Source organism: Mytilus galloprovincialis, chromosome 4 (assembly GCF_965363235.1).
Source record: "Mytilus galloprovincialis chromosome 4, xbMytGall1.hap1.1, whole genome shotgun sequence".
Classification (NCBI taxonomy): domain Eukaryota; kingdom Metazoa; phylum Mollusca; class Bivalvia; order Mytilida; family Mytilidae; genus Mytilus; species Mytilus galloprovincialis.
In genome coordinates, this window is record NC_134841.1 from 49,710,733 (window position 1) to 49,782,821 (window position 72,089).

The 72,089-nt window shown below is 31.8% G+C and overlaps 4 protein-coding genes and 3 long non-coding RNA genes across 8 annotated transcripts; 1 reads left to right on the forward strand and 6 right to left on the reverse strand.

Moving 5' to 3' along the window:
- Nucleotides 1-2,182: 2,182 nt before the first annotated feature.
- On the reverse strand, nt 2,183-13,591 carry LOC143072350 (uncharacterized). Its single transcript, XR_012977148.1, has 2 exons — nt 12,998-13,591; nt 2,183-2,369 (listed from the first exon to the last, which is right to left on the reverse strand). It is a non-coding gene; the product is annotated as an uncharacterized LOC143072350 (long non-coding RNA).
- LOC143072349 (uncharacterized) lies at nt 5,495-12,303 on the reverse strand. The gene is made up of 3 exons (XR_012977147.1): nt 12,022-12,303; nt 11,517-11,603; nt 5,495-5,689 (listed from the first exon to the last, which is right to left on the reverse strand). It is a non-coding gene; the product is annotated as an uncharacterized LOC143072349 (long non-coding RNA).
- A 1,193-nt stretch (nt 13,592-14,784) lies between the features above and the next one.
- LOC143072351 (uncharacterized) lies at nt 14,785-25,819 on the reverse strand. Of its 2 annotated transcripts, XM_076247243.1 has the most exons (9): nt 25,771-25,819; nt 25,183-25,400; nt 23,927-24,255; nt 23,195-23,289; nt 21,494-21,662; nt 17,934-18,059; nt 16,517-16,668; nt 16,139-16,228; nt 14,785-15,664 (listed from the first exon to the last, which is right to left on the reverse strand). In XM_076247243.1, the coding sequence occupies exons 7-9, from the start codon at nt 16,530-16,532 to the stop codon at nt 15,426-15,428; spliced, it is 345 nt and encodes a 114-aa protein (XP_076103358.1). In that variant the 5' UTR covers nt 16,533-16,668; nt 17,934-18,059; nt 21,494-21,662; nt 23,195-23,289; nt 23,927-24,255; nt 25,183-25,400; nt 25,771-25,819; the 3' UTR covers nt 14,785-15,425. The 2 variants fall into 2 exon arrangements, with proteins under 2 accessions (XP_076103358.1, XP_076103357.1); XM_076247242.1 differs by lacking the exon at nt 17,934-18,059.
- Nucleotides 20,766-28,862, reverse strand: LOC143071044 (uncharacterized). Its single transcript, XM_076245125.1, has 6 exons — nt 28,802-28,862; nt 27,777-28,217; nt 26,746-27,052; nt 23,195-23,289; nt 21,494-21,557; nt 20,766-20,776 (listed from the first exon to the last, which is right to left on the reverse strand). The coding sequence occupies exons 2-6, from the start codon at nt 27,984-27,986 to the stop codon at nt 20,766-20,768; spliced, it is 687 nt and encodes a 228-aa protein (XP_076101240.1). The 5' UTR covers nt 27,987-28,217; nt 28,802-28,862.
- A 7,754-nt stretch (nt 28,863-36,616) lies between these two features.
- LOC143070648 (uncharacterized) lies at nt 36,617-41,696 on the reverse strand. Its single transcript, XM_076244865.1, has 10 exons — nt 41,543-41,696; nt 41,128-41,258; nt 40,514-40,628; nt 40,191-40,296; nt 39,575-39,799; nt 38,884-38,990; nt 38,516-38,618; nt 37,870-38,023; nt 37,526-37,615; nt 36,617-37,054 (listed from the first exon to the last, which is right to left on the reverse strand). The coding sequence occupies exons 1-10, from the start codon at nt 41,593-41,595 to the stop codon at nt 36,687-36,689; spliced, it is 1,452 nt and encodes a 483-aa protein (XP_076100980.1). The 5' UTR covers nt 41,596-41,696; the 3' UTR covers nt 36,617-36,686.
- A 2,211-nt stretch (nt 41,697-43,907) lies between these two features.
- LOC143072352 (ependymin-related protein 1-like) lies at nt 43,908-52,049 on the forward strand. Its single transcript, XM_076247244.1, has 6 exons — nt 43,908-44,136; nt 44,668-44,778; nt 46,629-46,704; nt 47,103-47,270; nt 51,277-51,359; nt 51,928-52,049. Exons 1-5 carry the CDS (start codon nt 43,996-43,998, stop codon nt 51,351-51,353), a joined length of 573 nt encoding a protein of 190 aa, XP_076103359.1. The 5' UTR covers nt 43,908-43,995; the 3' UTR covers nt 51,354-51,359; nt 51,928-52,049.
- Nucleotides 52,050-53,414: 1,365 nt separating this feature from the next.
- LOC143072354 (uncharacterized) lies at nt 53,415-57,130 on the reverse strand. Its single transcript, XR_012977149.1, has 2 exons — nt 56,985-57,130; nt 53,415-56,431 (listed from the first exon to the last, which is right to left on the reverse strand). It is a non-coding gene; the product is annotated as an uncharacterized LOC143072354 (long non-coding RNA).
- Between the last annotated feature and the right edge of the window lie 14,959 nt (nt 57,131-72,089).

The window sequence follows — 72,089 nt, forward strand, 5'->3', positions numbered from 1 at the left end:
CTTGTTTTATCAGTATCAGCGGCTGCCGACACTGCCGAAAGTCATTTTTGTAGCAGACATCATTTATTATAAAGAAAACAGACAAACAAAATACAGATTTTGAGAAAAAAAATGTTGTTTTGAGAAAGGTAGGTTAACTTGTTTTTTCCCTATTATGTGAGCAACATTATAACGTTTAATAAACGTTATATCAGCCATTTTTTTAGATTTAAAATAGTCTACAACACAACTTGTGTAATTACGACGACAATCGTAACTTTAACAGCGGTTTATGGCAAACATTTTCAAGATTATTTGGACTCATCAATGTAACGGAGGTTATGCAAATAAAAAAAATCTAAAGATGCATGTAAACACGATCATACCAATTGAAATTCTTGTACATTGTTATAGATACCAAATCAGTTCATCAATTATCACTAATAAAAATCAAAAGGTGATGTCAATCATAGACGACATCATTGATTTACGTTACGGAGGATAGAAATTTAAGGAAAAAAAGTTTTTTTTCTCTAACAGGACTTTACGCTTTTTAGATAACGATTTACTAAGAAAATGCTTAATTCTGTTGTCTTGTTTGTCATTTAATTCCAATATTTACATTCATTTATATGTTTGCTGTTGGTAAGAACTGGAATTGTCCGTTATGGAGGTTTTAAATGTCGTTACGGAGGATAGAAATTTTCGAAATGAAACTATTTTGACTCCAAAACTTCATAGTTGAGTATAATACATACATTATGGTGTGAAGGAAGATGACATTATCTGTATAGAGCTAATAAAATTAAGTTGAACAGTATTCGGTTTAGGTAAAACATATTTTTGAGTGAAAGTTCATGAATCGTTACGGAGATTTTGACAAGAACAAGTCCATTTGACTAAAGAAACATATAACTTGATAGAAAACAGTTTTTTAGTTTGTAATGTCAATAAATTGTTTAGAAAAGCTAGCATTAAAGAGTTAAGTGTTACTATGTATCAGCATTCAGATACTGGTTTGATATCAACCTCCGTAACAAAGATTGGGGTGTGGATTAATACAAGCATAAAAAATACATACAAGTGATTCAAAACATAAATAATAGGTTTTTTTCTGGAAAGCTGTATTATGAAACTAAAATATTATACAGCATAACATTTCATTAGTTTAAATTTATTACTAAATAAGTTGTGAAAACTACTTATTTGAATTATTTTTTAAACACTATATTAATTCAGACCTTAAAATTGGTATTTGATTTCAATATATACAGAATAATACGTATAAATCAGTTTACTATGGTGGTAAATGTAACCCATTTCACATGAGCCTGGATTTAAATCTTGTGTTTTTCTCTAATGCAATGTTTAAGATGACTTTATACAACACTAACCTCCGATACGTTCATACTTACCTTGTCTTACAAAAAATGCTAAAACTAGAAAACAACTAAAATGGTGTAAGTAAAAATTAAAAAAATGACAGACTAGATATAGACACAGAAGAAAACAACACTCTCTCTCTGCTCAGTTGAAATTTATTTTTTAACAGTGTCTACATTCGAATTGTACCCATTTTTTGGGAATGACTGTGTTGTGTTTATATTACCTCCTTTACACTGCTTTAAAATTATGTTTTCACTTTTCATAGCGGTTTTATACTTTAACTTTAATCATCCCTCCCTTGCAAGAATCTATTGGGATATCCTAGGATATCCCAGGACCTTCCTGGGATTTCCTGAGATATTTTCTTGGGATATCCCGGGACTTCCTGAAATGAAATTTCAAGACATTTCAGGAATTTTAGGGAGAGTATTGGAAGAGGATTTCCTGAAAGCATAGGACCATTTGGGACATTTCAGGACTTTTCAGGACTAGTAAACCTGAAATATCCCAGGGTTGTCCTGAGAAGTCCCAGGGTTTCAGGACTTTTCAGGACTAGTAAACCTGAAATATCCCAGGATTGTCCTGAGAAGTCCCAGGTTTAAAAAACTTTTCAGGACTTGTTAACATGTAAATTATTTTAATATTGTCCTGAGAACTCCTGGGATGTCCTGGGATATTTCAAGACATACCAAAAAATAAAAAAAAAAAAGCCATGGGGATAACATGGACTCTTATCCTTTGAATCTATGAAAAGACAGTATTCATTCTTCCGACTTTTTTTCTTCACAGCACATTTGATGGCATTTTCAAAATCAAATCACTTGAAAACAAATTTATTTTCTTTAGTACAGTCACTGTTTTGTTCATTGTTATCATCTTCTATTCTCTCCAATTTTCCAAAAAGCCCTCTTGTCTTGACTAGTTTAAGCTGGTCACATAAATGTATCTTGGCCCTCACTATAGTTTTTTTTATAAATCAGAGCTGCTGGTCTTTAACAGTAAATCTGAAACAAAACAAAAGTTCTGGATCTAAAGTTTGATAACAAAAATTATAATTACCAAATCTCATGCATTAGTATGTCAGATTTGTTTAAGTCAACATGCATTTTTCTTTATTTAAATGAGTACATACATGTATATATTTTGTGTATAAATGTACCCTGCCATTAAGGACCAAGCCATTGGATTCATTCATATATCATAGACTTTAAAATATCTCCTGACAATTATTTTTAGCATTTTTTTTTCCTACTCAATCATGCATATATTTAAAATTTTTTCATTATATGTAATAACAATGTATTGCTAATTCCCTATGATTGTGATGAAAGTAAATCTTATGTAAACATTCTATATCTTTCAATCAGTTTAATTGAAGTCTGGAGCTGGCATGTCAGTTAACTGCCAGTAGTCTGTTGTTATTTATGTATTATTGTCATTTTGTTTATTTTCTTTGGTTACATCTTCTGACATCAGACTCGGACTTCTCTTGAATTGAATTTTAAATGTGCGTATTGTTATGAATTTACTTTTCTACATTGGCTAGAGGTATAGGGGGAGGGTTGAGATCTCATAAACATGTTTAACCTGCCGCATTTTTGCGCCTGTCCCAAGTCAGGAGCCTCTGGCCTTTGTTAGTCTTGTATTTTTTAAATTTTAGTTTCTTGTGTACAATTCGGAAATTAGTATGGCGTTCATTATCACTGAATTTGTTTAGGGGCCAGCTAAAGGACGCCTCCGGGTGCGGGAATCTCTCGCTACATTGAAGACCTGTACGTGACCTTCTGCTGTTGTTTTTTCTATGGTCGGGTTGTTGTCTCTTTGACACATTCCCCATTTCCATTCTCAATTTTATAACTGTTTTCTTTACTCTTATTGTAACATGCACATATATTCAAAATGGTGGAATCTAATGTATTTGTACTTATTACCAAAGATATTATCCAAAATGCATGCATGAAATCATCAAATTAATGTTCCTTAACATCAAAGTCATGTCACCAGAACAAAACATCTGCACTATTAATATAATGTTAAAATATAGAACTGTTGGAACTTAGTTAATTCATTTATCTGCATTCATTTTGTGTTTAGGATATACATGATATAAGACATCTTTGCTTGTTGTCCAAGTTCAAATTCTAATTGTGTCAGGGTTTTTTTAAGGAGTTAAATTTCTATTTTCTTTGAAAGGTTCCCTGGTTGAATAAATTTAATTTATCTTGAATATTTGATATATATACAAGTGTGGACACAGATGAGTGTGGATAGTATGTTTGGATGTTTGACAGTGTCTTATGACAAAAGGAGTTCTATGTTTTTCCTTTATGGTGTTATTTTTTTGTCTATCTGATGAGTTAAGCCTTTTTTAACTGATTTTTATAGTTTGTTCTTATGTTGTAGGGGTCCCGGGTTAGGGGGAGGCTTGGGATCCCACTAACATGTTTAACCCTGCCACATTATTTATGTATGTGCCTGTCCCAAGTCAGGAGCCTGTAATTCAGTGGTTGTCGTTTGTTTATGTGTTACATATTTGTTTTTCGTTCATTTTTTTACATAAATGAGGCCATTAGTTTTCTCGCTTGAATTGTTTTACATTGTCTTATCGGGGCCTTTTATAGCTGACTATATATGCGGTATGGGCTTTGCTCATTATTGAAGGCCGTACGGTGACCTATAACTGTTAATGTTTGTGTCATTTTGGTCTTTTGTGGATAGTTGTCTCATTGGCAATCATACCACATCTTCTTTTTTATATTATTAACTGTGTTGCACGGTGACAACCAACCTGAGCATTAGAACTGTTATTTATTTAATATTTTTTTTATGTTCATGACAGGCATGGAGGAGACAGTAATAACACTAGTTACAAAATGATTATGATAGAATATGTTCTACATCTTTGTATCTAGGAGAGCAACACATAATAGATTAATTTTTTCACACGTTTTTTTTTCTATATGGGAGATGATATCTAGATTTGAGAACATGACATAAGGAGCCTGTAACTCGGTGATTGTCGTTTATTTATGTGTAACATATAAGTTTTTTGTTTATTTTTTTTTTAACATAAATAAGGCCATTAGTTTTCTCGTTTGAATTGTTTTATATTGTCATTTCGGTGCCTTTTATAGCTGATTATGCGGTATTGGCTTTACCTATTGTTTATGTCCGTACAGTGACCTATAGTTGTTAACTTCTGTGTCATTTGGTCTCTTGTGGAGAACTGTCTCATTGGAAAGCATACCACATCTTTTTCATATGTATTTGCTTACTATTGGTATGGTTCACTAGATTTAGTTAAAACAAACTTAAGTTAAGACTAAATAATTCTTCAATGTTTCCATTTGTAAAAGGGCATAACCCTAGAATGATAATTAAAGTGCTTGTAATCACTGAATGGTTATTAAAGACTGCTTTAATTTATCAGTTGGCAGTAAAGTGAATTTTGCATTGTATATTGTATAAAGCATTAATTTAAGATGATTAAACTACTATTCTGGACAGAGAAAGACAACTCTAATTTTCAAAGAAGATTTCATAAAGCATTGGTTTTAGGTAATTCAACAACCATTCTGGACAATTTATGGTCTCGACTCTACAAACATGCTTGTTTTTGGCCCTCAATTCCTCGACTGTTTGCCCCAATAACCCTTAAAATATACCCCAACCTTCTACTTATGGTATTAAACATTATGGTACAATTTCAGAGCAATTGAAATACTTATACACAACTTTTTGTACTGACACTAAATTAATGCTTGTTTTGGGCACCTTTGGAACCTAAACCTTATGGACTATAACCCCCAAAATCAATCCCAAGCTTCCTTTTGTGGTTATAAATATTGTGTTATAATTTTATTTATTTCTTTTTGCTTATAGTTAAGTTATTATATGGAAACCATCTGTCTTCGGACGACGACGACAGGATACCTATTTAGGACCGCAAAAATTTCAAGCATGAACAATGAAATATAGTTTAAGAAATCGATAAGCCTAGATAAAGCTTATCATTTTTTTAACATAATATGTTTGGTTCAAATTAAAATAGAATGCTTTTATCTCCCTAATACTTACATTGTACATAAGAGGTGATACTACTTTGACAAATCCTTGTACATGAGAGTTGTCTGTCAAATCTTTATTTTACAAAGAAAGAATTGCATAACAATGAACTGAACTCAAAGCAAAGTAATTTAATAATACACTTAGACAAAGAGCTAAATCCAGTGATATACTTTGTACTACAGGTCCTTCGTGAACATCCATCGACCAAAACCATATCTCAAGAACATTCCATACTACATGGTTGGATTCAGAAGTCCTGAAAAAGACATGATTGTTTTATCGTATTTTAAGTATACATGTATATATGCACAGGTTAAAACTTTCTTGTGGTATAATCATTCAGTATCTAGCAACTATCAATTTGCTTTATGCACATATTGATATAGGTTTAGTGTACATCTGTTGGAAATAAGAACACACACACCTCCATCTAGTTTTAGTCAACTGACAAAATATTCATAACTATAAAATGTTATCTAAGACCATAGGTGGATCCAGGGGGGCCGCCCCCCCCCCCCTTTTTACCCTTTTATGGGAAAAATTTGGTTGATTATATAGGGAATCACTCACTGAAGCGTGACTGCCCCCCCCCCCCCCCCCCCCCCCCCCCCCCCGATGAAAAGTTCTGGATCCACCATTCAAGACTTGTCAGTGTCTATTTATCATTGCCACTAAATCAGTGATATATGTACACATACATATATATATATGTAATTATATACATGTAAGACTAAAATAAGTACATATATAAGACTAAAACTGGCATTCAGCCTTTACTACATCTTCATACCCAAATATAAAAAAGAAGATGTGGTATGATTGCCAATGAGACAACTATCCACAAAAGACCAAAATGACACAAACATTAACAATTATAGGTCACCCTACGGCCTTCAACAATGAGCAAAACCCATACCGCATATATAGTCAGCTATAAAAGGCCCCGATAAGACAATGTAAAAAAAAAATGAATGAAAATCAAATATGTAACACATAAACAAACGACAACCACTGAATTACAGGCTCCTGACTTGGGACAGGCACATACATAAATAATGTGGCGGGGTTAATTATGTTAGCGGGATCCCAACCCTCCCCAAAGTCATTTTCAAATTGGACTTCATGATAAAATAAGATTCTATATCTACTACCAATGAAAATGAAATATCCCTCTAATAGACTAGCATTTAAATCACTGTTTTCTAAACTGGTAGCTAGGTCACCATGGATCTTAAATATTTCAAATGCATGTACATTTAATAATATAAATTCTCCAAAATTCACTATATTGTCCCTTTTTTGTCTTCTGTTTGATATACCATTTTTTGAGTCTATATATTGTCTATATATATATATATATATATATTGTCCTTTATATTGAGGTCATTTTTCGCAAAATAAACCCACTTAATCTGAACTTTAAATGCAAAAGACCCCTAAATGGCTAACAGACATTGCTATAAAGAATTATAGTCCATGATTCATATACATGTGATTTAAGAATTCATGAAATTTAAACTGATGCACAATACTTTTTTATGAGACCTGTTTTAACTTAAGGACGACACCAAAAGTTCAATGAAGGATAAAAAACTTAATTCACATAGTTTTTTCACTGACCCCCCTACCCCCTTCTTAACTTAATTTGGGAAAAACTGATTGACCGATATGGATATATTTTGCCGCAGTCCAACCCCCAAACTATTTGAATTAAGTTTTTTATCTTACATTGATCTTTTGATGTCGTCCCTTACCGTAAAAACTTTTAACAAAATAATTTTTTACTTCAATTTTAATTTCGAAAAAAGTGGATCATACTATATTAACATGATTAAGGAGCCTCGAGGGTATAAAATTTTCAGAAAAAAAATAAACATTTGTTTTTCATTACAAATTTTATTTGTTACCTTTTGTAGTTGTTACTTTATCATATGGTACAAAAATCATTCAAAACAATAAATTTGTGTTGGCCCCAGATGACTTTTACAGGGACTAAACTTGGGAATTTCAAGCTAGGAGCCCAGACCAGATATTTCATAATTAGTTTGTATATGTTCAACTAAAATTTAACTGAAAGTTTAGGGGCCCAGCTCAAAATCTAGGAGCCATGGGCGACTGGGCCCCCTTTAAGTTTTGTCCCTGTTTTAGAATGTATTCATCATTGAAAAAGTTCCAAATGATCTCCCTTTGGTGGGTAAATGTCATTTTTTTGCTTTAAAATTGAAATATCTTTTTCAACTCATCTGTGACCTATATTTTTTAATATCATTTCGATATGTAAGCTGTACTTAAACTAAATTATTGTAAAAAGCTGTACTTAAACTAAATTATTGTAAAATTTGAGCGATTTCTGTAATAAATTTCTTTTTTTATTTCGATATTAACTTTATTTCTCCTATTACTTCAACAGAAAAAAAACACTTTTACATAAATGCATGCTTCTTTGGAAGACTGATTATGAGCGCCAATGAAGGGTGACCCCACTTTTTTTATTTTATTTTTCTATTAACTATAATATAAAGTTCATTTATAGAAAAATATAGAGAAATCCTATATAAACGATTTAGACCCGCCACCCCCTTAAAGTTTCTTGATGATCGCTTTCTTAAGTTTTTACTCCCTCAGCTCTCTACTAAAAAAACTCTATTTTCAGCCACATGACCCAAACAGGGAGTTATACATTTGACTGTCTTTCCCAGATTGGATTAAATAGCGATAAGGTGTATTTTTCGTATTTTCCGGGATTGTTGAAAACTTGCATATTCATCACTATCTGATTTTGTGGTTTTAACAATCCAGACAGACAAATGGTTCGAGACCACAATTGTTGTCCCTTGATTTTCGTTGTTTACGAATAAAGTCCCTAGTGTTAATAGTGGGTTACTTGCCATTAATTTTAATACCCCTTCCAAATTAATTTATCCATGTTTAATGCCTCAAATTGTAAGTAAGGGGGTGAAATTACACTGTAAAAAAATTTGGGTCCCGAATTTAAAAGGAAAGTAGTGATTTGGTCCAGGTGAAAAAGGTTGAAATATAGGACTTCCGAAGCTGTCAAAAGATTTCAAGACGCCCTAAAGATAAAATTGTTCATATTTTGAGTTAGAGACGATGAAGTTTTCTACAATTTTTATATAATTTGTCCAAAAAGTAGTACAACACACTGTAAAAGTTTCATTGAGAAGGCGCAGGTGGGATTTTTTTTATTTTCATTTATGTTCTAACAGAAATGCGCTACCAATTAATTGTGTTCTCGGACCTAAGAGGTGAAGTCTGTCAATATAGAATCTGTACTTGGGCAACTTCCTTAAATGATTTGATGGTGTTAATTTGTCAAATGGCATGAAACTAAAGGATTCAAACTTTTATTCTGTAGAATTTCTACAAAAATTACCAATTTTGGCATTTTATGGTCAAAATAGGCATTTTAAGGCTTTTTCAATATTAATGCATACATGGCATCCTGACTTTCTATCGGACAGGTTTTCATGTGTCAATACTTGTGTTTCTATGCCTTTATCTAGTTCCTTTACTTGTTTATGAACTCAGGATCTACAGAAAAGAAGATTATCTCAGACAATATGTGCAAAATGTGTTGTATAAATGACCCTTGTCTAACGCCCTTGTTTGGATGAAGTCAAAAGTGGGGTTCTTGGTACATAACATTTGAAGTCCACAATAAAGACCTCACTAAATTTGAACCAAAAGCACTTTACAATGTCTATTGTACCTGTTCCATTTCACATAACTTTCTTTTCTTCTGTAGGATAGCAAGTGGTTTAAATATAAGCCTGTTGACACTAAAATTGCATTCAAGTTTTTCACTAAAAAGCCAAAAATCTTTGTATCAGACCATTCTCTCTGCAAGAAAAGTTAATTGCAAGAGCCTTTTTGTGCTCAGATTTGTTGTATCATGTCACATGAGTATAGAAATGAAAAAAAAGACACAATTTTTTATTTCTTATAGCCTCAATATGCGTTTTTTAATGGAAATATGTGGCACAGCCTAAATTGACCCTTATTTTTTTCGAGTCTTACATGTACTTGGCTTAAGACCCTTTTAAACTAATATGATATGATATTTGTAACTTTTCTTTCCATTTCAAGTACATGCAATACATAGATATGTAAGGATTATTTATAACCAAAAAGCTTCACAAATTTAAAATTGCTGGAAAATATTACATCTTCATGAAAGGCCCCCTTTCATTGAAAAACATCAATTTTCAGGCCCAGGCTGATATAAATTTGACTTTTGAATAATTATGCTAAGTCTGATAATTCAAATGAGTACTCTATTGCTCTATGAACATAATAAATGATATATTAAGACATTTCAATGGAAGTTTTTTGCAATATTTTAATTTTTAAAGCCAAACATGTTGATAGTTGAAATTTGCCAATTTTCACGTCAAAATTTAACACGCAAAGATGAGTATAGAATTTAACATATTGTCTATAATGTATATCCTATTGTTGTGAAACTTTGCAAGCAGTATTATAATTTATTAAGCTTTGGTCATACTAAGTTTTTTTTAAGATTTGTCAACTCTTTCTATCCTATTAGGTCCGAGACCACAATTGTCGTCCCTTGATTTTCATTGTTCATGAATACAGTCCCTAGTGCTAATAGTGGGTTACTTGCCATTAATTTTAATACCCCTTCCATATTAATTTCTCCATGTTTAATGCCTCAAATTGTAAGTAGGGGGGTGAAATTACACTGTAAAAAAATTTGGGTCCCGAATTTTAAAGGAAAGTAGTGATTTGGTCCAGGTGAAAAAGGTTGAAATATAGGACTTCGGAAGCTGTCAAAAGATTTCAAGACGCCCTAAAGATAAAATTGTCCATATTTTGGGTTAGAGACGATGAAGTTTTCTTTAATTTTGATATAATTTGTCCCAAAAGTAGTACAACACACTGTAAAAGTTTCATTGAGAAAGCGCGGGTGGGATTTTTTTAATTTTCATATATGTTCTAAAAGAAATGCACTACAAATTAATTGTGTTCTCTAACCAAATAGCAATAAGGTGTTTAGGAAAACATGACCTAAAAAGTTAACCTCCTTCATATAAGACAAAAAACGTGGGAAACTGAATGGTGAAATGTGTTCAATATGAAAATTGCAGTTAAGATGGTAAAATCACAAATCGGTCATTAATGTAAATGGACTAAAAGTATGACTTTTGCGCAAATTTAAAGGGAAATGACGGGGAAGGGGCAAATTAGTGTTCAAGGGAGCAAATGCTGTTTAAATTAGTATGCAGTTTTAAATATAGAGGGAAAGAGGAGTTATCTTTTAAGACATTAGTTAAATATAACTTACTAGAACACACCCGTGATATAGCGGGTCTGTGACTGAATTAAAGTATATAACTATGCGTGAGCCTTATTTTAGTATTGGTATTATCATCTGATAAAAGTCGTGCCGATTATAAGATACAGTTTCTCTGCTTTCAAATCTTTCTGTTTGAACCCGTCGACCTAGAACTCTTCAATTATTGGTGATATTCAGGTCCTTGATTTGAGTATTTTTAATCAACAGCATTGTCCAATAAAGTTCAATTCTTTGATTCGCTGTTTTATGTCATGCCCGCTAACAAATTGAAAACTGTACCTATACGCCTTATTTCAAGTTAAGTTATTTCAAGACTAAATTTTTAGTATTCGTATTGTTATCTTAGAAAGTCTTACTAATTAAAAAACTACAATAGGGAACAATTTGACAATGATTGAATTTAGTTGTGTCGACCCTGTGATTATGACCCGTGTTTAAAGCAAAATCAAATACACCATTTGGTGGTGCGCCTGTCAGATGCGGAATGTACATATAAGGTAAAAGTAACAGGTGAAAATATTAAATTGGTATCGGTATCGGATTCGACCCCGAACTTGTTAAATATTGGCAATATTAATTATCTGGAAAACAAAAGGGTCTGGAGTGGTGTAATTTTTAATCTACACCATTGTACTTTATTAGTTATAAATAAAGTTGAAATCTTTGATTCATCGTTTTAACGTGATGCCGGCTGATAAATTGGACCTCGTAATTTTAGTATTATAGATGTAGACAATATAGTTACCTTCTAATTCTATAAAAAAAACCAAAAAAAACACACACACAACTCAGAACTATTACTAATTCACTTGGACTATACTGATATGCAGACCTAAAAACAAAAAGAAATATATCATAAAATAGTGATTGAAAGATTCATAACACTTTGAAAGGATAATTCAGACACGTGTTACACGGGGAGCATATATGTTTACAAATGATAATGTCACGTGATCGCGCACTGACCTCCCATGTTGCATCGCCCTTACAATTCACTAATACATAACCATTTTCATGCAAACATGTAACGTGAATGTGATTGGTTATCAAACAATACAGAAATAATGCATGAACCGCTGAAGAAGAAATTATTTCATCAAAAAGATGCGATTTTCACTTTCGACACGAATAGGTCGGGTTGACATTTCTGTCATCGGAGATAGTATTGAGATAAATGGGATAAAACGAACCGTCAAAAAGGTCTAGAGAAGCACATCAGTAGAACCTTAACATTAATAAGTAATACTTACCAAAAATTCTCTAATTGATAAACTATATGACTAAAATTTCACGAAAATAACAATAAATAATTTTGTTGATGGTGATGAAGCTGCTTAAATTGGCGCGAAAAAATATTCTTATTCCTATTGCTTCACGTAAAAAAAAATGTATAGAATTGAATTCGACTACAGTTCAGCATAAAAAAACGTGAATATGCAAAAGTCTGGTAATATGTTAATGAAAAAGTGTGTATAAATTTTCGTAAACGAAGTCACCTGTATACTTCACCAAGAATTACATTTGAGCGCAAAGATCTGTATGTGTGATTCGGCTAATGTAACATCGTCAATCGGAACTACTCGGCTATTCACTTCGTGCAACCAGAAAGGCCGAGAAGTTCCGACTGGTAACAAAGTACAACATGATTAATGGAATTTTTTGCGTTGCTATTAAATCATTGAGGCCACGTGATTAAGGCCATCTATTTTTATTGCGGGTTCCACATATTTAAATCGGAATTATAGAAAAAATGGAATGTTGTGAGCAGAATCAAAACAGAAATGATGAACACTGCAACATTTCCAGCAAAATATAAATAGGATGGAGGATCTGTGTATTCACATTATTTGTAAAACTCTCCTTATTCATGTGAAGCGTGTGCTTTACATCGAGGCTTATTATGCTAAGCATCGACGCCACAGTACTTCAACCAATCAGACAATGTTTATTTCGGGCATTCGATCTATTTTTACTCAGATTTTGGAATATTTTAATCGAAATTATAGAAAAATTGAATATTGTTAGTACATATAAAATAGAAAAAGATGAATACTTTTAGCTAGAGATAATTTGGATGGGGGTTCTGTGTATTCACATTATTTGCACAACTCTCCTTACTGATGCCATATTTTGGAATTTCCGTGACCTAAATGGTTCGCGAAAATTAATATTTTTATATATAGTATAGTAATTATAATAAAAAAAATCCATTTATTGTTTATTTACCATCTTAATGTTTAAAGTTATAATAGTAATTTCAGAAAATGTAAAATTTAGCCATATGTGATCCCCTGCATTTGGCCTCACACTTCCTGTCCAGCGTCTACACTAAAATAAATATAAACCAGATGGCACATTTATACATTCCATTCACTCTGGCTCACATTTCAAAGATAAAGAATTAAAGCATGAAAATTATTTGTGTGTTCATTTAGATACTCGCAATTATATACATTTAACCTGTTTACAGTTATTCTATTATCTTGGGTATTACATCTATGGTTGTATGATCATGATCTTTAATATAGGGCCTTGAAAATAAATAATGTTTAATTAAAAAAAATCACGTTGTGTTGTTACTCATATTTTGGCTTTCGGCATGTGACATGATTTGTGATAATTGTGAGTTTTGCATTTTCCAAAATTGTGTCCTAACATTTTTCATCAATTTGATCATATACAGGTTGAATTGTGCAGAAACAATTCTTGGAACTTTACTTAAATGGAATTGTAAATATACTTAAAAGTGGAATTCGAATTGCAAAAAAAGACTAAGTTTTGAAAAGAAACCCATATCTTTAAAGTCTTGAAATATCCCAGTAATTTCTGTTAATAATCAAAAGTCCTAAGAGTTCTTGAAAAATCAGGATAATTTTGTGTTCATCAAATATTGTAAGTCCTGAAATATCCCTGAAATTCCTGAAATATCCCTGAAATTCCTGAAATATCAGGACAACAGATTTCAGGACTTCATGGGACTTCCTGGGACACTTGAAATTTCAGGATTTACAAAATTACCAGTGCTGGGATTTTTCAGGATATCCCAGGACTTCCTGGGATATCCTGAAAGACAAGATTTTTTCAGGACACCATTTTGCAGGTGTGTGAGTTATTTTCATTCAAACTACGTATTTACATTGTATCACAGATCAAATTTTATCGTCCATTGTGTGTAAATTCGTTTTACTACGTTTTTGATTGAGTTAAGTCTTTCCAAATGATATTTTATCGTGTGGTTTTCTATGTTGTGATGTTATACTATTGTTTCAGAAAAAGGGAGAAGGTTTGGTACCATTAAAACATATAATCCAGCTGCAATTGTTTGCACCTGTCCTAAGTCAGGAATCTGATCTTCAGTGGTTTTGTCTATTTATGTGGTTCATATAAAGTGTTTCTCGTTTTTTTTTTTTTTTTTATATATAAATAAGACCATTTTGGAATGGTTTTACACTAGTAATTGTTGGGGCCCTTTATAGCTTGCTGTTCGATTTACTTGGATGAAGAATTGTCTCATTGGCACTCATACCACATCTTCTTATATATCTATATGAAATATAAATTGAAAGGTTGCTCAGTTCAGTTGAAAGATGCATAATCATTTATTGAACAATCAAAATAAATGTAAATGGTTAATTCTAAATTAAGTATAGAGTTCACCCCTTCTGCTAGAGTCAAATTAGCCTGGCTAGACTCTGAAATATTTATTGATAATAAACGTCCTTATGTTCGCAGCTACATAATTTGTACATTCCGATCATTAACTTATTCCTTTCGATGTTAGTTACAAAAACTGCATACCATTAGGATCCACTTTTTTTATGCAAGATTTAAACAAAGTTCTTAATTACTTAATCTTAAGTAGATCGTTGGTTGTGAAACAACACAGGTCTATTTGTTAGAGGGTTAAAAAAATATTAAGTTTTCTTCTAATTTTAACTTATTTGCCATATTTTATGTGCTCTTATCCATACGATCTTATAATGACCTAGTCGATACATATTGCTACTCCCAGTTACAGTTGTAAGATTTTGAACACTTAAAAAAAGTTCATTTGAAAAATATTATTAAAACAATTTGATATTGAACACCAAAAGAGCAAGAAAAGAGAGAAAAAAGGAGGGTTAATGCCCCAACCGCACCTGCACTCAATATGTCTTTTTGTAATCATTCGTTTGTAAATGCAGATCATGTTGCAAGAGTTTCTTATTTTTGCCCTTTTCTTGCATACTATGCAGAATGATTTTGCTCTTTGCTGAAGATGGTATGGTCTTGTTTTGCTTACTGTATACGGTTTGCGTTTTTCTTATTGTTGGAAGCGTACATTGTTCTGTTGTTTTTTACATCCTAGCTTGTCATTTGGTCTTTGGTGAATTCTTAAGTTCAATTACTGTCTCATTGACAATAGTATCACATCTCCTTATTCTTATATAAGTTTAATATTCCATAAATAGTACCACAACCGTTCTTTTTTTTCCATAATTTTACTAGATTAAATTCAAACATTCATTTAATTGTTAATTTCAAATTCCCAATATGTTTTCTTCAAGACAAATGTCGTGAATACATTCAGCAATAAGTTTCTTGATTATAGGTACTACAATTGTATCTTCTTGTTCTTTCTTTTCTGTGTTTTCGTGCTTGTCGTTTTCCTGGGCTACAACACATGATTATCTCCCTGTCTTCTATTATCGTCAGAACAATCGGTAACTTCAATTGTTGGAATAGCTTTGAGGGATGATACTGATGGCACACCTATTGTTGATGTTGTTGTTGGATCTTCTGGTGTCAGGAAATAAAATCCCCATGTCTTCCCTCTAAAGAATGAATTCTGTCTAACCCAACAAAAACCAACATTTCCGTCCATCAAAGATAATTTTAATTTGACTTGGTAACCTGTTGTAATAAAAAAAAACATAAGATACATACTACAAACTAAAATATATTCATTTACTGGCAAGCATGAAGCAACTAGAGTTGTTTTATTTGCAATAATGTCATATCTCATACCACATCTTGTTATTTATATACCAAATCTCCTTATATATGTATACCACATCTTCTTGTTTATATACCACATCTTCTCATTCTTACATAATTTACAATTTGACAATTTATCTAAAAGAAGGATTAGTTTTACTTAAAATGTATGTTTTTCAAACTCTTGGTTCTGCATTTTGAACTTAAAAAAAGATGGTGGATTTTAATCGTGTATTCTTCTGTATAAAGAATCAAGAGATAGGGAATTGGGATGATCATTCTCAGTTTAAAAAAAAAATATTTTGAAAATTGATTTAAGGAATTGATTTGGATATAATTCAAAATCAGTCGGTTGGAGCATTCCATCCTGATAGTAAATACTTAACAAACCTATTTTGATGTTGATAATTCCTCTTCTTTCTTCATCACGTCTTACTGGATTTGTTCGAATTCTGCCATTTATGGGGAAGAAACAGCCTTCTAAAATAATTATTAAAATAAAATATTAAATACTAAATGAAACTAAATTGTAGTTAAAGGGTTTGATCTCTTTGAACAGGTTGAATATCTTTGCACTATAAATCTAGCTGTATTCATCTGTTAATAACAACCAACATATACTACTATGTAAATTTTCATATGCAGTTACTCAGAAACAACAGTTCGAAATATTTGGAAAGATTTTCTTTATTCAGAGTTACTTACAATTTAAAATATAAATAAAAGCAATACCATAAATATGGTAAATATACAAGAAAGAAGATTTACCTTTACGCCTCTCCATTTTGTCAAACAAAGATTTTTTCTAAGTCTGATTTCCTGAAATAGTTTCCCTTCTTCATTCCCAGTACTTCATAATCATACACCTTGTAGTATATCTCGGACAACATTTCGTCGGATCCAGTGGCTTTGATAAAATCCTACAAAACAAATCTTTCATATTATTTTCCATTAAAACTGAAAACTGATGATATTTTTTTGAGAAAATTACATAAGTTAAGAAGTTATTTACAGTTAAATTTTTGTAAGAATTTAATGTGTTTCTGTACAACACGTTATATTTATAACAAATAGTCATTGCTTACAATTACCAAAAAAATCTCAAATTTTTAAAACACAGTGCTTGATATAAAAAAAATCAATTGAATTCTCATACAAATCAACTAATCTCCAATAAATATTATAAAACAGTGGCGGATCCAAAAGTTTATGTAAAAAAGGGTCATGCTTCAGTGATTCCCTATATTATCAACCTATTTTTTCCACAAAAGAGGGGATCGGGGCCCCCAGCCCCCTGGATCCGCCTATTTAAAAAAAAAATACGGACGTTATTGAATTTACTTTGTATCTTTGTGAATGATAATGTTTAATACATGTACTGGTTCTCTGTAACTATTTTAACTCTGATATAGGGAGTGTGGCACTCATGGTCATGGATTTTCTTCAAACTTCACACACTAACTAAACTTAATGAAAAAAACAAAAAATAGCAAAATTTTGGTTGCTATACATAACATTTGCCATAGCAACCAATGACAAATTTTACCCCTATTGAAAATCTATATTTTGACCTGAAAAAGGCTATCTTCAACGTAATATTTCATATAAAAAAAATAAGAAAGAGATAAATCTTCATGATTTTATTGAATATATGCATATTGATATTTGAATTTAACGACTTATATGTTAATAACAATTTAAAATCATAGACACATACACGTATATTCCCCTTTTGAGGTGGGTCACATTAGGTAAAAAAAATACTCTTTTTGAATGGTCACCATATTTTGTTTGCGGTCACTTATATTAATGTACATAATAAATTTAGAAACACCATCATTCAATCTTACAAATGAGGCAAAAAAGTTATGGGTAAATTTGTCGTATAATATTGTAACCATGGAAACAAAATCCTTAATTTTCAATTTTTTTTCTAATTTGCAAAAAATTCAAAAAGTTATTTTAAACTCCAATACTGCACTAAAAAAGATTGAAAGATATATTTCGTTGAATCTAATATAATAACAAACATTTTAGATGTATTTGTAAATACTGGAAATAAACTTTTAACAGTGTCGCTATGGAAATCATTTAACCATGATACATAGATTTAATAAAAAAAAGATGAAAAAGTTTCAGTTTGTTTTTTATTGTGATTTACAGAAGAAAAACTAAAACAACTTACATATAATTAAGTTATACTGAATACAAACATAATGTATATAAAAATTATTGTCCTTGTAGGGTCTTAAACTTATACAGTAGTTTCTCTTGAATCTGTTTCCAACGAATAGTGCTGGCAGTCCATTTGCTGAAATAAGTATAATTTTGACAAAAACGTATTTTAATACAAATACAAAAGACCATTCTGCTCGCATTATGCAGGTTGTGGTGATTTCTAAAATACCAATAATATTCAAGTTGCATAAATCTTTGAAACACTGCAGTCATGGACACAACAAAATGAGGGAAAAAAAACAAACTGTATTACCTTCAATTTTTGTGATTTTTGACACCATGAAGATTGACTAGTGTTTGCTTTATGGCTAGTGGCAAATTTTTCAGGCACATTTAGAACAAATGAACAATTGATATAACAGGCAGTGCTTGTAATAGGGGGAAGACAAGGATGAAAAATGGAAAATAAAAAAATTACTCAATATTTTAGCTGATGGTATAATGGATAGGCCATATATTTAGTGTTTCTACACAGCTACTTTTGCATATGTACTATTTCTGTACTGAAAATATGTAGTACATTTTTGTACTGGAAATTTACTTTAAATATTTAGTACTATTTCTTTGCTTTAAAATTATTGTAATATTTAGGTACTTGTATTTTACAGTACCTGATTTGTACTAAATATTTTGGTACAGAAATAATACAACATTCCATATTTGAAAATCATAATTTTAAGAGATTTGAAATAGAAAAACTTTCAAAATGCTGAAAATGTAACGGTAGTAACCAAAAATCTGTAGTACCTAAATTTCAAGTACAAATTAAGTACTGTAAAATACAGGTACCTAAATATTACAATAATTTTAAAGTAACAAAATAGTACTGAATATTCAAAGTAAATTTCCAGTACTACAGATTTTTAGTACAGAAATAGTACCTTTGCAAAAGTAGCTGTGTTGTGCAACAAACCACCTAAAGAAATCTCAAATGATTGTTGCATTAGGGTTATTTTAACCTGCATACAGCATAATACTCTCTTTAAGCAAGGTATTAGATGTTAGGCAACCATTCTAAGCAGATCAACAGCAATTTTTTACAACCTATACTGCCAAATGAATGACAAGAGTTTTACTGCAAATTAGAATCAACCGGACTATAATTCTATACCCAGTCACCTTTGGAATTTTTTTCTGAGTAAGTTTTAAAACATTTCAAAGAAACACTTTTTACAGTGTGTTAGCTTTCATTAGTCTTCACTATCCTATAGGTTGACAACTTTGGGTTATATTTATAATTTCGAATCTTCATTGAAGGTGGAGCAGGAATGCACAGTTAATTAATTATATTGATGAGCTATATTACATGAGAACAGTAGGGCAAGTGAAGTGTCTTTATACAGAACAGATGGAACTCATTTGTCACAAACTGGAAATCAGATTTTCTTAAATAATATACAAAGGAGGGGGGGTTGAGTCTTTCACACGCACAACAAAATTAACTTCTTCAAAGATTCAATAATGAAAATTTTGTGGAGGTGAGAACCCATGTCAGATTTGGTAGCTGACTTGGGCTCTCATGTGGCGGTCCAGGGAGACTGGTAGTGATTGGGGATTATTTCACTCAGCCCTTGCTCTGGGCCTGACAAGTTCTAAAATTTGCAGGTTTGGAAAATGTGGTTCGTGGTAACGGTGGGGTCTACAGATGGGTGACTCTGAGACCTCCTCCACCTCATCTTATAGAGGGGAGGCCTACACCTGTCCAACAGGTGGGACACTAATAACTGGAGCATTGGTAATACAAATGTTTTCCCCGGTCACTCCCCATGGTAGGTGGTGGTGTAACTGTGTAACTACCAGGGGTTTAATGACACTATGTCAACATAGGTCAGCTGATAGCCATTGTGTATAGGTAATCGGTAGTCACCCTGGCGCCTCAACAAAATATTATAGAATACTCTGTAGCCAAAGTAATGCCACAAAGTAAAAATGTATATTCTAGTAATGAAAATGTAATTACAAGTTGGTGTAATAAAATGTGTGTTTAATTCAAAGGATTGTTTTTGTATAAGTTGTAAATGAAATAGAGGATCGAACCTCTACACAAATGAGTGTAATATACAGAAAGTCTAGTATTTTAATTTTGGTATTTGTGAATTATAATTAACAACAAACAAAGAGAGACAACTCCAGATTAATTTTTAACATAGTTTAGAAATTACGCCAACAACTCTTGATCGTTATTCTTCATCTCATTGTTATTCTTTCAGTACTGATATAGGGTCTTCTTATATGAGTATTGCAATTAATTAATTATATTGATGTGCCATTTGTATGCAAGAGTGACATTCCTTTGTATTATGTGCTGATTCGGAAAAAAAAGTTATGCGAGTATTGTCTTCCTTTAACAGATTCATTATTTTATAATTAATTTAATTTTGAAAAATGACAAAATGTATCAATTCAATATATTTCAGTTTTTGTTATTGGTGTATCAAAGACATTGATGTACGAATATAATTTCATAAATTTGAAACGTTTAAAATGATTAGTACATACCAATATAAAGAACCATTCATCATTTTAAAAGAGACTGTAAATGAAAGACAAATTATTTATCTCCCCTTCATGATAGATTGACTGGGAAACTAGCCAGAGTTATCTAATATCAATCACAGAGAGGGACTAGCAAGCAATTTTTAATCGTAGCTTATTTAACGTTAAAACAATTTTCCACTATAAACCAATGTTACTTTATACAAATATAAGGACTTTTTTTTTAGATAAATCTACAAATTCTATAAGATATTATGGATTTTTATTACAATAGATCAACATGCTACATTTTACCTAAAAATTAAAACATAATTAACAAGATTAATATAAGGAACAATTATGCTATTGGTGTGAATGTGTTAACTCCTACATTAAAACAGAACATTGCTAGATGACACAGTACTGAAGATGGCCTCTCACAAAATTAGACAATATATTATTTGGTTCATTATTTACAACTTTTCTTGCTAACAGTAGAAATCCTTTTTGGTAGGAACTTAATTCTGGTACAAAATGAAAAAAATTACTCTCTCAAATTGAAAAATAATGTCTGTAATTGATAGACAGCCAAAAGATTTTTGTCTCATATCTGAAAGCAAGACATAGGTATAGTTTTTCAGCAACAGTGATGGGTGCAGCAAAAGTTGTCAAAAATTGTTAAGATATTTTCTCAAGAAACTTTTATTTTTTTCCCCACTAGATAAGGCTCCAAGTAAGGAATATGACAGTTGTTATCTATTCATGTTTAGGCTCTTGATTTTGCCATTTGATTACACACTTTCCGTTTATAATTTTCCTCCATTGGTTGGTATTTTTGTTATTTTCCTTTTTTTCTTGCGACTGAATTAATAAAATATGTTGCTATTCTTCAGATTGTCTTTTTCTTAATTTAAAAATGACATGCATGACCTTTCTGTATGTCAACATTTATTAATGGCTTCTTTTAAAAAAAAGCTGATTTATAAACAAAATTCAAAAATGAAGTTTTTTGGTTTGTTGGAGCTTACATACCTTCACCAACAGCATAGGCTTTCCACATTCTCAGTCCAATACTGAAGTACTGGAAATTGTACAGCTTTGAAATTAATGGAATAGAACATTTTTATGACTTTGCATCTACAACAAGAACTGAGGAAGCAACTTTAACTTTTAATTAAGGCTTCTGCTCTTTGTCCACGGCCTGCAATGAAAACAAACGTACTATAGTAAATAACAAGTGAAACTGCGAGCTACTGCTCACTGATGATACCCCCGCCGCAAGTGGATAATATTAATAGTGTAAAAATATGCAAGTGTTCGGTAAACAGGAAGTTGTTGAGTGATGAATCTGAAAACGCATCACACAGTAAAGCTGACTTATATAAATCCTGAAACCAAATTTCACAAATCCTTGTATTGTAGTTCCTGAGAAAAATGTGACGAAAATTTTCAACTTGGCTATCATGTGTAAAATCATACAAGTGTTCGGTAAATAGGAAGTTGTCGAGTGATGAATTAGAAAACGCATCACACGGTAAAGCTGACTTGTATAAATCCTGAAACCAAATTTCAGAAATCCTTGTATTGTAGTTCCTGAGAAAAATGTGACGAAAATTTTCAATTTGGCTATCATGTGTAAAATCATACAAGTGTTCGGTAAACAGGAAGTTGTCAAGTGATGAATCTGAAAACGCATCACACGGTATGGCTGACATATATAAATGTTGATACCAAATTACAGAAAGGGTGGATGTGTAGTTCCTGAGAAAAATGTGACGAAAGTTTTGTGGGACGGACTGACTGACTGACGGACGGACTGATGGACTGATGGACGGACGGACGGACTGACAGACGGAGGTAAAACAGTATACCCCCCCTTTTTTAAAGCGGGGGTATAATTATATTTATCTGTTAAAACGTCAAATTCTTGCACATAAAAATGGACATCAAAAGCTGAAAACAAAAAGTTTCACATAATCCACTGTTACCTCCATTAATTTTTGTCATCAGGAATCTGTTTTGAAAAGGTAATTATATTTCAATTTTTCATTGTATGGACCCCCAAGCACAAAATGAAATGTGTGAACACAACTTTTCTATCTGGTGGAGCAAATACAAAAGCACACTTTATCCTGTCTAGGGTGGTGTTGTGATCGAAAATATTTTCAATGATAACATCCAACATAGTGATTGATATCATTGGTTTATTTGAGCCAATATATACTTTCCCTGATTGTTGTGATTTTTTTATTCATTTAAACTCAGTTCTCCATTAATCACAACTCAATTACGACATTACATATTCTTGATTTCCGCTGAATTTCCTTCGTTGATGTTAAAAAAAGGCAAATGCCCCTGATAATATCAATAAGAAAAAAAACACATATTTTACAGATCATTCAAAAGAATTTTGTTTACATATATAATCTATAACTTAAGAGAAATAGATTACACCTCAAAATTTCATGCAATATAGTATTTTACCTCTCTTGGCAGTTAGATAAATAAAGAAGATAAATGTCTCAAGTGGAGAAATATCTCATCACATTCTATGCAGAGGAATGTCAATCTAACTTTATATACATGTAATTCACATCACCTGAATGGTGATTGTGTGGTAAGGGTAAAAACGAGTGGATACAACTTGTCTTGAAATAATATGACACATTTATATACATGTATCAGTTTTGTACTTTTGTTAAGAATAAAATCTAGCTAAGGACATGTTCATACCTGTTTCATATGCAAAGCTGAAGTCACATCATTGCCTTGGTTAATGTATCGCCTTATAATGGGCTTAATATGAGAAGCATGTCTGTCACATGGCCCTAAAATGCAAAAAACTTTAAATTATTATACATTGCAGAAATAAAAGTTTTCTTGATAATTCAGAAAACTAACAACCAAACATACTTTAAACTTTACAACACAAGCATCTAAAAAAAATTGACTATTTTCCCCCCATCATTCATAACCTTCTACTTTTTTATGCTTAAGAATATGTGTATACTTGTATTTCATGAGAATTCGTCTGTCTTTGTGAAATTTATCAAGAATATACAATTCAATTCAATTCAATATTTCATATATTACTCATAATATATAATTCTAAGAAATATTTGAATTATTATTGGAATTTTAATAACATAATTTGTTTATATCTGTTATATAGGTCAGTTATAAATTTTAAGCTCTTTCCTGCTACAGGTTGAAATTTCAGTTTTTTTAAAATAATAAGCATTTACATGTTTCTCAGACATGGAAGTAGAATGCTGTCTGAATTATTCAAAATTATTTCAAAATTTATTCCATTTCATCAATGTTCTAACATATATCATATTTACAATTTATCAATTTATCAATTGTCAAAAAATTTTGTATAAAATTTAGATAACTTCAGTTCTGGATGTAGCAAAAATACAATTTTTTAGAAAATAAAAATACTCCACTAAATAATTCCAATACCTTTTTCAATTTTGAGCCTCACAGAAATTGTATGAAGCAATATTATTGCCAAGATCATTGTGAAGCATCTGGCGGCCGGAGGATAGTTGAAGAAGATTTATAACTTCCAGCATTATCGGAGAAAAAGTTTATTTTTTTCAGTCCTGGCTTATGCTGAAGAATGTCTCTAGCTACATCTACCAAGATTTGAGATGTTATAGATGCATCCTGGGATACTGGTGATTCAAAAATGTGAACATGTGTCAAAGATGAGAAATAAGATCCTTCTTTCAACAATGTAACTGATATGTGCCAGTGTATTCCTCTTTTGGCAAGCCAATCCACTTGGCCTGTAAAATATTGTCAAATTATGAAGTAAAAAAATGGCTCATGAAATAGTCATGCGAAAGTTTTAAAATATAAACTGGATTATATATACAGTGTTCTGCAAGAGTTATTCTCCTTGAATCTAACAATTTTAATGAAAGAAGCTTTGTCAACACGCTAACATACACAACACCCGTTACATTGACACTGGGCAAATAAAATATTACTAGATTCCTGAGTATCAAAGACCTCCTACAAAAGTTAACTGATTAAAATTTCTTGTGAATATGAAGATTTACATATTATGTCATTATTTATGTCATTATTATGTCATTATTTATGTCATTATTATGTCATTATTTATGTCATTATTTATGTCAAAACTTGGTTTACACTCTTTGTTCCATTATGAAAACAACTCTGCATAGATTAATATCTTATGAGATAAAGATGACTTGCCTGCCAAACTGACCTTATTTCACAACCAACCTATAGATGAGTGCATGAGGCATACCAAAATATTTCATCTAGTGCATTACTTAAAATTTTGTTTCTATCAGTGTTATTTTAAATCAGATAAGCAAAAATTACCTTCTCTATATTTCCTAGTCAGGAACTTCATTGCCCAGTCACATGTTATTATAGAATCCTCGTTTGTCATTTGTTGTACAATGTCAGATCTGGCTTGCTCCTGATTCTTGGATCGTATGTCGTGAGATTTCCATCTCCTTATGGCTTAATAGTTATTATTTCAGACATCTGACAAATCACAATAAGGACATTTTGACGAATCAAGGTAAATTTTAATCAATTTGACTAACTTTAAAATGTAATGGAATACAAAAAGAATCAATTGAAAAAAGAGATACCTTATTGTTTTCACATTTTAAGTATCATTGTAAAATCAAAGTTAGACTTTTTTCAAGGTTATATATAATCTTTTATCTTACCATATACATTGTTGCCTCTTTGTTCTGCCATGGATGCTCCTCCGCTTTCTTTTTGATGGTATTGAGGCTCAATTCTAGACTTTCACAATCTTCACAAAGCTTGGTATGTTGATGATTACATTCTGAAGTATAATTTGGTTCAGAGGGACTGCTTAGAGCATATGATGTGCAGTGGTCCATAACCAAACTTTCTCTTGAAATAACTTTTTTTTCTGTGACTAAAATTATTTAAAATTAGAGTATTTATAACATTTCATTTTTTTATCAACATATAGAATAAAACTTAAAAAACAAGATTTATCTATTGCTTCAAAAATTCTTATACATACAAACAAACAAAAATTGTTTAAAATAAAATGTAGTAATAAACCAATTTTCTAGATGTTCCAGACATTGCATAGATATTTTAAAACTCATGGTTACCTTTAATTACTTATACATCCACTTTACTTCAACTCTGGTGGATAGTTGTCTCATTGGCAATCATACTGCCTTTTGTTTTAAAATCTTATGAGGTACTGTATTGTATTTGATCCATTTTTTATTCATTTGTAATCCTAGTTATTCAGAAACTTATTTCAAACTAACCTTCAACCCTGATTTAAGATATGTTTCTCCTTTTGTAGGCCTAATAACAGTTGGCAACTCTAGTCTTTTGATGACTTTGTCAAGTTCATCAACACCTTTACACCCTTCCATGATGAAATTATAAAAACCCTCAACACTTTTTCTGACCACAGCTGAGCATTCATCAAGTATTTTGTACAGTGTACTGCTCCCTACAAAACATTGAATAAGAATTAAATTAATTTCATTTCAATTTCTAAAAAAGCATACTGATATCATAATTGTAAAATATGAGCTAAAATCATGGTGGTATTTTGCATGGTATTGAGCTAAAATATGTAATTTTTTAACAGCTGACTTTTTTGGGTCATTGTTGAAGGATGCACAGTGACCTATTCTTACTTACATCAATCAATGTTGTATGGACATAATGGATAGTTGTCTCATTTGAAACCAGACCAAATCTCCCTATTTTACATAAAAATTGTGAATATGCCCATGTACTATGTACAATATTTAGTACATTATCTTAATAGGGAAACACCTTAAAATCAACTAATATGTATTGGTAATAGGCAAATTTCACACTACAAAAATGCCAAATCAAAGTCAAGTCCATTGATACCAAAGTCTGTTCCACCATATACATGTACACTTACTTATTTTATTTTTGTAGAAATTGCCATTACATATGTACAAAGTCATGTACAATGTATGCATTCCAAATCTGGCCCAATATTTTTTTTCTTTGTGTCAATCTGTGTTACGTTGTTTTTTTCACATACAGTAAATTGCATATCAACGTCCTATTTCTTCAGATAATTAACGTAGGGTATTACTGTTGATTATTTCGAAACAATAGAATGATGTTCACAGATCACTTATAATAAAAGAGAACATAATAAAAAAAAAATGCTAACAATTATCTCAAGTGCTTTTATATAATTGGCTTAATTATGAATTTTCACAACTCCATTTGAATAACAAATTACTTACCAAGAGGTTTAACATTCTCCTCATTCCATAAAAATACATACTGAGAAATAATGGAGGAAGGTGTAAGACTTTGTATAACAGTTGGTATTATAATGACTTCTCCTGATTCCATTTTCAATGTCTTCTCACCAAAGGGTTGATCTTTGACTATCTGTCCAGACGTAATAAAGTCAATAAAATGATCTAACTGGCTTACAGTATACTTTTCTCTTGATAGCTTTTTGGTTGTAACTGGTTCCCCTACACCGAATTGATCAATATGCTCTTTTGCTTGCTTGAATTTGTAACGAGTCAATCCAGGTATAAGCTGAAAATTAAAAAGAGTGGAAAAATATAAACATTTGCATAAACTGTACAATTTAATCTAGATCCAATACCACATATCATTGCTTCACTGCTTTTAAAAATCATTTTAATTGAGAAGAATTATTTTAAAAATAAAAATTTCTCCTTGAAGCAAATTCTGAATCTTCAATTAAAATAAGAATACTTATTTTTTTTTAAATTCATTGGGTTGTAAAAGTGTTGATTGAAGTACATTTTTATAAAGCGCGGCCACGGTTGACAATGTTTTTTCTCAGTCTCAGGATAACAATCTGCTCTATCCCTCTCTCAGCTATCTGTTATTCATATAATGAAAAAGTTGGGTTTTTGAAAAAGAATACAATAAATATTGCAAATACAATAACCTATACACAGTCATGCAGGCATATTTTTCACATTTTTTTCTATGACTTTCATCTTAATTATATATAAAAAAAGCAGTCTTTTTGGTCAAAAATTAGATAAAAGCAAACTGTACATTTAGATATATAACTGTGTGCATTTATTATTGCAATTTTTGAAGATTAAACCAAACTGTGTGAATAATACTAGCAATTTTTCGAAAATCTGCATACTGATCGCGATATATGAGTGTATTAAACTCAGAATGGAAGGTCTCTTATAGCTGATACTTATTCTGTCCAATAGATAAAAATATTGTAATAATTTATAAGTTTATTCTACTTTTAAATATTTTAAAACCTTACCTTTTGTACATCTTGTAATTCCTTGTCTTTAACAATGGTTGTCAGAATCTGTTGCTGAAATGTCCATGAATCAGCCCTTTTGTAAATTTCAAGTAGTGTTTCAAGTGTAGCATTTTCCTCCATTGTTTTTGTAGACATATCATTAAACACTGCTTTTTTTTTAAATCCTCTTCCCCAGGACATATCGTTGACAGCATCAGTTCCATGCATTGTTTGGCCTTGCTGATATAGTGTTGTTGGGTTCTGGTGCTGGAATCTCTAATGTAAACATTCAATTCTTTAACAGGATTAACACCAGAGATAGAAAGAAACTTGTTAAGGGACTCATTTTAGTTTAAGTGAATTTGACACAGAGGCTTCTGATGACTGTGACAACTGAGAGACTGTTTCCTGGCTGACCTGAAATTCACTATCAGTATCATCCAAAGCAGATGGTGTAACCTACAAAATAATAACATAAAAATAATATTGGGCTTCTACATGAATTTCTTAATATTTTAAATATCTACTTTATAACATAGGAATAGCTAGAAATATGTAATAATAGTAATAATAATTTCCTTTATTTCCACAATTACATATTTATCAGTGAATAGTTTTGTTATTTGTCATGAAAGCTCAATTATAGCTTTAGTACACAATATAAATGTTGCTCATTGTTGAAGGCCTTGTAGTGAACATTTGAAATACTTAAAGGCTTTGCTACTTCAGAAATAAATTACCTCAGCTGTATTTGGCCTTTTTCACTTTTTTTCTTCATGCATCAGTGATGAGTCTTTGTAGAAGAAACATGTGTCTAGCACAAACACAAAATTTTAATCCTGGTATAGATTCTATGATGATTTTATTAGTAAAACAATGCAATGTGAGTTCTTTAAATAGTTTAGTTTGTCATTGGTAATGACATCAATTTTTTATACATTGAGGTTCACAAACTGAAATGAACATCAGTGAATTATCTTATTTGAAGATATACATCCTTCACTTGTATGTAAGGTATGTGCTCTAAGAAATTGCATTTTTACCTCTGTTTCTGATATTCTAGCTTAAAGTCTGGTACACTTCCCTCATGTGTAAATGACAACTAAAATTGAAAAAACGTTTTTCTGTTAATACAATATATAACAAATTTTACTCTTTTTTTTATGCAAAAGATGTGTCTTGCCGTACTGAAAACCCATTGATATCCTTGGTCTGTTTTTTGGTCGGATTGTTTGTTGTCTCTTGATTTGACACATTCACAGTTAACCAATTCTCATTTTTATCTTTTAGTTTTTTGGAGAGAGAAAAAATGCATAGCCATGACATTGTAACTAACAACTTATATAAATATACCCTGTATACATAATTATATAAACCAATTCCAACATTAATGTAAAGTTTTCAGTAAATGAATGTAAGATTGCAGATAATATTGTAACACGTGAAAACAATCTTATTAATATAATTTTACAGCCAATTGTACTAAGTGTGTTAGCAAAGGAAATATCTTTAGTTATCTTGCTTTCTAGGTGGACCATTAAGTCTTTATTAGGTTAGTTAGGTAAACTATACTCTTTAAGAGTAGACTAGTCCCAGAGATAAGCTAACCCAGTTAGCTAACCTAGGATATTACCTTTGCCTACACACTCATTGCAATCAGCTGTAAGTTTTTGTCATTTTCTCACCTTTCTTCCCTGAACAGCATTTGGATTTTCCTTCAGGACTTCTACTCTACAGCTATGACATATTCCTAATGAAAGAAAATTAGTTTTGAAAACATGCGTTAATTCTAGTGTGCAATATTACATGAATTTCATTTTAGACCTGTATGTAAATTAATTTCCATTTAAGAAAACTGCTAGAAAAAATAATAAACAAATACTGACCATTAATTGTAGTTAAAATAAATAAAAGCTACCTGGGGACCTGGTACAATAATTTTTAGTGTAACAGAGGACTTAAAGACAACAAAAGGTTACATAAACAGTGGTTCCCGACATTTTTTGTTTCTCCAAAGATGATAATGTAAAACTTGATGTTGAAAACAAACACAGAAAGGCAGCACTTTGCTACTCCAAACTAAGTGAAAAAATAAACAACTGATTTAAGAATAGTGTTATTAAAACCATCTTATTTAATATAGGAATACAATTTAATGTTCTGAATGTAACAATAAGGAAAAATATTAAATACATTGTATAATGAGAATATTTACAATCACACCTTATAAATGTTTCATCTCTAATAATGATATTGCAAACAATGATTTTTAACTTTGAAACAAATTGTAATCTTAAAAAAGAAATTAGTTCTTTTATATGTTTCCGAGTTATGTGTGACGTCCAATTTTGCTGAACCACAGAGCTGCCATTTAAGTCTCACGCATGTTTATGCTTTTTTGGTGGCATTTTCCTTTGATCTATTGTTTTTTCTCTTATCTATGGTCTTTTCAATTTTGGCCAAATCTCATGCATTTGCTTCATGAAAAGTTGGCAAAACTGGAACAAGTATGTCTATTATAATCGCGATTTTTAAATTCAAGAAAAGGGTTTTCACAAATAACAATATGATACCTGTTAGATCGTTGTGGGGCTCATATGGAAGGATCCTATCCTTTTTAGCCCATCATATTTTGGTACACTTTCAAAACTGATACAATCATCAATCCTGTATGATTTGGTGCAATATTTCACACAATTAAAAAGTTATATAGAAAACTATTTGTGTCCTCATCAATTACTTAACTGATACATGACTGACTCCCAATGACGGTCTATACTAATTTTAAATGCTTCCACAGTTTTTGATGAAATAACTTCAACTGGTTAAATAATGGAGAAATGCAATCTATATCAATATTTGTTTTTGGCAAAACTTCTGTTATAAAAATAAAATCTGGTTTCACGACCTGTATTTGTGCTTCAAGTCTGTTCATCAATTTTATTATAAAATTGATCAGAATTGGTGTACATACACTTAACTTTGTTTACAATTAAGGATTATGTACCCTTCTGTTGATTCAATGCTAAACAGATGGAAATTTTATAGAAAATCCACAGCCTTTATCATTGTACTCTCATATTTGGCAATTTGATGACTGATAGATATAGGATTATAGCATGCCGTGGCTGTGCTAGCATTGATTTCCTTATAACAAGTTTATTAACGTAGTTATTGGTTACGAATAAAAATATGTCATGTATGGATCAAATCAAGTACACCTTTTAGGGTGCGCTCGACTTAAGTGACTCAGCGCGAGGTATTTTGAAATTTACAGGTTGCTTAGAACTTTTTGTAAAAAATAAACACTAGCACATCATAGAAAAGCAAGTGAGTAATCTATGTTTCAAATTTTATTACAAAAATCTTTGTATTAAAGGCTGTGGATTTTTTATAAAAATCTTGATTTATTTGCCACAAAGACAAAGTACTCTTTTTCTTTTAAATGTAACGAAACAGTAAATTATAATGCTTTGCATAAAGTTTCCCCCTAGTATTAAGCCGAGATTACTCTGACGTCCAACGGCTGTTTTGCCACGGCCCAAGCTTGTATAGTATATGTACAAAACGACCTGTCTCTATTATTCATTATATCTGAGGGTCTGGATATGGGGGGGGGGGGGGTCTGTTATTCTGTAAACATTTAATTTTCACCCCTTTTTTCTCTAATCTTTAAAAAATTAACCCCTTTTTTCTCTAATCTTCATTTTTTTGCCCGTTATTCTCTAATCTTCAATTTTTAAGTGCATTATTCTTAAATCATTTAACCCCATCCAAACCCTCATATCTGTAGTTTTGAAACAATTAATGTTCGAAAAAATCGTACAAAAATGGCTACAGAAGGGTCAAATTAGTTTTATTACATTTTAAAAAGGGATTGGTGAATATTATTACTATGGCAGATTCACATACATGCCAGCAAACAACCCAAAACGGAGAATAGCAGTGTCAACTTAATTTTATGAATTTCTTTTAGACTTACAAATTTAAAGCTGCAAGGAGTTTTTAAATGAAATTCATGAAAATATTTTGGCAGCAGACAGCTTTCTGATATATCTGAAAACTTTTTTACCTCTGTTCTGAAGAGTTCTAAATTTGGTAAATGGAGGTAACTCATTTAGGGAAAAATTTACAGGCATACAATACTTTTTAGAAATTAATTTCACACACATTAAGTGATTTCAAATTAGAAAACCAATAACTTTTATTGTTTAATAGATGTAGCCGCACAAATTCACAACACAACATCAAATATTGTATTTTTTTCAAAAGTAATAACTTTCTCCCCTGTTTCTATGGTAACCAACCCATATATGTATATATGTATATATAAATACGCCTGAGCTAGTGACAACTCTACAACAGATTTATCCATCGGATCACCAGCAGTGATGGTGATACATGGCTGTGTACATTATGTATATAGGCCTACAAAAGAGGGACGAAAGATACCAAAGGGACAGTCAAACTCATAAATCTAAAACAAACTGACAACGTCATGGCTAAAAATGAAAAAAAACAAACAGAAAAACAATAGTACACATGACACAACATAGAAAACTAAAGAATAAACAACACGAACCCCACCAAAAACTAGGGGTGATCTCAGGTGCTCCGGAAGGGTAAGCAGATCCTGCTCCACATGTGGCACCCGTCGTGTTGCTTATATGTGATTACAAATCCGGTAAATAGTCTAATTCGGTAGGTCACATTCATGAAAGGGAAGGGGATTGTAGTTACAACGTAAGGAACATATCCGATATCATTTGTGAAACGGTTATTCCATAACGGTCAACCAACTCGTGATGGCGTCCGTAAAATTTACGAAGGGATGATTTCAACTTCACCATTTGGAACTCTTGGTTTAATAGCTTCCTTGTGAGCAGTAACCCTCTATCAAGAAAATCAGGATAGGAAATGCAAGCACGGGAATATCGTATCAATTGGGAGATATATACCCCGTATGCAGGTGCTGCTGGAATGTTGCTACTTAGAAATGGAAAGTTCACAATTGGAAAGCTGAAATCATCTCTTTTGTCGTAAAGTTTTGTTTTCAACCGACCCTCATTGTCAATTTCTAGATGTAAGTCAAGATATGAAGCCGACTTAACTACAAACTACGTCTAAACATCAACCCAACCGCAATGTTAGTTATATATCGGTTGGTATCATTTTTCTGACTAGGCTATTAGGGTCTACATCTCAGCCAATTTTCAGGAAGATCGGTGACTATGCGTGCCAATAAAGTTTAAGTGGTTACAGAAAATGCTTTTGTCAAGAGTTATTATAATATATATAGTCTTTTCATTTCGAAAAATTCACTCAAATAATCAGTTTTTCACACTTTTTTTCGTCATGCTTTAATATATTGATTTGATAATTGGTTTGTAGTTTAATCTTGACAAGTTGCAGATCAAGTTGAAATTTTGTTCTGATCTAATGATTTTGTGCAGATTTATGGACCCTGGACGGAAAAAAACTTTACACATTTTTCGTCATGCTTGAAGATATTGACTTCAAGTGATATTTTCAATATTTGTCTGCACCATTTCAATGAATTTGTAATCCGTAGAGGACTATATGATTGGCCGTGCAATACTCTCAGAATGCTTGTTTTTCTCAATTTTAATTACCATCGATCTATAATACAAGATCTGCCTTCCGATTGAAAACGTATTGCCCGAAAACTAAATATCTTTCAGAAATCATTTATGGGGATGTCATCAACCCTCGATTTCAGTCATACATAGGCGCAGAACTGCATAAACTTTCCAGTTCGAGCTTCTGACTCGGCCGAAACCAATGGAGTTCTCGTTCATTCTTACGGACATTATCAGGCTTTGTGTTGTAAAAGTTGAATACCTGTGTATGTACTAGTATCCCAAAATATATGAATACAGAACTCTATAACACATTTATGTCTCATTTTGCTGCCTTGACATTTCATTATAACGACATCATAATTCATTGATATGCGTCTTCTTCGTGTTATTAAGTAAGTTTGATTCTAGATAATATTGATGGCTCATAATATTTTATCCGTAAAACCAAGGATTTGTATAGTATTACTATACAAATCCTTGGTAAAACATCAATATGTGTCTTTTTCATTCGGAATTTGATTTTATAGCTTATGTTCTGTGGAAGTTTAGCATGTGGTCAAAAAGATATACGGATAAACATAACTCAGTGTGTCCTAATTTAAGTCTCGACTGCTGCTGTGACATTTTGTCTTCGAACCTTTCTCCCTCCATTGATAATCATTAAATACGTATGGTCAAGATATTGTTCATGGCTCGTAAAATTTTGTCCGGAAACTAGATTGGTCACTGCTGGATGATTTAAAAGATATCCAGAGACCAAACGTAGCGATGCCCTAAATACTGCTGATAACTTAATCTTTGACCTAAATCAATATCAAAGTAGGTCAACATTTTTAACCAAAATACGAAAACTCCGATAAAGACTGATCACAGTCCGGTTTCCACTATTTCACTCTGGGAGAAAACTACTTGACCTTGACCTTTGGCATACTTATACAAATGGGTCGGGTATTTTTCAAACTAAGTTTGTTGGAGGTTAGGACAGACGGTTAAAATATCTCAGGAACGACCAAACAACGAAATTCTTAACCTATATAATTATGCTAGTCAGTGTGTGTTCTGATATTTTTAACTGTACAGTAAAATCAATCAAACTAAACATTTATTGGAAGCTACCTTGACTCTTAAAAAAATCACTGCATTCGTCGATCGTAACTACTCGGCCATTCTCGCTATGCAGTACACATGGTACAATAACTGTTATTTCTTCGTGCAACCAGAAAGGCCGAGTAGTTCCGATTGTTGCATTCTTAGACATTTTTTATGTTCTTGCTGATAAATATGTTGATTTTCTACATTTACTCTTTCTGATGAACAGTTTAAAAAAAACACTTTTTGTGTTGTTTTTTTTTACTTCTTTTTCATTTTCTTGCTGTTGATTTAAAACATTTTTACACAACTAAGCGATTTGTTTAACCCGTGCCAAAAGTGAAAAGTTTGACTTTTATCCCACATGCATTTGGAAATAACAAAAGCATACATAAACTATCGTGTCGATAAGATCAAGAACGCATTAAATAAGTGATGCATGTAAGTTTAAATATTAAAGATTATTCACTTATTAAATATAAAACATCAATTAAAAAAATAGTATCCATGGCCAAAGTGCATGTTTTATCATATCCCAATGGCACATACATAATTTGTATGTATTGTATTTCAAATGGACTGAAATACTGTAAAGTGAGGTTAGGAGTCAAACAGTATAAACTAAAATAAGAAAAAGTAGAAATGAAGAATGACTGTCCTGCTCTATTTAAGTACTCCGAAAGCATGCTCTATTTAAGTACCCCGAAAGCATGCTCTATTGAAGTACTCCAAAAGCATGCTCTATTTAAGTACTCCAAAAACATGCTCTATTTAAGTACTCCAAAAGCATGCTCTATTTAAGTACTCCAAAAGCATGGCCTATTTAAGTACTCCAAAAGCATGCTCTATTTAAGTACTCCGAAAGCACGCTCTATTTAAGTATTCCAAAAGCAATCTCCTGTACTCACCCTTTATAATATCAAAAATTGCATACTACAATTAATTATGTTGAGATAGCTTATACTGATCACCTTTTTTAAACACGATATTCAATTAATTTTCACATGAGATATTAAATGATATCTAACAGATTAAAATTTACTCTTTATAAAAAAGAAGATGTGGTATGATTGCCAATGGGACATATCTTCACAAGAGACCAATGACAGAAATTTACAGCTATAGGTCACCGTATATATATATATATTTGTATGTATATGAAATATAAATTTAAATGTTGCTGTTCGATCGCTGCTATGAAAGATGCACTACCAAATATTGAAAATCAAAGTTAACAGAACATTATGGTTAATACTAAATTAAGTAAAAAAAAGAGTTATATGTTGTACTGTTATACCTCAGGCTCTGTCCCATGTAAAGGGGAAATCCCGCTATCATGTTTAACCCCGCCACATTATGTATCATATGTGTCGCCTGTCCCAAGTAAGGAGCCTGTAATTCAGTGGTCGTCGTTTGTTGTACAAAAGTCATGTGTTACGTATTTTTTTTTCTTCATTTTTTTATATATATAAGGCCGTTAGTTTTCTCGATTGAATTGTTTTACATTGCCATTTCGGGGCCTTTTATAGCTGACTACTCAGTATGGGCTTTGTTCATTGTTGAAGGCTGTACAGTCAGCTGTAAATGTTAATTTCCGAGTTATTTTGGTCTCTTGTGGAGAGTTGTGTCATTCTAAATCATACCACATCTTCTTTTTTATAGTTGATAATACTGTCCTTCTACTCCCAGCTTCAGTTGTTGTAAGATTTTATTGATAAGCAAGCTTAAGAACACATGTAATAAGTTCATTCGAAAAATATTAATTAAACAATCTTGACACTAAAAGAACAAGAACAAGGAGAATTCATGTCCAAACAGCATTGTGCACCCAATATGTCTTTTTATAATCATACATTTTTCTAATCATTCGTTCAGAAATGCAGATCATGTGCAGGAGATTCTTATTTTTGCCCTTTTAAGGCAGATAAGCGAAATGATTTTGCTCGTTGTTGAAGATGGTACGGTCTTGTATTGCTTACTTTAATAGTATACGGTATGCGTAATTGTTGAAAGCGTACAATGATCTGTTGTTGTTTAAATATCATTGTCCATTGGTCTTCGGTTGATTCTTTGGTTCAACTGCTGTCTCACTAACAATCGTATCACATCTCTAGGATTCCTTAAACAGTAACACAATCGTTCTTTTTTTCAAAATTTTATTAGATTAATAAAGTTAAAAAGTTATATGTACAATTTAAACATTCGTTTGGCTTATAATTGTTTGTTTTTTTCAAATTCAAACTACCAATATTTTTTCTTCAAGTTCAATCTCGTGAATGCATTCATCAATAATTTTCTGGATCATAGGCACTACAACTGCATCTTCTTGTTCTTTCTTTTCTGTGTGTTCGTGCTTGTCTTTCTCCTGGGCTACAACACATGGATTATCTCCCTGTCCTCTATAATCGTCCGAACAATCGGTTATTTCAGTTGTTGGAAAAGCTTTGAGTACTGTTGTCACACCTTTTGTTGATGTTGTTGTTGCATCTTCGGATGTCAGGAAATAAAACCCCCATGTCTTTCTTCTAAAGAATGCATTTTGTCTGACCCACCCAAAACCAACATTGCCTTCCATTAAAGACAACTTTAATTTGACTTGGTAACCTGTTGTAATAAAATAAAACATACGATACATACTACAAACTAAAAAGTTTTCATTTACTGACAAGCATAAAGTAATTTGAGTTATTTAATTGGCAATCATGTCACATCTCCTTATTTATATATCACATCTTCAAAAATATATAACACATCTTCTTATTTATTTACCAAATCTTCTTAATCTTACATGATTTATAATTTGTCAATTTATCTAAAAGAAGGAAAATCTACGTTTCCAAACTCTTGGTTCTGCATTTTGACTTAAAAAAGATTTTGGTTTTTAATCGCGTATTCTTCTGTATGAAGAGTCAAGATACTAGTATAATAGGGAGTTTGTGTGATCAGAACAATTCATTCTCAGTTTTAAAAAATTGTTTATTTTGAAAATTGAGTTAACAAGTTGTTTTTGTTTGGGATATAATTCAAAATGGGTCGGTTGGAGCATTCCATCCCGATAATAAATACTTAACAAACCTGTTCTGATGTTTATAATTCCTCTGCTTTTTTGATCACGTGTAACAGGATTTGTTCGAATTCCGCCATTTATGGGGAAGAAACAGCCTTCTAAAATAATTATTAAAATGAAATATTAAATAAATGAATCTAAATTGTAGTAAAAATGTTTACTCTCTTTGAACAGCTTGAATATCAATCTAGCTGTGGAAAACAACAAACATATACTATGTAAATGTGCATATGCAGTTATTCAGAAACGACAGTTCGAAAGAGTTACTTACAATTTGACATATAAATAAATTTTAAAATATGAATAAAACCAAAACCAAAAATATTGTTAATATACAAGAAAGAAGATTTACCTTTACCACTCTCCGTTTTTTCAAACAAAGATTTTTTCTCAGTCTTTAATTTTCTAAAATAGTTTCCATTATTCATTCCTAGTACTTCAAAATCACACTCCTTGTAATATATCTCGGCCAACTTTTCGTCGGATCCAGTGGCTTGGATATAATCCTACAAAGCAAATCTTGCATATTATCTTTCATTAAAATCTGAAAACTGCATGTGATATTTTTTTTTAGAAAATTACATAAGTTTAGAAGTTATTTTACAGTTAAAGTTTTGTAAGTATTTGATGTGTTTCTGTACAACACGTTATCTAAATAGTCATTGTTTACAATTACCAAAAAAATCTTAAATTTAAACACTGCGCTTCATGTAAGAAATTTCATTTGAATTCTCATACACCTAATCTCCTATAGATATCATAACAGTGGCGGATCCAGAAGTTTATGTAAAAAGGGCGTGGGGAGGGGTCCATTCTTGCTTCAGTGATTCCCTATATAATCAACCATTTTTTCCCACAAAAGAGAGGGTCGGGCCTCCGGCCCCCAGGATCCGCACAAAAAAATTACGGACGTTATGGAATTTACTTTGTATCTGTGTGAATGATAATGTTTAAGTAAAGATATAAGTAATTCGGGGTCGTACTTGAAGTATACAAACCTCAGGTAATGGTGTGTTATAGGTGGATGATGTTATCTCATAGATCTTCTCAACGATGCCATCAATGTTAACTGCTGCTAGTTGTTGATCAACAAAGTTAAATCTGAAAATAAATCATCGCATAAGATCAAATTCATCTACATTTCCACGCATGAAGCTGGAGGTCTTACTGATTCTATTGTACTCTTTAAATTTATGTCAATCAACATTGTAGAGTGACCTGATATTTTAACAGTTCATAGAAATCATCGAGTTGAGACATTTGTCCATTGGGCAATACATTCAAAAACTATTAAACAACATATTTAAGCATGTCATGTACTATAATTCTAATTTTTTAGTATGACAAAAACAATGAAAGTTCATACCCGTCTTGTTCCTTTGCCATGTATACAGCCTGTATCATGTCACTGTAGGCGTGGAGTAAGCTTTCTTTCATGGCAGATGATAACTTCTCTCGGATGGCAGCCACTTTCTATAAGAAAATAATAAGTTTGAAAATATATGTTTTGCAAACTTTTAATGATAAATATAACCTAAGAAACCTGATAGTAACTAACGAACTCAAGAGGGATTACAACAAACAGTTGGTAAGGCTCCTTCCTCTGGCCAAAAATGTGTGTTGTCAGCTGCAGCTACATTCTTTATTGACATTTGTATTCAATTGCCTTTATCTCCCTCCACGCCCCTCTTCGATAATACTGGTACCGACATTGGAATAACAGGGACGAATTTATCCTAAAGGCAAAACGAGTCAATGATTTCAAAAGGTTTACTAATGATTTTGCTTTCGCCTTTGAAGTTGGATTAATTACTAGTGACTATAAAATTTTATTTTCTCATCTTTTACAAGTAGTTGGTAAACATTTCTACAAATGCAGGACCAACAAATTTTTAATGGGAACACCAAAGTCGTTGCTTTGTGTTCATTTTGACAACCTGACTTAATTAATAGGATTTCAACAACATGACCAACGTCATTAAAAATAGAGAAAATTAAAATAATATGTGAACAGAAAATTGATGGAGATAGTTTACAGCAAATAAAACACATTTTACCTGCAAAATAACTGTCCTGAGTTTCTTCTCATCCTCTATTTTTTCTTGGAAGCAAACCAGTATAGCTCTGTAACGTTTTGCTGCTTCACTCTGCTTTAATACTAGACTATCATATTTGGTTTTTAGGTTACTGGAAACAGCTTGTCCTTCGTCTATGTTTTTCTTCAAGAAATTGTCCAATCTATTGTTCCTGTGTTTCAGGCGTTTTTCCCAGTACCAACAATCCTTGAAAGAATAAGAATTAAACACTACATAAGTTTAAGAAATAAAGGGTTTTATCCAAATATTAACTACATGCATATTTAAGATCATTGAAATCCCAAATTAATTCCAAGTCGTTTTGATGACGTCACCATGAGGACTTTTCTCCACAATATTTCTCTTTATGATACATTTAAAAATTTCCGATGAAGATTCCTCAATACCGTGTTTAAGTCCAATTTTTAAAGGGGAGTAAGTTAAATGATGGCAACTTAATTAAACACTATAAATGTAATTCATTTAATGTTTTATATAAATGATCGAATGTTTAATTATTATTATCGTACTATGTGCAGTCTTGTGTTTTCCTTTCCTTTCCTTTATTTCATTAACATGTAAAAATCTTATAACTTACTTTCTGTAAATCCCTGAGTCCCTCCAGACATATGATATGACTCCTTATTTTACGACTCACTTCTTTCTCCATTTTTATAATATCTTGACAAATACTAGAATCAAATCTGAAAGAAGAATGAAATGCGGGTAAAATAGTTTAGTGATTTCAATGATATTTTGCGATCTGTATCTAAAGACTTTGTATTTCTCTTGAATGTGTTGTTGAAACAAAGTTCTTACAACATTTAAGCTAGCTTATATTTAACATTAAATAATATACAATCACATACGTTAACGATATACCGATCTGTGATTGTATATTCATCTTATACATGTACTCACGTCACGTCAAAGTTTGGAATCTTTTCGTTCATGACAGCAATTTCTGGTGCCTGACAGTGTAGAAGAAAGGCGGTGTTACAAAGTGGCACCAAAAAGTCCTTCATTTCAACCATACCTGTCAAATTATAATATAAAATATACATAAACAAGCTATCAATAATCCAGACTCCATACAAAAGATATGAAATAATTTTATATAGACTACATATTCAATTATAGCAATGTTCTGTTTCTTTTTCTTAAAGACTTTATCTTTATTTTTATACAATAAACTGAACAAGTGTGGACACATATCAGTGTGGATAGTATGTTTATACAATCAAAGATAAGAAATCATCTCCAAATCAAATATGAGCATACAAATCAATATATAATTCAAGAGATTCCAAACATAAGACGGACCATTTCTTTTAACGGTTTTTAGCCATAAAGGCTCATAAAGGTTAAAGGGTGCGGGAATTTCTCGCTGTATTGAAGACCTATTGGCGACCTTCTGCTGTTGTCTGTTCTATGGTATGTTTGAATTATTTCAAAGATATATGCTCAAAGGTAAAAAAAAACTTATTAGATTCGAAACAATATATTTGTAACATTACAATGATAAACAAGAATACCGAAATTGTCATTTTCCTGGGAATATGCCATTCTCTTCGCTACATATATTGGTGCTGGCATTCCATTTACTGTAAATGCTTCCGTTGCATATTCTTTCAAAAGCCTAGAGTACCATTTATACTGGTCAATTCTAAACGAAAACAATTATTATAATCAATAATTGGTAATGAATAAAATAAAGTTATACGGTAGACTAATCGGGGTTTTTATCATAAGCTGTATAACTATCAATGATATATTTTTTTATTTTCGAGTAAAACATTATTATCTTGTCTGAAGCCTCTGATACATTTTACTTCGAAAACCATGTCAAACTACGTTAATTTTTATCGCCTTTACTCTTTGAAGAATAGTTAATTAAAATACAAACTTGTAAAGTAAATATCCACAAATTAATGGTAACTAAATACATACCTAATAAACTGCTTCAAGATTAAGTCAAGTCTTGAAATTGAAATACTCTCCATCTTTAAGAATAGTTGATTTTTTAAATATTTTTTTGAAGTTCCACTATAAGCGTTCTCTTTACTACTACAGCGACAACTCTACTGAACGTCGCCAAGGTACCTTAGCTCGACAACGTCACAATGTTGCGACCGCGACATTCGGATGTTGTTCGTCGTCTCTTGGACTTTTCTGATTTCTTCCATTAACTTTTCCCACTGCATATGCTCTGAGTAAATGGTCCATGCATGAGCACGAGTTTTCTCTGTACATTTTAATCCCGTGAAGCGAATATGTAATTATATCTGACAGATATGGATGAATGATGAGCAAATTTTAACTATTTTTGCAAATTGTGTTTATTTCCAAAAGACTGTTTTTTGTCGTTGGACTGCTGTCCCATAAAAGACCACATCTGATTCTCCATCTATTCCACATTTAATTTTCTGTGTACACTGCTGTCTGAAAATTTTATATAAAGTTGCTCGTACTTATTAGACTTGTTGTTATGACACAGGTCTGTCTTTTGTTGAAGACACACCGTCTCCCTCAAGTTATCTTCCTTTTATTTTTTTGTAGTTGGGTTGCTGTCTCATTGACGTATAAATAGCTCACATGCATCTCTGTTTATCCATCACTTAATTTTCCTTGTGCACAATATGGATGAAGTTATATATACATATATATATTGTGCATAGATAACCGTACAACCTTCAACAACGAGAAAAAAAACCCATACCGTATAGACGGCAATCAGAGGCACTAACATGAAAAATATGAAACCTTTCAAAATAGAAAACTTTTTTTATTCATATTTCAACACCCCTTAAATTTTTCAATTTTTTAGCCTTTTATTATCTTTTCTTCATTTATTAGTCGCATTTATTCTACGAGTCTTTTATCAATTATTCTATTTTCTGTACACCTAATCAAGACCTCCATAATTTTGAGCAATGCAAAACATACGGTTAAATATTTCTCAGTCATGTCCTGTGTTTGAATTTGTTTGTTAGCTTTTTGGTCATGAATGTTTGTCTCTAATATTTAATTAACTGTGCATTTGTATTCAGATATCGCAGATCAAATTTATACGTTTATTGTTTAATCATAGGTTTTTTGATTGAGTTAAGTCTGCCAATTGATATTTTATCGTATGTTTTTCTTTGTTGTGATGTTATGCTATTGTTTCAGAAAAAGGGAGAAGGTTTGGATCCATTTTAAAACGTTTAATCCCGCTGCAAATGTTTGCACCTGTCCTAAGTCAGGAATCTGATGTACAGTAGTTGTCGTTTGTTTATGTAATATATACGTGTTTCTTGTTTCTCGTTTTGTTTATATAGATTAGACCGTTGGTTTTCCCGTTTGAATGGTTTTACACTAGTAATTTTGGGGCCCTTTATAGCTTGTTGTTCGGTGTGAGCCAAGGCTCCGTGTTGAAGGCCGTACTTTAACCTATAATGGTTTACTTTTTAAATTGTTATTTGTATGGAGAGTTGTCTCATTGGCACTCACACCACATCTTCCTATATCTATTTGTCATACGGTCAAAGCATTTTATGAAACATTGGCGGTATTTTTTTTCATATTCATTTGATGTATATAATAATAATTAAATGTGGTATGATTGCTAATTGGACAACTCTCGAATAGAAACCAAATGAAATGAAGTAAACAAAACACCATGCAACTGCAATTTTTAAACAGCAACAAGAAGAACTACCTTTATCGATTGGTTAACTGAGCCAAAAGCGAAGAATTAATAAGAATGTTAATACCGTCAAGGATTTTAATGAAATATTGGCGGTATTTTTTCCATGATTACGACATATAAATAAAAATAAGAAAATGTGGTATGATTGCCAATGAGACAACTCTCCACCAGAAACCAAATAACATAGAAGTTACCAATGGCGTCAAACTGTATTTTTGTTGTTTATTTGTTGTATGTTTTTATTTGGTGAGTGTTTGGCCAGCTGGTAGGTTTTGGGAAAGAAAATACTAGACTTTGAGTCACTTGAAGATGTGTTATTCCAAGCTTTAGTTAATACTGCTTTGGTTGTATTTCCTATTTCCTACAACCCTATATTATAACAATATGTTTAAAGTACTTCAATTTATATCAATAGGATCTTTCAAATTTACAAACTTCTATAGTGGGAAATATAACATTTTATTTTGCATTCTGACCAACCACAAGGGTAGCATTCAGTTCCTCAATATGCGTATACGCTGATTACTACAACATCCTTTTGCTTGTGTGGGACGTCCGATCGGATATAAATTTCTTCTGAGATAACCTAAAATAATTTTGTCACGTGAAGGAAATCCGCAGTAATTTGATTTTTAAGTCCACCGTCCGATTGAACGATTTTATAAGTTACTTGACTTTATAAGTATACAGTCATTAGTCATAGTTATAGAGAATGATGGCGATGATGAAGACGTACCCCGTTATATTGATATTTACTTTCATTGCCATGTGCCAGCCAACTACTGGAAGCATTTGCTGTTTACCTCGCCAGTGGCATGCGTATCAATTGGTGTCGATGGAATCTACTGACAAGGTAAGCAAATAGTATTTTGTATATATAATATAAAAAAGAAGATGTGGTATGATTACCAATGAGGCAGCTCTCCACAAGAGACTAAAATGACACAGAAATCAACAATTATAGGTAACCGTACGGCCTTCAACAATGAGCAAAGCCCATACCGCATAGTCAGCTATAAAAGGCCCCGAAATGACAACGCACTTTACCAATTCAAACGAGAAAACTAATGGCCTTATTTGTATAAAAATGAACGAAAAACAAATATGTAACCCATAAACAAACGGCAACCACTGAATTACAGGCTCCTGACTTGGGACAGGCACATACATACATAATGTGGCTGGGTTAAACATGTTAACGGGGATCCCAAATCATCCCCTAACCTGGGACAGTGGTATAGCAGTACAACTTAAGATCGAACTTTTTTTAAATCAAGATGGTTCATGAATTGCCAATGGCATCTCTCAGGTATTATTAAACATTAAGCGATCTGTTATAGGATGTCGTAATTTTAAAAGGGTTATATTTCTTGTTCATCCCTAGGTATATGTCGATGTTTCGTTCGATGCAAATCTGAAGAAAATTGCATCGAATATGCAAATGTCAAGAAAAGGAATGAAAAGTCAAGAGTTTTCACTGCAAGATTACGATAATGTAAGTAAAGTATACATATGATTTTAAATGGATAGTCAAATCAAAATGTGCAATAAGAGCACTCCATTTGAACATTCCGTTCGTCTTAATAAAGTCAGTGATATTTCTTTTAAATCAAGATGAGGTAATCTAGTCCTAGTATGGCCAGAATACTTTTTCTATTTTTACATTTATTACTTTAAACTATAAAGTACCCTTAAATGCGTTCCAATTCTTAACTATTTTAAAACACCAGAAACGAATTTACGACAAAACGTAACCAGTTTTAGAACCATCATAGTAAAAAACTACCTGCCGATATATTTGATACATGTACATTCTAATGACGTTATTTGTTTATAGTATTCTTTTATTTGTCTTTATGAATATTACTTTTATACTGTTAAGTCTTTTTTTGTGATATCCATTTGACGTGACTTTGTACTTATACATCCCGTTATTGTGTTAATGTTCTATGGTAAAAAAAATGTATTCTTGTCTTTCTTTTTGTTAATGTGCTTTGTCTATATGCCTTTTTTGTGTTTCTTTGATACATAAGACGTGGCTCTGTACTTATACATCCCGTCATTATGTTAGTGTGCTAATATATATTTTTTTATTCTTGACTTTGCTAATGTTTCTTTGTCTATAAGCCTTTTTTGTGCTTCTTTGTTACAAATCTGTTTGTTTTCATAGTGATTGAGATGATAACAAAATGTTGACTGCTGTACCCCTTTGTTTGACATTTGTTTACTTATTGTGTCTGTTTGTTTTGTTCACATAAAGTTGTCAATATAATTGATTTCAGTTATGCGACTCTCATACAAGTGAGAGGTTTAGCTAGCTATAAAACCAGGTTTAATCCACCATCTTGTACATAACAAAATGCCTGTAACAAGTCAGAAATATGACAGTTGCTATCCATTCATTTGATGTGTATGAGCTTTTGATGTTGCCAGTTGTTTAGGGGCTTTCTAAATTTTCCATGTAGTTCAGTATTTTTGTGATTTTACTTTTTTCAGCAGTCTTCTTCTTTTATACTTCTGCACGAGCTGAGAGACAATTGTCTCGTGGACAATTATTGGTTTCATACAAGCAAAATCATATCTGACATTCTTCCTCAGTCATAATAACCTTCCATCTTTATCGAATTGAACAAAGAAATAACACGACGGGTGCCGTATACGGTGCAGGAAATGCTTACCCTTCCGGAGCACCTGATTTCACTCCCGGTTTTTAGTGGGGTTCGTGTTGTTTCTTATTTTTTATTTATAACTGTTGATGTAAATGTCCTTTGGTTTTTTGAGTCTTTGTTTACTCCTTGGTTCTGATTGTTGTTGTCTTGTACTTGTTTTGCGTTTTTGTCTACCTTTTGGAATCAACGAAAACGTAGTGCAAGATCGCTTTATATAGATGACCGAATCATCTTTCAAATAGGCTGCAGTTTAATCTGTGTAACTATACAAAGAAAGTAAAGCTATCAATTTTTTTTAAAATACCCATTCCATATAAGTAGAAAAATAAAATTGAGAAAGGAAATGGGGAATGTGTCAAAGCCACAACAACCCGACCATAGAGCAGACAACAGCCGAAGGCCACCAATGGGTCTTCAATTCCCGAGAATTCCCGCATCCGTAGGTGTCCTTCAGCTGGCCCCTAAAAAATATGTATACTAGTACAGTGATAATGGACGTCATACTAAACTCCGAATTATACACAAGAAACTAAAATTTAAAAGTATTTTTCTTAGTGAAACTGAAGCAGACGATATCCGTATGAAGATATGTTGTACATATATGTCTGTTGTCCTTTTAAACGATATCTTTCAGACAAAAAAATCATCGATTTTTATTTCTATATTTTTATTATAGAGTACTGAGTACTATGTTGCCAACAATGTTTGTAAGAAAATACCAATTACAACAGGTTTCCCTTGGTGTGTACCAGGCAAGTAACCATAAAAGTGGAAGTAGCTAGTTCAAACAAGAAATTAAACATCTTACACGTCATCAGTCGTCTTTTGCCCAAAAATTCGTTTCAAGTATATACAGCATGTTAAATAGTGCTTCCGTTTCTGTGTATATTGATAATATAATTAGAATTATAGACATACACGGACCGGACCATTTGAATTTCGAAATGAGATATCAAAATGATATACTGGTACAAAATGTATGTAGCTTATATTTACATATTGCAAAAATGACTGCATTCAAAGTTGTTTTTTTTTAATTACCAGTAGTGTGGGTTTTTTAAAAAATGACTGAACCTCTAAATTAATAGCAGGTCGGTTTAATTCACTACAAAAGAAAATGTTTTTGTGTAAAACCAGTCATTTTTTGTAGATTCTGCTAAAGTATTGTTTCAATCTTTTGTCGGAACGGGAGCCAACAAAATTGCAACAACAACATACGAAATTTCAAATACTATGGAACTTGGAGATGGTGTATTGACTGTGACTGACGGGGAATGTATTCCAATCAACTTCAAACTTGCTGCTATTAACGATGGAGGTAATGTATGCTTAGATCTACTGTCCATCACATATATTACTTGAAGAGCCATAACCAAAAGAAAATGTTTAAATCAATCCACGGAAAGGGATGTAAAAACTCAAAAAAATGAACTGGCTTTCTGTAATGCCAGTAATGTTTTTTAACCTTACAATGAATAATAAATTAAAAAATGTCGAAACATTACCAACATATATCCAAGAGATATTTTCATTTTATTGTTTTAACATTATTTTCTTTGATGGGTGACTCTCCTGTGGGCATCACATCAAATATTCATTTTTTTTTTTTATAGTTATAAGGATGGCAACCGTAAAATGTTGGTCCAATATTACTAATATGAACACAAAATACAATGAAGCATATGAGTTGTCTTTCTTCAGACAAAAAACTTCCGTTTTTATTGTGGTTTAAAAATAAATTTGACTCAACTTTAGCGACATGAACGAATATTACATTCTATGGTGACTACCCTTATAATCAGTAAGTATTTTCAACATAACAGATACCCAACTATTGTGTAGTCAACTGGTTTCATATACTTTGTGCTAATCAGAAATTTAAATTCGGATTTTAAGAGTTCAAGATTGTCATTTCGTACTAAATTCTCTTTTCATTTTTATTAGCTCACCTGGCCCAAAGGGCCAAGTGAGCTTTTCTCATCACTTGGCGTCCGTCGTCGTCCGTCGTCGTCCGTCGTGAGCTTTTACAAAAATCTTCTCCTCTGAAACTACTAAGCCAAAGTTAACCAAACTTGGCCACAATCATCATTGGGGTATCTAGTTTAAAAAATGTGTGGCGTGACCCCACCAACCAACCAAGATGGCCGCCATGGCTAAAAATAGAACATAGGGGTAAAATGTATATTTCGGCTTATAACTCTGACACCAAAGCATTTAGAGCAAATCTGAAAAGGGTAAAATTGTTTATCAGGTAAAGATCTATCTGCCCTGATATTTTCAGACGAATAGGACAACCGGTTGTTGGGTTGCTGCCCCCAAATTAGTAATTTTAAGGAAATTTTGCAGATTTTGGTTATTATCTTGAATGTGATTATAGATAGAGATAAACTGTAAACAGCAATAATGTTCAGCAAAGTAAGATCTACAAATAAGTTAAACATTACTAAAATTGTCAGTTGACCCCTTAAGGAGTTATTGCCCTTTATAGTCAATTTTTAACCATTTTTCAAAAATCTTAGTATTCTTTTTTTAAAAAATCTTCTCCTCTGAAACTACTAGGCCAAATTTAACCAAACTTGGCCACAATCATCATTGGGGTATCTAGTTTAAAAAATGTGTGGCGTGACCCGGCAAACTAACCAAGATGGCTGCCATGGCTAAAAATAGTACATGGCGTGAAATTTAGATTTTGGCTTATATTTCTGAAACCTAATCTTTTAGAGCAAATCTGACAAGGGGTAAAATTGTTAATTAGGTCAAGATCTATCTGCCCTGAAATTTTCAGACAAATCTGACAACCCATTGTTGGGTTGCTGCCCCCAAATTAGTAATTTTAAGGAAATTTTGCAGATTTTGGTTATTATCTTGAATGTTATTATAGATAGAGATAAACTGTAAACAGCAATGATGTTCAGCAAAGTAAGATCTACAAATAAGTTAACAAGACTAAAATTGTCAGTTGACCCCTGAAGGAGTTATTGCCCTTTATAGTCAATTTTTAACCATTTTTCAAAAATTTTAGTATTCTTTTTAAAAAATCTTCTCCTCTGAAACTACTAGGCCAAATTTAACCACACTTAGCCACAATCATCATTGGGGTATCTATTTTTTTAAAATGTGTGGCGTGACCCGTCCAACCAACCAAGATGCCCCCCCCCCCCCATTGCTAAAAATAGTACATGGGGTAAAATGTAGATTTTGGCTTATATCTCTGAAACTAAGCATTTAGAGCAAATCTGACAAGGGGTAAAATTGTTTCTATGGTCAAGATTTATCTGACCTGAAATTTTCAGACAAATCTGACAACCAGTTGTTGGGTTGCTGCCCCCAAATTAGTAATTTTAAGGAAATTTTGGTTATTATCTTGAATGTTATTATAGATAGAGATAAACTGTAAACAGCAATAATGTTCAACAAAATAAGATCTACAAATAAGTCAACATGACCAAAATTGTCAATTGACCCTTTAAGGAGTTATTGCCCTTTTAGGTCAATTTTTTACAATTTTCATAAATTTTTGTAAATTTTTGTAAATTTTTTTAGAAAATATTTTCACTTGTTATTACTGGGCCAAGTTCATTATAGATAGAGATAATTGTAGCAACAAGAATGTTCAGTATAGAAAGATCTACAAACACATCACCATCACCAAAACACAATTTTGTCATGAATTTATCTGTGTCCATTGTTTAATATGCAAATAGACCAAGGTGAGCGACACAGGCTCTTAAGAGCCTCTAGTTATAGATAGAGATAAACTGTAAACAGCAATAATGTACAGCAAAGTAAGACCTAAAAATAAGTCAACATGACCAAAATGGTCAATTGACCCCCTAAGGAGTTATTGTCCTTTATAGTCAGTTTTTAACAATTTTCATAAAATTTGTAAATTTTACTAACATTTTCCACTGAAACTACTGGGCCAAGATCATTATAGATAGAGATAATTGTAAGCAGCAAGAATGTTCAGTAAAGTAAGATGTACAAACACATCACCATCACCAAAACACAATTTTGTCATGAATCCATCTGCTTCCTTTGTTTAATATTCACATATACCAAGGTGAGCGACACAGGCTCTTTAGAGCCTCTAGTTTTAATTTTAATTGTCCAACATAAAGGTCTATTCATAACAATGACGTAATATGGGAACTTAAAAATAACAAGGCTCGATAAAATATGTCATGTCAGAATTTTTAGTTGTCTAAAGTCGAACAGGATGTTAATACCTCAATCGCGTCATAGTTTTGTTAAGCAGTATAAGAACAATTATCATAATTTTATACTTAATAGACTAAATAACATGTGAATTTTACTGTATGATAAAAGCATTAAAATTTACGTTAACTTCGTATTTTTCAAATTGGTGCTTAGTGGGCTGATATGAAAAGTTTATCACATGCTTCGATTGTTATCACGTGCCTTTCCGTAACGTTATCGCATGGCTTTCCGGTGATACTCGTCAAATTCCGGAAAATACACTTCAATGCTACGTTTTCAGTGAAAAACATTACAAAGTATTATTGTATACAAACCAATTATTTGGATACATGGATACTGGAAAGTATATTGTGTAAAATAATAAAAACTACAAAACATAAAAAAAAACAACAAAACAAATTATTAAATAAATGCCTTTTTTAAAAGTTTCAAACATAATTTAGAAAGTTACTTTAAAAAAAGTTGACTTTTCCAAACAGTGTTCATTATATATATTGATGGATTATTTTTTATTGTTGATTCGTCCTTAAAAAAATGGGTTTTTTTTTTCTCTATGGAGGCATATGCTAAAAAGATTTCATATCGAATGTACTAAATTTGGGGTCCAACGTCCGTGAACTTTTCACTCTTTGAACTTCTATTTGGGAACCACGTAAAAGGATCAATATATGAATCTGTTATTTTCTCCATTGTTGAAGCATATGATAAAAAGATCATAACATGTCATTTTTCATATCGCATGTATTATTAGCCCTCGGTCAATATCAGATATTGAACTTAGGGCTGATAATACATGCGATATGAAAAATGCCATGTAATAATCTGATATTATTTATTGGTTTGTAGAAGAAAAATGAGTAAGAGTTGTGTTAATATTTATCAGTCGAAGAATGTTAACCTATTTTGATACGAATCAAGAGTTTCGGTATAGTACAAAGCGGAGTTTGTAGCTTCTTTCTAAATAAACATCTTCTTGTCCTGCATAGATGGCATTGAATATTAGTTTAACCATTCTCATATTTAACTATTTTACTTGTGTATATATAGTTGCATTTAATATAATCTGACTTTCAATAATCAAAGATTTATATTATTTCATCAAGCATCTACCGATGTTTATGGGTTCGAAGAGGGAATTCCAGACGCCACAATCTTTGATACGCCAGCTACCTGCCAATAAAATATTGTGAGTAAAAATACAAATATAATTTCTGTGCGGACTATACGTGCATGTCTCGTCATTTTAATTAGAAAATGTGAAACAGACGTGTGTCCTCTATAAAAAAAAATACCCTTCAACTTATTTAAATTAATTATGATTTCAATAATTATTCTAGAGCAGTAACCAATTATACAAGATGAAAAAAAACCTACTAAACCAATGTGTTGGAATCTATAAACGCTAGTAATTTATTTTGTGAAGTTTTTTAAAACAGCAAAATATTACTAAGTGTGTCGTTGGAGTTGAATACCCAAATCTGTTGGTTTACATTTGTGCCATATTAAAATTAAAACTATTATTATTTTCTGTTATTTCTCAACTTTTAATCCGTATTAAACATCTGTTTCCTTTAAGATTAACCACAAATCATATTTGAACGACTTTTTCCTTCTGGGAAGGAAACAAAAGTCTGCAATCAGAAAACTTTTTTCTTATCCATATATTTAATGTTCATTAATATCCTTATTTCACTTGAAAAAGCATGCTTATTTTTTTTAGCGATATGAGTCAAGTACTTCTTTCCTATTTGCAGATTGATCAGTACAAGAACACACAAGGCAACGGAACCAAGCTATCAGCAACTAACAGGACATTTAACTGAAATGAGGAAAACACTTTATTAAAACTTATCAATGAAATTATATACATCCTTTACGAATTTTAATTACTACAGTTCATTCTGAGAAAAATAAAAGACATAAAAGCCGAAAAGGCGAAAATACATTTCATAGAGATGCAATTTTAAATACAAATCATACAAATGTAATGATTGTGTCCGCTCCATGGGGTCAGTGCCATTGATGGTGGATTCCACCCCTTCTGGTGTATCACGCAATTCTGTGTTGACGTGAATTATCATTGATATGGTCATAATTATAAATTAACTGTTAACAAAACTTTGAATTTTTGAAATAGTAAGGCTTTTCTACCTCAGGAATAGATTACTTTAGCTGTATTTGGCAAAACTTTTAGAAATTGTCAGTCCTCAATGCTCTTCACTGAATTTCGTACTTTATTTGGCCTTTTAAACTTTTTTTTAGATTCAAGCGTCTTTTGTAGACGAAACGCGATCTGGCGCAAATACAAAATTTCAATCTTGGTAACTATAATGAGTTTATTTATCACAATCTCCCGCATTCTTGTACACGAACATAAAAATAAGATGTGGTATGATTGCACATGCCAGTGAAATAACTCCCCACCAGAAACCAAATGACGTAAACGGTTAACATATATACATGACATAGTACGAGTAAAACATCCATACTGCATAGCTAGAAAACTAACGGCTTGATTTTTTGGATTGTTTTCAATACATTTCTAATATTTGTTATAATTCTAAAAGCTTAAATAAATCTTTCAAATTTTCATGGCTCTTGACATAAGATTATATATGTCTTATGGAAAAAAAAAACAGACTGTTATATTGGCGAGTGCTTCTCATCAATTCTTTTTATTCTTTTTGTAACCTTATTTTAATTAAAAATATTTGGCATATGGCAAGCACGTGCATTTTTCTGCCTTAAAATATTTTTACTATATTTAAATAAAGGAACTAATATCCTCTGAATATAGAACACAAAAGGATCAGATAAAATCGATCATGAACTCATGTGATGCATTGATTCATTTCGTATTTTTAAGTTTAATGATTGTGATGCAGGGGTAAAAAGTTATGCCTTCAATATAAAAATAAGGGTTTTATAATTGTCAATCAGACTACTATCCATTAGAAACCAGATGAAGTAGATTGTAAGCAAATGTAGGTCACTGAACGGTCTTCAACAATGAGCAAAACTCATACCGTCTACTGTAAATTCAGAAATTATTGTGATCAGTGCTTCTATTATTGCGAAAAATGCGACAGGATTATAACTTGATACTCACATTTTAATTTTTTTATGCCCCACCTACGATAGTAGAGGGGCATTATGTTTTCTGGTCTGTGCGTCCGTTCGTTCGTCCGTCCGTCCGTCCGTCCGTCTGTCCCGCCTCAGGTTAAAGTTTTTGGTCAAGGTAGTTTTTGATGAAGTTGAAGTCCAATCGACTTCAAACTTGGTACACATGTTCCCTGTGATATGATCTTTCTAATTTTAATGCCAAATTAGAGATTTTACTCCAATTTCACGGTCCAATGAACATAGAAAATGATAGTGCGAGTGGGGCATTCGTGTACTGAGGACACATTCTTGTTTCATATGAATTTATATCTCAATATGGCAAAAGTTAAAATCGCATTTACAGTCTAAAATGACAAAATCGAATAATAAATGCACCCAATAATTGTTGAATTTACAGTAATAAGTTCTAAAAGTCCCGACATGCCACAATTTGGAAAATAAAACCAACGGCCTTTGATATTATCCTATTCAGCTGATCACAATTATCATAAATATTTTTAATCAATCAATAAATTACCCCAAAGAAAATTTGAATAGTGACCAAACCCGTAGAAGAAATATGAAAAAATAAGCCTGAAATGAGTGCAGATCAGTGCAAAGCATTCCGGTTGGAATGACATTAAAAGAGAAAAGAAACGTGTCCTATTTTCAGGTAATTATATTTCGGTCCCTACATGTACAAGATGTCTGGAGCTTTTTTTTAATGGTAATATGTATCATTTTCCGCACATCCTTTCCACTACACATTAAAATAAACAATCGTTCCATATAATAGTCCGGTAGTATAAACAGAGTTTGTTTACGGAAACAGTTATGTCCCTTTGACTGTTGTGTCTAACGTAGTTGTGCTGTTACAATAATAAAAACGAGCGTAATAAGCAAGCATCTGTCACAGTTTCAAATACTTTGTATTTTAAGAAGAAAATCATACAGACCAACATCTTCTTATATTTCACAGATCTTTTAAAATTCTTATAAACATATAAGTAATAATAAGACGTTGATAATAGAAAACATAATCATTTTCAGAGGTACCTTTCATGGTGAGAGATCGCATAAATCTGTGATAAAAATGAAAGAATAAAAAAGTCTGAATTTAGTGCGTCCGAATCGCTTTGTTGAATTTATCTTTATCATGAACTCTCATACCAAACATTTGAAAGACAAAGGAAGTATAACTTGAATAAGGGAAGAGTTTCAAAATTTATGCTATCAACGTATCATTAGCTATGTAAAATGCACCAACAACTATATTTATATGGTCTATTATATATATTATTTGTAAACATGTATAAATAAACAATAGAAAACATAAAAATGAATTGATTCATAATTCATATATAGATTAAGAATAAAACATAAGTAAGCGAGTTAAATCTTTGTGTATTAATACTTTCCGCCTGGACAAACTTGTCCTAAAAGAGTTTTCAACAAACTTTCTACAATTTTAGCTGGTATATATGTATATCCATCAGAAACTTCATTTCTCTTGTCCTTATTCTGCCATTGTAAATAATGTAAAGGTATATGTCTGGTAATATTTTTAAAGAGATCGTGCTGCTTCTTTGAAAAGTTTTTGGGATTGCGAGGAAGTAGTTCAATAAGGCCTCCCTTTGGAGGAAGGAATAGTTCCAACATTAAGCCAGCACCATGCATACCTATTATTATATCAGTTTCTGAAATCAACTTCAGTTGTTCTGTCATTGACATAGGTGCAAGATCGGCTGCTGTGAATCGGATATCAGGAAAAGACGCGTTGGTGGCATTGAACAATTCGTTTTCATTGATAATTTTACGCGTTAGCTTTCCTTGCGGGTTTCTCGGATGAGATAAATAGTCATGTCTCCAAATAAACAATACGTTTATATTGTCACAGTTTGGTGCTGACCTCGGAGTTATTCCATATTTATTCATAACAAAGGACCTAAGGTGATCAATGTAAGAAACTTGCTTCAGATCAAACAAGTTCAAAGGAGAAAATTTTTCCAGCATTGGCCAAACCATTTCTCTAAAAATAACTGGTTGCTTTAAATGTCGGACTCGAATTACTCGCCCGAAAAGTTTTTCCCAAAGAGGGTCTATATGTCCTTTTGGATGTCCATCTGCAAATAATATGATGGAATCTTTTGGGTCCTTGTGAAAGAAAATATGTAAAAGAAACACGTTAAATATATCGTTCATCGAATGGTATACATTTGCATATTCATATCTTTGTATTGCAATCGTGAAATTGGAAATTACTTTGATTTCTGCTTGTCTTTTTAAAGAATATGGTAGACTGACCATGTTCAGCCAGGTTGGTAAATGCCCTCGCATATTCATATACCTGGCAAATGTGTACTTTAATCGATATCTACAGTCTATTTGAAAGAATCCCTTTTTAGGGTTTAGCATCTCACTATATTCCCTCTGTCGTAAAACTTGAGAAACATTCTCCCCACCAAACGCCCCTCGACTTTTAGATGAGTCGATTGTAATATTCATCCACCGGACAAAAATGTTAGCAAATCCTTGAAATTTACCGTTGCACTGTGTAGAGTTCCGTTTGGACCAATAGTTCAAAAATTGATCATGAATAGTGAAGTTTTCTTTGAAAAAGAAGAATGATTTATCTTCATGAACTCTGTGGTTGTAGGTGTTTGAAATAATGTTATAAGATGGTGTTGCGCCAATCTTAACGATTCGTGTTACTCCAGGGTTTATTCCATTTGAAGTTGAGTTTCGAGAAGCCATTCTTGCTAAAACATTATTTGTATCTTTATTTGTAAGAGTTTCTGTACGAGGAATATCAATTGTAGTTTCCACTAGATTTTCGTTCATAGACGGACGGATAGGTAAAGTACTGAATTCTTCCGAATTATTCCGAAGAGATAACATACCGGTATTTTCTTCAATCCTTATTTCACCCCTTGAAACAGATTTTGAGGCAGACGATATTGCTCCTTTTACATTATACTCAATTTTCCCTATTAAAGGAATATTAACTATAATCGTATCTTGTGTATACTTTTGCACGTGCTGTATATCTTCGTTAAATTTCAAAATAAACACTGTGATGTAAAATAGCCATAACAAAGAAAAAATGAAAAACCACGGTCTTATCCAATTTTTGCAAGATCTTTTCCCAGACTTTATCTGTAAAATAAGTATATTTAAATAGAATTGAAATATATTATATGTATATCAGTTTAACTGAAATAAAAAGTATTTGCAAAAACAGCAACAAATGCTTGGTACTATTTCATGAGTACTAAGTCAAGAGGTTTTAGTTGTTGTTGCAGAGTATCTTAAAGTTTATACTTAAAACGTCATTTAGCTTGACGAGGATAAAACATGCATGAATTTATTTCATATCATCATATAATCAGAATCATTTGTAGTTAATTTTGTGATGAAGCGTTTTATTTCTTGGTTGTTTGTGGGTTTTCAATGGTTTTTTTTTTTCGCAGTACAAATAGTTGAATCGAAATAAAAACAAAACCAGTTGATACGCAAAGCTAGTGTTCACACAAGGGATATCATATTTGCTTTGCTACAATGTCTCTTTTTACACTGAATTAATATGTTTTGGAAATACATGAGAACTAAATGGCTATTTGAATTAACATCTTTTTGTTTTCAATCTTGTACTTTAAATATAAAAAAAGAATAGAAATCAAAAATAACTTTTCATAAAGGTTCGACTTACTTTTTGAAAAATCCTTCTTTTTACAATCATGTTTTTATGTGTAATATTTTCCGAGTTGTAAGATATGATTTTACCATGCATGTATGGTCAATTTAGCCAACAGCAATTTGTCGAAGATTTCCTGGTCTTATACAGAGTTACGAAACTTGAACTTAAGGTATACTATAGATATGCCTAGAGGTAGTTGTCATCGCTGAAGACTGAAGAATTAAAAAATTACAATACACATAGAAAATAGGAATATTTCTATTTTTTGCCATAAAGTATCATATATGGCCTGAATAATGGGACACTTGTAAGTTGTTGAATTCATAATTAATATATTCATATTTTCAAACAATCAGTGTCTGAAAATGGGTTTTGACAATTAGCTGCATATATTAACAACCAACATTTTTGACTGATCAAGAAGTTCTCTAAAATTAACGATATTGGACAGAACTAGAACCAAAACTTCTGCCTCCCTTTTGAGTTGATTTCGGGGCATATTTGAGTGGGTAAGTTTGAACAAACAAATAATTACTAGTAATATGAACTGGTCAGATCAATATGTATGTCACAAGTTGGCTATCATTATAAATGGCAAAAGTGTATAAAAATGAAAAAGAGTGATTGGATCAGACAAAGTTACTTGCTAGCAATAAATTAAATCAATCATGATAGATCAAATATAGATGTTGATTATAGTTGACTGCAATATTTGGTCTCCTATTGAATAAGTTATAAGCCAATTTCTAGAATTAAAAATAAGTACTCTCAATTTTTAGTTTTTTGAACACCTGTCTTTATTCAAATGAGGAGATTTGGTATTATTTCAAGCGAGACAACACGTTACACTGAAAAGCATTGTTCATAAATGATACCCTCGCTATAATCTGATGAATAACTGGATACCATAGATAGGAAATGTATCGCACACAGTATAAATGCTCAGAACAGGAAGCTTGATTTCAAATTCGATGGAACTTTTTTATTCATGAGAAACAAATCGTAGATTGTTTTTAGTTATGGCCTTATAACATTCAATAAATATTATGTAAACATGAACTTGTTGAAAGATAAATCTAAAAATGGATCTCAGAGTATAGGATGTTTACCTGAATCTAAAAACTAATTTCAGTAAACTTTGGCTTTACCTCCTGAGAAAAGATCGAGAATAGATGTCATGGAGCGGACGGATGCATAGATAGAACTTGTATACCCTCTCCTTTTGGAAGCGAGTGTGTAATGATTCATTAGCAAAAGGGTGCTGTACATTTTTTTTTTCATTTACATTAACCCACAGTGTTTTTTTCGACTACGACCACATGCAATCCATCATCGTTAGAGCATGAAACTTGTAGACCATATATATTTTCACTTTTTATGTGATTAACTTGATATATCGAAATAACAGAGTTTTTTTTTTGAAAATGGTGAAATGATTGCGGTTTGTAGACTATAGTCGTGTCACCATTATTGGGTATTTATTTAGACGACAGTAATTCATATTAATAGAAGTTTTATTATGGAATAAATCCTCTATTAATTACCTCTTGATTACATTGAAGAAGAAAATGTTTTATTCTACTCTGATGATATCCAATAAGGAGTATTCACATTTGGACATCTTAAGTTGTTCGTGGTCAATTTCATTGTTCAGTTTTCATGCATTATCAAATAAATGGGTAGAATTAAACAGTCCAATTGTGACTTTTATTTGATAATTGTGTCGATTTTGTCAAATTAAACATCTTGCATGTCAAGTATACCCCCATGATCGCTTTATACCTCTGTTCTGGTGACATGGTCCAAACAAAGTATTGTCGGGGTCGGCAAGGAATAAAAGTGGAAACGCGACAAACAAATTCTTCAAAAGTTCGACATAAATTTGAATTAATGTCGTTTTAGAATCATTAATCTTCATTAATGACAGATTAAAGATTTCTGGGAGAAACCGATAAAACAACACGTCTCAATTTGGGTATTTTGACATTATTTAAACTTAATAATCGTTTTTCATGATGGATATACAATTTTCGCGTTGACAATAAGATCGTATCATTCCATCGTTAATTATAATACATTTTACATTCTATTTCACATTCTTTATTCAACAAGAAACTGTACTCTTTATTTTATTAACTGTTAAATTTCATTTTCTGTCCATCTTTACTACGCATGCGTAAATGAATAAGTAAAGTATTATGAAGCTAGGTTGCTTAGCTAAAATGAATTTGCTGAAATGTGTCTCCTTATGACTCAGTTTACCAAAAATGTTTCTAATCGCAGGATAGTTGTATCTCCAAATTTTTGTTCCATCACCAAAATATGTGTCACATTTTCTTTATAAAAACTGCGTTAAGTTTCACAACTTTGAAATGCCTAGTTTCAAAAAATCCAACATGCAAAACGTAACATTTAAGTGATTTGTTCACAAATTTCAAAATTTAAAATATCAATTTTGAAGATTGTTTTTTTTTTAATGTAATACAGTCTAAGAAGGTCCAGATAGATTAGTTGCGTTATTTCTAATTTTAGGGAATTTTTTGAAAATCTGAAATGTATGTACTCTCTTTATATTTTTTTCTCATTAAATTGAATTAGCATAACTATGTTTTATATGTCTCATAAGCTTTAACGAAAATGGATGTTGTGTAACTTCAATTCATTACTGTTCATATATTTATCGTTTGAATATTTTTAAGACTTCGTTTTATTGAAAAACAACGAATACCTACTTACCTAGAATGTTTATTTAGAACTATATTTTTAGCTTTAATCGACCTTGAGATTGTAACTTTTAAAGGCAACGGATACCTTTGATTGTTATTTAGCGATTCTGTTAGTGCTATTTAGGTGGTTGTGCCTTCTCTTGTTTTTAAACGTTCGGTCTTATGAGTGCGCTATGAAGATTGTTCCGGAAACAATTGTCCTTCATATGTATTACAGGATTTGTTCTTCATTAATGAATGTGGAACTGAGAATGCATGGTAGTTAATATCATAAGACATAAGACATAAAGTTTTATTTAGAGTCAGTATATGCAATACAAGTACAAACATAAGCTCTGAAGAGCTTTTAAAACAGACAAAACAACAAATAAAACAAAACATACATATCAAGTCATGCACACATAAATTTAAAATATAAGCAAAAGTTCATATCAGTATATAAGCAAGCAGCCCAAAAATTCTTAAAAGCATATTATAAGTTAAACACACAACGAAACATGCACTATTGAGATAAAAAAAAACAACAACACAAAAATAAAATGGTTTTCACACTTAAAGCACATATTATAGAAAAACTTATCAAACTTAGATCTATTTTGTGCAAAATGTACAATTGTTTTTTCATCACAGTGCACTTAAATGCATACCCTTGATACACAGATGAACCTAAGAAACAAGGTTATTGAACATAATTACATAAAAGTTCAAATATCACAGTAGACCGTGTATAACAAGAGAACCCATAGTGTTTGTCTGTTGAACAGAAATTAAAAAATAATTTGAAAAATAGAATAAAATACAAGTCCTATATTTGGTAAATGAAATTAATTCAAGAATACAAAATTAAAATAAATTAGTTTAAATTAAAACATGAAAACAACACTTTACAAATTCCATGCGTCTCTTCTTTGGAAGCCAAGGATCATACGAACTGAAAAAGTTGAAGAGACCATGACAAAAATACTTAAGGACAAATGCTCGTGTTTCATGGTTTTACATCTTTAGGTGCGAGGCTTTGTTTGCGTTATCACATTATCTTTAAATTATATACTAATATTAATTTATATTGAAGTAAATTCATAAAATGACTAATCCTACATATATTTTAATAGTTATCAAGGGTACCAGGATTATCAAACTAAAATCAAATACTCTAAAGTTTGAAACAAAATAATCTAGTCAATACCAAAATATTTACACTGACAATAGTAGTACGGTATTCCAAAACAGAGTTATGGAGTTTCTGAATAAATATCTTTTAAGTTATTAACATCAATCCCGTTTCAAAGAATTAGACAAAATAATTTACTCTAGAGTCAAAAGAAAACCCACAACACTTTATTTATAAACAAAAGAAATCTTAGCTTTCTCTTTTCTGACAATATGACGGCGATGAAGATAACGATGACGCTGATTAAAAAAACGAATATTTTAACACTTAGGATTGGTTTAGACTACAAAATTACTTTCAATATTTTCCCTTTCCATATAAATCTGAATGAGACGACCAACTTATTGTAATTTTCATATCCTACTTACACTTTATAATGAGGATTAGTAAAATGCATCAATTTTTTCATATCATGAGGAATAAATATCCATGTAATCATTTTACAGCGATTTTGAATAACCATTAAATAGCAAATATCAGTCCGTCCAGAAACAGAAGATTGTCTTAAAATTGATGGCTCAGGACATATGGTTATCTGTAACTAGAAAAGAATACTTAATCATCCAATCAGTACATAGAACACTGCTATTTTGTCAGAAAATGAATCGTCCTAATACCTATGATCACATATCGCTTATTTTTTGCGCCGTTTCATGGGCGACCAATTTGTATGGTATTATATTTGACGCGTTTGGGATAAAATTGAATAGCAGTTTTCGCCCGAATTTATCCCTTTTAATACTACGTCGGTAAATTGATGCGCATTTTAATTCACTACATATTAAGTTTTTATTGCTCTTTCGTCGGACTTAGCTGTTATCAGTGGCAATTAGCTTCTCTCGAAATGGGCAATCGTGATCAGCGAACGATTGATCCATCATTAAGTCAAATGGGTGCCTCATGAATCAAAAATGAATCTATATGTGCTTCTTAATCCCCAATCTAGCGCTTATAACTATTTCTGGCTTATCTATCGTACATCAGTATATTGCGGAGTTATTTTTCTAGGAGAAAATCGTCATTGATTAACTAATGAGGAATTTTATCTCTTTTATGTCCCCGTGATAATCAGACAAATTTACTTCGACTCTGTAAAACAAACATTTGTCCTCATTATGCAAATCAGAAGTAAAACCGTTTGAAAATAAAATAGAAACTTTCTGATTTTGTGGGGATATTATTCGTATAAAGAGTCTTCCATTTTTTTTCTTATAAAGGGATAATTTAGTAAGCGAAATGTCGCCGTAAATGAATAGTTTACAGATAATATCATGTACTTCTATTTGCATAAATCCAGTTGTTGTATGTTCTGCAAAGAAGTTTCCAAAGAATTGAATTGATGAAACTTCGACTGTCTTTGAAAAAAATGGTAAAAAATGGGGATGGGACATTTTGCCTTGCAGTATGCCTCCGATAGAACCTTGGGGCGTTGGGCACTCTAGGTATAACATACTATACATAATATAAAAGTAGAATGTAGAATAATATATACTTTACAAATAAAGATGATTTTTGAGTTTCCATTATGAACTTTCAATATTTGTGTAGCAACATTAAAGCAGCGCGATTTTCTCGATAGAGAATTGCTGCGTACAAGTAAACCTTGGGTTGAACGTTCTTATTGGTAAGTTGCAAAATTATAGTTATGAGATAACACCCTTTCTTTCCAGGTTTATTCTTTGTTTAACAACCCTTGTCAAACACTTGGAAAACATAGATAGCCATTTTCTGTCTTTAAGCTCAAACTGGTAGACAAAGTACGAATTCTTGAGATATCAGCAACTATAATCAAAATGAGATAAAGTTGTTTATCATACTTAGACTAAATAACATATGATTTTTACTGTATGATAATAGCATAAAATTGACGTAAATTTCATATTTTTCGAATTGGTGCTTAGCGGGCTGATATGAAAAGTTTATCACATGCTTCGAACGTTATCACATGCCTTTCCGTAACGTTATCGCATGGCATTCCGGTAATACTCGGAAAATTCCGGAAAATACACCTCAATGTTACGTTTTCAGTGAAAAACATCACAAAGTAGTGTACAAAACAATTATTTGGATAGTGGAAAGTATATTGTGTAAAAAAACCAAAATAAATGCATTTTTAAAAATTTCAAACATAATTTAGAAACTAACTTTTATAAAATTTGACTTTTCCAAGCAGTGTTCATTATGTAGATTGTTAAAGTATTTTTTTTTGTTTGTCGATTCGTCCATATTAAAATGTTTTTCTTCTCTTTTGATGCATATGATAGAAAGATTTCATATCGAATGCACTAAATTTGGGGTCCGACGTTCTTTGAACTTTAATTTGGGAACCACATGAAAGGATCTGTATTCAATATATGAATTTGTTATTTTTCTCCTTTGTTGAAGCATATGTTAAAAAGATCATAACATGTCATTTTTCATATCGCATGTATTATCAGCCCTCGTTCAATATCAGCCCTCGAGCCATGCGGCTCTTGGGCTGATATTGAACCTAGGGCTGATAATACATGCGATATGAAAAATGTCATGTAATAATCTGATAATATTGATCAGCAGTTTGTTGTCACAATTTTTGGAAGAGTTGAGACCTCAAGTACCAACTTATAACGGTAGTCTTATCTTTTCCTGTCGTCGACACTGGTCATTTGTTTTCTGTTGTAGTTGTTCTGATGCGGAGATGTTATCTTTGTATTTACTAAAACAAATGGGAATATTTAAATTCGGAATTAAAATGTAATGTCTTGTAAAGGGAGAAAGCCACACTCTCCGATAGTAAAAATACCCTCGCTTTTAGGGGGTCCGTAAGTGATGCTTTGGAAAGCAAAATGTCTATACCCAACTTTACGTTTTTTTATTTGTAGTTCAAATATCCAAACCTTTATTCCAGCCGAAAAAAAACGAAGAACCTATCTTATTGATTTTGTAGAATATAAATGTTCTTGTCCTGAACTTGCATAAAATGAATGCTACTAGACTGAAACAAACAACAACCAAGCTATCACTGCAAATGGAGGGTTGCGTACTGACAAAAAATTTCCTGATACCACATAATTGTATTTTCAAAGTCAGGATTTTCGTCAATTGTTATCTTTTTGTTTTATTTACCGAATTTGACGTTTATTTAAAAGTTATTAAATCATTACTTGTCTAGACTTAGGACGGATTACAGCTTGCCATTTGGTTGTCAATCATTAAAAGCTATACGGTGACCTCTGACTTATTGTCTATGTTCGGTAAGCTTATGTTATATGGTTGCTGTGTAACTTACATTACGCTTCATCTTCTTTAATTCATATTTGAACATAAAATGACTAAGGACAAACACGTGAGCTAATTGTTTACAAAATTAAAAAAAAATTGTTAGGCATAGGAAGATAGGATTTTGTTTTACACTTTATATTATAGAATCCATCTTTCTAGTTCATTATATAGGAATTGTAAATTCAGACAGTTAAACTTTCCAAAATCTAGAGGGCCAAATAAGGTAATAAGACCCATCATACCCCCCCCCCCCCCTAAAAAACAAACAAACCACACAACACAAGCAATAAATCAAAACATAAGAAACAAAAGATAATACACTTTATACATAATCCAATACGAATAAAAAAAAGTTCATTGTACTAGGCATTGTTACAATTTGGTTAAAACATATTGGGAAAAGCATTGCAGATTAAAGTATTCCATACCCTTGTTGAATTCTAAATCCAAAGTCTATTATTTATTGTCTTTTATAGCGACCTTCTTCGTACAGTGGCAGTCAAATTTCCCCCGGCCTTCATACTGGTCGACAAAACTTTCGAAACTATATATTGCATGCATTATTGCGAATTTGTTATCGTCTTTAATATGCATGACATATTTGCATCTTGGCGTTAAGCTATTAGTTTAAACATATTTATTTATAGTGGATTGGGAAACAAGTTATTGAAACATATATTAATCCCTTTCCACTTTGCGGGTGCGAGTGCTGCTTTGTAGCGGCATTAGCCTGCTCTTTTTCGAAATCTTCAAGGGTGTCTTTTAAGTGAATGACAGAGATATGTCTCTCTCTCTTAACACGGGTCATCCATTTATCGTCCCCTATCATCGTTTCCTCAAGACCATACTCGCAAATGGTGTCCAGGGAGAGCCGAAAATTTAGTCCCTGAAATTATCATCCCGTTAAGGTTAAGCTATTAACAATCAACCAATCAATCAAAATGTTTTATAGTTTGTTTTCTTGATTTTATTTGCAAAATACATACTATTATTGTCAAAAGTTACAAGTTTGCACGCTAAGAACGGTTGTAAATAATTCCTTATATGTATCCCAACGTTATGATATTTATGTTTATTTTCATATAACCAAGGCGTATATATTGACTCCGATCTCAAAGCTTCGAGCCTGATTCGAAATAACTAACATATGGGGCCTGATCATATAGATGAAGAAAGTAATCACTATTTACTATTTAGAGAGCACGTACGTTTAGCGACTTCTAATGTTTATGTTTGATTATTACATGGTATTGAATTTATGTTGTTATAATAGTGTGTTTATTATTTATACCACTAAATCAAATTTGGAGGGAACTTCAAGAGTCCCAAGAAGCACCGTCAAAGAATAAACTGTAATGGGTTACTGCAGTCACTTGTATTGTGGTGTTGCCATAAAGAACTCTTGTCTTTTAAAGTATATTATGCAATGTTTTGTTGTTAGTATTTTCTCGCACTTTTCCGTTTCAATTTTTATTCCTTTCTGTCTTATTCATCACTCATTCGGCAATCCTCGGTAGAATCCGCTACTCTCCTTCTATGAGGGTACGGAATCGGCCGAGTTGAGACGAATGATTCATCACTGTCAACAAATATTGTTTGTGTGTTTATTTCCTTATTTATTCTAACGAGCCTTTTGAAGAGAAAATGATAAATCTCCATAAACATCAAACTCTCTAGTGGGAGTGAACTCGTGTATCATTTTAAGAATAGTTAAGTTAAAAGGATATATACTGTTCCTACATCATTGTACTACATTCAACCAGTCAAATTTATTAACATTTATTTCACAGACAGTGTACACAGGCTTTTAAAAATAGATCTTATAATGTTACTTCCAGTTTAATAATTCAATCAAGGCAATTAAATTGTAGTTTAATGATAAAGTAAGTTCAATGATTAAACACGAGACCACCATAATGAGCAGATGTTCAAATCGAGGCTTACGGCTCACGAGTTTTTTCTTTGTTATACCTGTCAAGAATATAGCTGCAACATATTTCATTAACTTTAGTAGAAACTTCATACAGTTTGTGAGATTGTTCCAAATATTTAATTGCCTATTATAAAAACGATTTTCAAAGAAGAAGATAAAAATAAAAATGCATATTAAGAATGTATAAAGTGTATTTGGAAAAATCTAACGAATAAATCTGTTTCATCTGTATTTGTAAATAGTTGTCTCCTTATATGGTTGGTTAGGTTTTTTTGGCCATATTTCGGCACCAAAGTTGTCATATGTGCTGATAGTTTAATAAACTGTAGGTTGGTTCCCTCCGTAAAATATCCAGTTTGCCTTCGGAGTATTGTCAAGAATTTCAATAACGACCAGGTACCAGTCTAATTAAAGTGTTAGACAAGAGACATTTGCCAGTCTAATTGGATATGAATAGCCTTTTAACTGACATACTGTGCCGGATGTTAACATGAGTACCACGACGGTTATCGCTGGTGGAGCAGGAACTGTAGACCTTTAGAAGCTGATGAATTAATCTCCATTGCTTTAATCTTGTTGGGTTTGTAGTGTTTTGTTACTTGTTATTTGCCTTTGTATTGTTTAATCGTCTATTGTGGTGCATGTAATTCTTCGAATTGATTTTGATTTTTCGCTTGGTATTTTCAATATAAAACAGGATAAAGAGATCGGTAGTATTTCCAATGAGATAACTATCTGCAAGTTAAGTGCTCGTTCATTTCACTACCTTAGTGATTATTTCATATGAAAACAAATACAAGTGTACACTTTTTTATTTTTAATTTGACACGATATTTTGAAAAATTCCTTTTTCAAATCAGTTAGAGCCATTATCGTTAGCAACAACTGTTTCTGCATGTTGACATGAGTACCACGACGGTTATCGCTGGTGGAGCAGGAACTGTATACCTTTATAAGCTGCTGAATTAATCTCCATTTTTTTTTAATTTTGTAGGGATTGTAGTGTTTTGTTTCTTGTTATTTGCTTGTTTATCATTAAATCGTCCGGCTATTGTGGTGCCTGTATTTCTTCAATAGTTATCAAAGGTATCCGGATTATAATTTAGTACGCCAGACGCTCGTTTCGTCTACATAAGACTCATCAGTGACGCTCAAATCCAAATATTTATAAAGCCAAACAAGTACAAAGTTGAAGAGCATTGAGGATCCAAAATTCCAAAAAGTTGTGCCAAATACAGCTAAGGTAATCTATGCCTGGGAAAAGAAAATCCTTAGTTTTTTCGACAAATTCATAGTTTTTTTCGTTTGGTATCTTCAATGTCCTTCAATATAAAACAGGATAAGGAGATCGGTAGTATTTCCAATGTGATAACCTTCTTAGTGCTCGTTCATTTCACTCCCTTAGTTTTATTTCATATGAAAACAAATACAAGTATATATTTTTTTTATTTTAATTTGACACGATATTTTGAAGAACGTCTCAAAATTTTAATTTATCAGATTACTTTTCAAAGCATTTAGAGCCATTAAACGTTAGCAATAACTGTTTCTGCACTCGTTTTTATAAAAGTTTAATGAAAGAGTTTATTAGATTTGGTTCGATGCTTAAATTTTATATAGACGATGGATATTATGCATGAATTTTTCCCTGTTTATTTATGAAGTTTAAAAATAACATACACTTTTAATAATTGCTGTAAGATGTCGTCCGGGCGCAGGAAGTACATGCATGAAATAAAGATATGTGGTATGATTTTCAACGGGACAACTATCCAACGGAGTTCAAATGGAGCGTATTTAAGCCCGCATTTAACTCAACAACATCGGGTCAACGTGTGACCTTGAACAATGAGCAAAACCCAAAAAATTGAAACGAAAACAATGGCCTTTCTATGACAAAATAGTCAACGAAACACATATATAACAGACAGAAACCAACGATAACCATTGAAATACAGACTCCTGGTTTGGAACTGGAAAATATACAACTCAACCCCCCTATCCAGTGAGAGAAGGATAACAACACATCGTAATACAAAATTGCAAAATCGGTTTAAAATGGCTTGAATCGTCAGATCGACATACATAAAAAGGTCAAAGAGTGAAAGGTAGTTTATAGTCAATAACAATTAATGAATAGATATATTCTACCAGACTAAAAGTGTCAATTAAAACATATCCGATAGATTTAGTAAGAAGACGTCGTAAACAGTCGGATACAAGAATTGCCTTGTGCAATGCCAACTTTTAGGTATTTAATTCAGACAGGATGAAGGATCATAAAAAAACTCATCATAGATACAAGGAATACACTTTTGTATTTGTGACAGACGCGAGTTTCGTCTATAAAAGACTTATCAGTGACACTCGAATAAAAAAAGTTAAAAGTTCGAAGTTGAAGAGCATTGAGGACCAAAATTCTTAACTTGAAGTTTTCCAAATACAGCTAAAGTAATCTATTCCTGAGGTGGAAAAGCCTTTTCACTATTTCAAAAATTCAAAGTTTTGTAAACAGTTAAATTATTATTATTATGACCATATGCATACCAATTGTAGTTAATGTTAACACAGAAGTCCCGACTACTGGGCTAGTGATACACTCGGGGAACAAAAACTCCACAAGGAGTGGCTTGAAACCAGTGGTTGTTAATAAACTCGTCATAGATAGCAGGATTGAAACTTTGTATTTGCGCCAGAAGCCCGTTTCGTCTACAAAAGACTCATCAGTGACGATCTGATTAAAAAAAAAAAAAAGGAAAAATAAAGTACGAAGTTGAAGAGTATTGAGGACCAGCATTTCCTAAAAATGTTGTCATGCAGTTAAGGTAATATATTCCTAAGATAGAAAAGCCTTAGTATTTCAAAATGTCAAAGTTGTGTAAACAGTTAATTTATAATTATGACACAGAAGTGCTGGTGATACTCTCGGGGAATAAAAATCTACCAGCAGTGGCATCGAACCAGTGGTTGTTAATAAATTCATCATAGATAGCAGGATTGAAGTTTTGTATTTGCACTAGACGTGCGTTTCGTCTACCAAAGACTCATCAATGACACTCGAATAAAAAATAGATAAAAAGGCCAAATAAAGTACGAAGTTGAAGAGCATTGTAAACCAAAATGTCTAAAAGTTTTGTCATTACAGCTAAGGTAATCTATTCGGCCTACGGTAGAAAAGCCTTAGTATTTAAAAAAAAATCAAAGTTATGTAAACAGTTAATTCATAATTATGATAATGTCAATGTTAATTCATGTCAACCCAGAAGTAGTGACCACTGGGCTGGTGATACTCTCGGGGAATACTAGTAAACACACCACCAGTAGTGGCATCGATACCCAAGTTTTTATAATTGCAAAAACAAAACCAATGTTGGCACTAAAAACATATTATTTAAAGATCTCACTACGCTATTTAATTGATATCCTTTAAGAATAAGTTTATTCGAAGAAATTACATAAATTGTTCGTACGGATTTTATAAACAACGTACCGTGCTAGCACGTTTAGCCATCCAAGGTCGTTAAAACAAGTTTAGAAGTAAACGACTTTTGTCGAAACTTTTTTGTTTCATTTTCCTATGTAGTACTGAAATAACTTGACATATTATCTAAGATTTATGAACAAAACATTAGGACAAACATGATGATTTGAATATTCAACTTGTGAATATCGCCATTCGTAAGTTTCGTGGGTTCTTAATGTTTACATTTCCATATTCATAATTGACTTTAATACTCATTTGCTTTCCTAGACCATATGGAGTTGATGTCGCAGAAAAAGACTACATCAGAATTATTCAGGCTAGTGTCATAATGTCATTAGAAAACAACATTGTCGTAGAAAAAAGAAATTAAGAGTATTATTAAACAAAGCGATTGTCTTTGACAACTAAAATGTAGAATAACAACAACAACAACAAAAACGAACTCCAAGGAAAATTCAAAATAGAATGTCCCTTATCAAATGGTAAAATTCAAAAGCTCAAACACACCAAACGAAAAGAAAAAGCAACTGTCATATTCCTGCACCAACGTAGTAAAATTAATATCTATATAAGTCGCATACAATGTATATGTATTAAAATGCTTCGGCAAAACTAAAGGTCACGATAGGAAATGCCAAAATAATCGTAAAAAAAAATAACTTTGAAAAAAAAAAAATCAAAAAAATCACTACATCAATCAGTTATATACATTTTATAGATAGCTTAAAACGATGTTTAAATATATTTGCCGGTCAAAATCTTTCTAGATTAGATTTATTGTTTAATTTTGCATGTCTGTTTGAATACTGAAAATAGTATATTCAAATATCCAAGACATGTAGTCCTTTTTTTGTTTTTCCCTTTTTTATTGGGTTCTTGAGCTACGCACACAGTAAGATGATTGGATAGCATTTGAATCAAGTGAATTCATTGTCAACAAAGTATATTTGAGACTCCTCAACAAACAAAGGCAACCGCCGGTTAAAATACCATTTATTTCGGTTTTAAATACTCTTTAGAGCTTATGTTATTTGTATATGTATCAAACCGACTTCAGATAAATGTACTTAGTTTGACCTTGCTATTTGAAACTTAAACATGCTTTATTAATAGTACATTTGAATTGTTGAAAAGAAAAGACTCAAGAGCTACCTACATCTATATTTAAGCATGTATTATTATAAACTGCATTTTTGTTACTTGGGATTTAGATAAACTGTAATAAAACTTATGATGAATTACTTCTACCATCAAGTTTATTCTTTATCAATAAGAGCTCAATTTGTAGATAGCTTTTAATTTAGTTTGATAGCTTAATAAATTACATTTTTATGTTGTATATGTCTAACAGACGTGTTTTACAAATAGCTAGAACGCCTGTTTAATTATTTACAATATAGAAAACTATTTTGTGCATACAAACTGTCACTCTATTATAACGTATCAAGCGCCCAGATGGACAGTTACGACATGGCATAGACCTTATATGTCAAAGAATCAATGACGGGATGGAAGAAATTGATACATTTCGACAACACTGTCGACGAGCATACAATTTAACTGATTGCAGCGTTAAATAAATCTTCAAATATTATGAATCCTAATCAATTTACTAGTAGGTCGCAAAGAGGTTGTCAGTACAATGTTTGAAAAGATATTGACGTTGGTTTACAAATCTATCGTATAGCCATCCGAAATGACATTTTTTACAATAAAAGCTAATAATATTTGTTAGATTATTGGCTATGGTGATGTTTAGTGACTAATACAAAAATTGAAAGCTTTTGCATGATTTTCTGGGAACACAATGCACATTGCAATGAAAGCTACATCGATTCAATCTACGTTCTTCAAACGTTTTATCATCACTCATTGAAGCAAGGGACAGAAAGATCAGATTTGACTCTGATAGAATGCTTCATGAAGCGTTGTTACATTAATAAACATCTTAGGTTAGTTTTTAATTTTCTTGATGGACAGTAGAGTTAACACAAAACTACATGTTCGTTTTAATTCATCAATCTCGTTCTGTCATTATCGTTGTTTAACTATGTGATTAATGAAGAGTCTGAATGGTTTCCGAATAATTCAGCTGGAAAATCGGAAGACGTGGTTGAATGAATGACACCACAAAACGCGCGCTTTCTGAAACGACGGAAGACATTAATTGAATTTCACAGTCCAATTATTTAAATGTTCTTTAGGGAGCTACCATTTGATTTTTATGGGGGGGCTAGGATGAAATTTGAAAAAAATAGGCAGGACAGGAGTTTTAAGTAAAAAAAAGGCAGGATGAGACACTTGCAAAAAAAAAAGTCAGGACGACAATTTAGGTAAAAAAAAGTCAGGATAAACTAAAAAAAAAAGGCAGGACCGAACAGAGTGAAAAATAAAAAGGCAGGACAGAGATTACAGCTAAAAAAAAATGCAGGACAACATTTTTCATCCTAGCCCCCCCATAAAAATCAAATGGTAGCTCCCTTATCTAAAAAGACTACGTATTCATCGAGTGAAAAAAACTAATTTCGTATGGCCATTTTAA

Coding starts and splice junctions, on each gene's coding strand:
- LOC143072351 (XM_076247242.1), bottom strand. Junction 15,665..16,138: donor AATTATCAACATCAAAATAG/GTTTGTTAAGTA, acceptor TTATTACAACAG/GTTACCAAGTCAAATTAAAA.
- LOC143071044 (XM_076245125.1), bottom strand. CDS start 27,986: ATGCATGGAACTGATGCTGTCAACGATATGTCCTGGGGAAGAGGATTT. Junction 23,290..26,745: donor GGAGAATGTTAAACCTCTTG/GTAAGTAATTTG, acceptor TTTGCATTTTAG/GGCCATGTGACAGACATGCT. Junction 21,558..23,194: donor CAGCTTTGCATATGAAACAG/GTATGAACATGT, acceptor TTAATTTCAAAG/CTGTACAATTTCCAGTACTT.
- LOC143070648 (XM_076244865.1), bottom strand. CDS start 41,595: ATGGAGAGTATTTCAATTTCAAGACTTGACTTAATCTTGAAGCAGTTT. Junction 38,991..39,574: donor TCAGGACAGTTATTTTGCAG/GTAAAATGTGTT, acceptor ATTTTCTTATAG/AAAGTGGCTGCCATCCGAGA. Junction 38,619..38,883: donor ATGGCAAAGGAACAAGACGG/GTATGAACTTTC, acceptor ATTTATTTTCAG/ATTTAACTTTGTTGATCAAC.
- LOC143072352 (XM_076247244.1), top strand. CDS start 43,996: ATGATGGCGATGATGAAGACGTACCCCGTTATATTGATATTTACTTTC. Junction 44,137..44,667: donor CGATGGAATCTACTGACAAG/GTAAGCAAATAG, acceptor GTTCATCCCTAG/GTATATGTCGATGTTTCGTT. Junction 46,705..47,102: donor TTTCCCTTGGTGTGTACCAG/GCAAGTAACCAT, acceptor CATTTTTTGTAG/ATTCTGCTAAAGTATTGTTT.